Here is a 71004-nt window from a genome sequence, read left to right as displayed (position 1 = left end):
CCAACCCCCTCGTCTCCTCCCCATTTCCATCCCCCACTGCCTCCCCCTCCCTCCCTTTCCCCATCGGTTCCTCTAATGCAACTCACAGCATTGCCCGGTGCTGAAGTGGCGTGTCTGCCAAACAATTATCCAACAGTGCTCTAAAGGCTGCTCAAACACAATGTGCCTCTGTATGTGTGTGTTAAAGAGAGAGATAGAGGGTGGTGGAGACAGACAGAGTGAGGTGGTGCATGTAATTTTTTCTTGGGTGTATTTTGTTAGCTCCAGTGTGTCTCCATCTTTATTTTCTTTTTGCCTGTGTTGCATTCATATTCATGTCTGTGTCTCTGAGTGCGTACCGTGTGTCTTTTTGTCTGCTCAGGTCTGTGTATGTATGGGTGTGTGTGTCTGCAAGGGTTTTGTATGTGTGTGTGTGTATATGTGTGTGTGTGCATACATAACAGTGTGTCTGTAGATCTTCCCGTGGGGATTCCCCTGCCCTATAACTCCTACAGGGGAGGGAAGCTTAACCTCCCTCTACCTTAACGTCCTCCCCTCCTTTCCTCCCTCCATCTCTTATCCCCTTCCTCTCACTCCTCAATACTCCCCTTTGCAACAACCAACTGGAGTGGTATTGGATTCAAGGATGGATCAGGAAATATTAACAAAAGTTATACACTACATCAAAATTCACAATTTTGACATTTTTTGCATTTTTGTAAATAAATTACGACTGATTCCATTTCATGAATAATGCAAGCCCACTAACTCCCTTGATTATTGTGCATATAGAAAGTATCAATCCTTAAAAATTTAATTTTGGATTGAAATTTCAAGTTTTTAGATAGATCTGTTCCTCTTACTGAAACTGAAATTGAAAACAAAACAAAAAGAACACAAACTCTGGACACTAACATATGCCTGGATACCATACTACAACAATCACAGAGGAAAAAACATGTGTGTTATGCCCATCATATATGTATAAGCATATATGTAACTCCAAGATTGAGAATACTAAACATTTACTGATTGTTGTTGTTACTGTTTGTCTTCATTTCATGTCTGATTTCTGTGTTGGACCCCAGGAAAAGTACCTGGCGTATTGGCATTGTCAATGGGGATCCTAATAAAGCTAAAGATAAAGATTTCATATAATTTCAAACCATATTCTTCTAGGATTTTCAACTGTTGCTCACACAATCTAAACAGTTGAAATAAATTGCTTTGGGCCTTAGAAACCTGTGATGAGCAGATGTTAGTATGTTTTTAAGTGCCAGATTAATCAATAGTGAAAATCACTGCTAGTGATCACACCTGCATGTAAGTAAGTGGGCTTTCACCAGCTCCCATCGCTCTTGTATAATTGTCAGTCATTGTCACCTCTGGGAAATGTGAGAGCTATCTACACTTCTACCTACTAAGACATATGAGCATTATCTCTGTTCATGCTGCATGCCTTCTAGACTTCCTGCCAAACCCAACATGTGAATACATCATGCTGTACAGATACAGAACGATCATAAATACACCATCAGTAATCTTTTTCTCTGGTGAGTACTCATGGCCAACAGTGGTGATGCAGTAACTCAGTCCCTACCCTTAACCCTACCCGCCCTCCCCGGTCCTTACTTCCCCTCTGCTCCTCCCTGTTGCCCCCCCCCCCCTTCCCTTCCCATCCTTGCTCCTCTTGCAGGGCTGCTCCTGGCTATAGCCTGAAGAGCTCCGCCCATCCTGTCCACCCCTCTCCACCCTGGAGTCCTCCCCCAGGATGTTGAGCCCCATCCAGGTCCTGTGCTCCGACATCACTACCCTTTCTCTGGAGCCCGAGCCGTTTGCCTCTTACACTGAAGGTGTGTGCTCTATCCTCTTCTATCCCGAAGGTCATATCTATGTCGCACAGTTGCGCCACATGACCCCAGTGTGAGATATGAGAGTTTATGCGTGTGTGCCTGTGTGTGGGTGGCTGGATCTGAGAGTGTGTGTGCATTCAGACTGAGTGTGTGTGTCATTAAGTTTATGTGTGTGAGTAGTTTAAATCAGGTGAATCGTCCTGTGAGTCTGAGAGTGATATAAATATCTTAAACATCACTTTGTCTCTGTCTGTCTGCCTCATTCTTTTTGTACGTGCCTCTTTATTTTTGTCTCAGTCTGCCCGCTTCAGTGTGGATTGTGTGTGTGTGTGTGTGTGTGATTGATTTCCTTAAATAGTTTGACTAGACGACACCCCGTCTGCTTCAAAGTATGTATCTTATTTCTGCTTCTATTTAATACAGAGGAGGACACACAGACACGAATACACACAGTCTTTAAATCTGGAGAGACAGCACACATAGAAACTGTACATCATATGCACACAAATGCAGAGCTATTCTTTTTCTCACCGCCAATTATTTCCTCAATGTATTGATTGATTGTGAGGTCTATAAAATCTCTGAAAATAGTCTGTCACAGTTTTCCAAAGCCTTCAAAATGCCCGTTTTGTCTGTCAAGAGGTCTTTAGCTTTTGGTACATTAAAAGACTGAAAAAAACCAGCAAAAGTCAACACCTGTGTAAAAAAAGTCACCATTTCATCAAATGTCAAAACTGTTTGCAGAATAATTTTCTCTTGACTAATCGTATCAGCTCTAAAGACATCCGTACAGAAAGATGAGAGTGGCAGGGTTAAAAAGGATGAGAGTTTTCTGAATGTGGGATTACATTTCAGTATTTATAGCGCTTTTGACACAACATCTCAGTTTTCAGTATCACCTGGGTTAGATTGGGTGCAAACCAGCTAAGCTCCTAATCTTTTTTTTTTGTTACAGTCTCACAAATCTGTTGGAAAAACAAATTGATTTTTTAGGAAAAATGAATCACACATGGCAGCTTTTAAAATCCATGGAGCTAGAGGACGTCTCCGCAGCTAAGCAAAGCAGGATTACAGGTGTATTTCACACATGAGGCTGACACTGACTTGGTTTGTGATTCTAATTGTTTGTGTCTATAACGATCAGGCTCACACCAGCTCTGCTCCATCATGCCGATGTGTGTTTTACAAAATGGCAGATTTCCTGCTGTGCTCGGCTTAAATCACACCTCTCCACACATGTGCACCTCTAACACAAACACATGCACCAGTTTTTTTCCAGATAACTCCAAAACTGCAGGACGGGGATCAATTTAACGTCTCCCTCCGGCGGTCTGTTCTCTCGTCTCCCTCCTCTCCCTCTCTCCCTCCAATCCATTTATTTTTCTACAGGGTAATTGAGTACACACACTTGTGCACACGTATACAGAAAATGTGGGGTACTTCAGCTGCAGCATGCACACACACACACACACACACACACACACACACTCATACCCGCCAACACACACACAAACACACATCTCCTGCTGAGTGGTGGCTTGTCCTGGCTTTCAAGGAGTGTGTGTTTTTGGCTCAGCTTTAATGGTCCGTGTTTACTCAGACCTAAGATATCTATAATTGGGACTGTAGGACGTCTGCTCCCCTGTCTGTCCCTACAGTTGCCTTAACAAAAAAGAGGAAATCCTCCCCCCTCTACCTACGTCACTCTCCTCTCCTCTCCTCTCCTCTCCTCCTCTTCCTGAACAAACAATTACTGTCATCAATTAATCTGCCTATTATTTTTTTTATTTTTCAATTAATTTTGGCTTCTTTAGATGTCAGAAAATAGTGAAAAATGCTGCTCACAATTTGCTGAAGCCCCAGATGACAGCTTCAATTTGCTTGTTTTGTCAAACCAATTGCCCAAAACCCTGACATATTCAGTTGATTACCACTGAAGGCAAAGAAAAGCAGCAATTTCTTGCAATTGAGACACTGGAATTAGGGAATGTATGTCATTTTTACTTTAAGAATGTTAAATCAATTATCAAAATTCAACTTGCTTGTTTTGTTTGATCAAAATTGTCCCCAAATTTTGGAAGATGTTAAATGGATGATATAAAGCACAGAAAATTAGCAACAGTTTTACAAATCATGAAATACCACAATTATTTTAAATTTATTCTCTATTGATCAACTAATCATGCACTGATTGCTGAGGAGCTGCTGTCCTTACAAGCACCTCACAGTGAATTTGGGTGTTTGGGTGTTTGCTGTTTATCAGTTGTCCATGTTTTTATGCTTCTCTGTGTCATCGGGTTCATTCATGTTTGTGTGTTGTTTTGTCTTAATATGTACTGTATATGTGGGCACATGCACTTGCAGTCACAGTGTGTTCCCCCTGGTCCTGCAGTGTGGTGATGAGTCAGACAGGCCTGCTGATGCTAATGGACTGTCTGTGGGAGACACAGCTAGCTTGCTATACTGTAGCACACATCCACCACACTATAAGACACTTACTTCCACCTTGACAACCTAGCAGACAGTGACATACACACACACACACACAGAGTTCATCAGGACATTGCTCAGTGATGCTTGTTGGTGGAGAACCACGGCGCTCATGATGATGCTTGTTTCTGCAGTGATTGTTTGTATTCTCAGAGGCTTATTTTTCTCTTCTAATAAAGAGCATCAGAGAGATGGATGTGAGCTGTTTGCGAGTGTGTGTGTGTGTGTAAGAGAGACAGAGGAAAAGAGAAACACAAAGATGAAGAGCATTCAGGTTGAGAACAGACAGAGGATGAGAGAGGAGAGTGTGTGCTCCATATTTTATTCAGCTGTATTGTGTGCCACTCCTGTGGTTTTGCTTAGCTTAGCTCTTTCTCTGTGCGACTTGAGTGGAGACACAGTTATCTGTAAATGTATTGGATGTGCACACACACAGAGCATCAGCCACACACATATTCTGTGCATCCTTACGTGACTGTGTGCGTTCAAAGCTGCGTGGTGTGCGTATGTGTATCATGGATTTCTCTGCATGTGTAGGCGTCTGTTTTTGTATGAGTGCCATCGTGTGTGTGTATGCATTAATTATCGGATCCTGCAGATCCTCACTTTGGGTCATAGCGTTTCCATCTCCATCTCCTGGTATTAATTCAAAATGTTTGTTAGTGGACAAAACTGCAGTGGCATAATTATTTTACCACGCTCCTTCTTCCTGTGAGGATTGGATTGATGAATCCCACTTCCTCCTTCACCAGACTGCCATATACGGATAATCGTTACGAGTACCGCTGCTACTGGTTGGCTCTGCCTGTTACCATGGCTACCCCTGCTCACCGAAAGACCCCTCCACCGCCTCCGCCCCAGTGCCTCTTCCGTCCGCCTCCCTTTCCATCGTTCCCATTCTTCCACCACCAGCATCACCACTACTACATACACGCTAATATACAGCTAGGCAGCAGAGTGCCGTGGGGGAGGGATGAGGGAGAGAAAGAGAGACATGAATGTGGAAAGACAACCAAGAAGAAAATGAGGGAGTGAAATGGGGCAAAAGAGAGAAACTGGGGAACAAGAGATGAGAGATGACAAAAGAGGGGGAGAGAGGCATCAAGAGAGTGAGAAAAAGCCTGAAATAAAGGAAAGAAATTGGAAACTGCAGAATACAAAAAACAACTCCAGTGACTGAGAGATCAAGAAAGTCCAATGACTGCTGGAAAAATTGTAGAGAAAGAGAGAAAAAAGGCAGCCTGTAATACATGAAGTGTGTAGGACTGGAGTGAAAAAGGTTGCATTGGTGCAGAAATTCAGGAGCAGTCCCTTCCTCCCCTCATCATAAAACCTCTCTCTCTCAAGGCCACCACAAAATAGGCAAGGCTACCGCTTTGAATGAGTCCATCTCTCAACAAATACACTCTCTACGCTCTATTTTTATTACAGTAAGTGCTTATTGAGGACCAGGTTCTCTTATATCAAAACTGAGCTCTGTCAAATGCTTGGTGGGATACAGCATCTGAAATGAGTCTTATTTTTAAATCTAATCTGTGACATCTTTTAAGCTATTTGATTATTTGACTGTGCAGTAGCAGGGTTTTTTATAAAAAATCTACATTGCCTGGTTTTTATGCTCCACCAGACACAGTTTTATGCAGGGAAATTGACAATTATCCTTTTATCCTCTTTATGCTATGTCATAGTCAATGGTAAGTTAGCAACACAGTGAATTGTGCAGGCTTTCACCGTACAAGACATTTTTATAAAATGCTCCTTTACAGAAGTATGTAGAGTGGAACTGGATGTTGTGCTAACCCAGTCTTGATGGTAAACCCTGATATACGGAGCCAAAGACCCTGGCAGATTTCAGCAGTGATGGAAAGACAGACTCTTCTAAAGAATAGTTCCACATTTTGGGAAATACATTTATTCATTTTCTTGCAGAGAGCTAGATGAGAAGTTCAGTTTCATTCTCATGTCTGTAAGCTAAATATGCAGGTCAAGACAGGAATTAAGAAAGGAAACAGCTATTGTCTAAAGTTGGGGGGAAAAAATCTGTCAGAAAGAATTATACATATTCACCATGTGACTCTCTGGCCCAATCGCCAGTGACTGACCTGCTGAACTGAAAACTCAACCAGTTCTGTGTGCTGTGTCACGGTGCAGTCTGTTGGTGGGTGTCATGTGAAGACAAAAATATATGTAGACAATATAACAAAGAAAGCTTGAGAATCTGCGGTTGTTGTGACTGTTGATTAAGATCATCCAATGACTGAAGCCATTGCCATGGTGATCAGCATCACCAGTCTGTCTATCCTTAACACGGCCTGTGTATTTACAAGTGTGAAAACAGATTTGAAACTTCACAGCTGAGCTGAACATTCAGTTCACTTCTGTTAGTAAACACAGTGGAGTTTGTTTTCCTTGTATAATTTGTTCAAAGAAAACGGGTTCAGGGTGACTGAGAGACGCCTGAATGTAGGAAGAATGCAAAGCAGGTCCAAATATGATCTTATATCAAATATTTATTTGTTTACCACATTTATCCATTCATGACCATGGCAGCAGACTAGTAAAGTAGCTACTAGTGTAATTAGGTTTTGCTTTAACTTTGAGGTTTAGATGACCTGATATAACTTTCATACCAGGATACCTGCATCCTCTCATACCACCTCTTTTTCACTGAATCTCAGATAATAATCACCTTCAAACAGGTTTAACTATAGCTATTTTAGATATTTACAAATATTTATCAATGAAATATATAGTACAAAGGGAAAGTGAAGGGAGGATGAGTAGACAGAAGGAGAGGGAGGAGATTTACGTGCCACATTAAACCAGATTCAAGCTTCAGATATCACCCTGGCACACACTGCCCGTCATTAGGCAGCACGACCAAGTGCTTTGTGCTTCACAATCTGTGTGTTGTCTCTGATGCAGGAAGACCCACTAAAGGCAGTGAGGCAGCAAATGCTAAGTGGCTAATAACGCGCTTACTCCTCATGCTACAGAGTTTGTCAGACTGTGTTGGTGTTTCGGGACACTGATGATGGTGATGCGGACATTATCACAAATATGCAAATGAATGTGAATGCTAATTAATCACAAATACACTTTGAGTTGTGCTTACACTTTAAGACCCCACACAGATTATAGTGTACTAAATCAATCTTATTCACTAATGCGCTTCACACGATAAACTACGGGGACACTGTAATGTTGTGTAGTGGAGAGTCATAGTGTGCGTCATTACGTATGTGTCATACTAGAGCAAAGATGACACCTGTGCCGAATGCAAAACAGCTGCATGTGTGCGTGTCTCTCTCTGATTTTTGATGAGATGTGCTGTATAATCTGAAGTTTCTCTGAAAGCTTACACACAATCGCAGAGTATTTGTGTTAGTGATCAAATATTGTTTTATTCTGCACATTAATTTACATATTTTAATCCACTTACACGTTAATGCATTGACTGTTGACTTTAATAATTCAGAGTCAGATAAACAGATTATATAGATGAATGATGTCAATTAGCTAATGGCTTCTCTTTCTCTCTCTCTCTCCTTACTGTTCTTTCCTCTCATGCTACATCTCCCACTCCTTTCTCTTCCTCCATCTTTGTCTCTTTGTCTGTCGCTCCCCAGCTGATATCATCTCCACTGTTGAGTTCAACCACACAGGAGAGCTCCTGGCCACAGGGGACAAAGGGGGCCGAGTGGTCATCTTTCAGAGGGAACCTGAGGTAGACTCACACACCAACACTCACACTGAAACGCACACAAATATAAAATTTTTCATTCCAGCTCTGAGAGCAGTGATGAACACACACCGTTCCCCTCCAGCTACAGTCCAGATTGACTGATTAATAGTTGATGCTCCTGCTGTGTCAGAGAGTGTATCATTATAGCTGTGCAGAGTCCATGCCATGCTATTTCTCCACATGATCAAGGTGACAGACACTGGCTCAGGCCTGGGGTGTTACACTCCACTGTGATTGAACGTGTGAGCCCCGCATTTTCACATAACACCCTTTTCTGTCTCCCAGAGCAAGACTGAGCCATTCTCCCAGGGAGAGTACAATGTCTACAGCACCTTTCAGAGCCATGAGCCCGAGTTCGACTACCTTAAGAGTCTGGAGATTGAGGAGAAGATCAATAAGATTCGATGGCTGCCTCAGCAGAACGCCGCACACTTCCTCCTCTCCACTAATGGTGAGGGAGCCCACACACACACACATACACATCTTAGAGGAACCAGGGAGATGTGAAAGTAGTGATGTGCTCAGTGGACATTTTGTGGGTAAACACAAAACCAGAACCAGTTTAAATGATTTGACGTTCTTAAAAGGCATCATTTGAGCTCTCACGTCTGAGTTACAATTGTTTTTCCCTTAACAAGCGTGTGACAGAATGAAGGGTATGGCAGAGCTGTTGAAATTAAGAAGTGACGTCTTGAGTTTCTTAGGTCAGAAAGCAGATTTTCCTCCCCCTGAAGAGAATAGAGTGGCTGCTCATGTTTACATTCAGAGTATATGGCTATATTGCAAAATCTATACATTTTCCCTCAGCGCCCTGTTATTGATTTATTTAAGCACTATATTATTTATGACTGAGGGTATGAAAAATCTGAGACCTGCCTCAGCAGTTGGGTAATGCTGTTGCTGGAACGCCTGCTGTCATTTTTTCAATATAATAGAAAGACCTTCTTTCTCTGTCAGTGTTGATAAAACAAAACCTCCCTGTTAGCTCATTTAAAAGTTTCCAGTAGAGTCCAGACTCTCTTTCAGCGCTGACAGTTTGGAGAGTGGTGCATTGTCTTGTCTATTATGTCTTCCTTTTGAGTTCCAGTTGAATAAGCCTTTTTTGCAATCCATTAAAAAAAACACACACATTATACATTAAATTTGCCACTTTGAAATGAAAAATCTGTACTTTGTGTATTCTGATATGTTTAATCACATCTAATCTGAGATATCTAACTAACTTCCCAACCTTGAAGCACATCAACAAGTGCCTTTAATTCATTTGTTACGCTTTCAAATTATGTCTGTTGTTATCTGATTGCTTAACGGCCCCGTTTGTATTGGTACCAGATAAGACAATTAAGTTGTGGAAGGTGAGTGAAAGAGACAAACGGCCAGAGGGATACAACCTGAAGGATGAGGAGGGTCGCATCAAGGATATCTCCACTGTCACCTCCCTCCAGGTATCTATCTATCTATCTATCTATCTATCTATCTATCTATCTATCTATCTATCTATCTATCTATCTATCTATCTATCTATCTATCTATCTATCTATCTATCTATCTATCTATCTATCTATCTCTTGCGCACACATTCATGAATGCAGTAGGTTGTGAAACGTAACTGGGTCAGTAGGTACAGATGTGTTTGCATGTGCAAAAATGGGTCACTGGCACAATGGTACATGTGTGAGAGTGTGTGGGGGCGGATAAAACCTCAATTTCCAGCTGTACACAACCGCAACACAACATCTGCACAGGCTCTAAATCACTTAAAACATCATGTTTCTATTTGTGGTGAATTCTTGATAATCTATACACAGTAGCACATCAGGGGCCTGTGTGTGTGTGTGTGTATTTGTGTGTGTGTGTATAGTATGTCCTTGTTTGTAGAGGTCTGAGAACATGTATGTGTATGGAGACAGTGCTCCCACTGTGCTGTATGCAAATAAGGACACATGCTTAAGCTGTGTATGAAAATGTAAATCACGCATCGACAAAGACATTGCATGTTAATGCAAATGTCAGGATATGAAAATGCAGCCAAACGAGCTTTAAATCGAGTACTGAAGTGGCTCCTGATTTATTAAGCCAGCAAGTTCTAGCAATGATGTATTATTGATGTCAAAGGAATTAATGCATCAAATATTAATTCACGATACAATAAAATTATTTAGATTGAATCCACTGTCTGTATCTTGACTATCTCTCCTCTCCTGGTCAGTCACACAGGACGTCTAACTGCTCTCTCTTTCCAAGGTGCCGGTGTTGATGCCGATGGACCTGATGGTGGAAGTGAGCCCGCGGCGGGTGTTTGCCAATGCCCACACCTACCACGTCAACTCCATCTCCATCAACTCTGACTATGAGACCTACATGTCAGCTGATGACCTGAGGATCAACCTCTGGCATCTGGACATCACCGACCGCAGCTTCAGTATCCTTTCTGGGCTGTAGTGTGTGTGCGTAGTGAGGAGAAGACAAACATACATGCAATCATGTAGGCATGAGGGTGAGCACACACGCACAAACACAAATAAAAGGAGGAAAAGATTTATCAAAGCGCAAAGGCATTGATAATAAAGGCATATATTAACACATTGATGCTTATATATGCTCAGTTATCAATTCCAGCCCACACGTGTACACAAAACAAACTCCCACATTGCAAATTCCACTTTGTTGTGTAAAGAAACGCACAAGGACACACACTGTTGGGGGAGGGGAATATTATTCTTGAGGAGTGAAAATGTAGCTTAATGAATAATTCAAAGACTGCATAAATATTTCAGCCCCTTACTGAGTTCTAATCCAGCTCAATAGGACACAGTACAGTCACATTCCTAACCCAGACAGGATTTATAATAGTACAATTTATCTGAATATGGAATTACATTTCTGCCAACAATTCCCCCCCAAGATATATTTATATTGGTTTGCTTTATTTCCACTATAAATCATTAGCATTGTGTTGGCATGTACACATTTACATACACTTACTTTATTTTGTATGTGGATTATGGACCTGTGTGGGTTTCCACGTGCATTCAAACACAGTCTAATTAATGAGTCAGTTAGTGAATAAAACTGATAAAAGGATGCATGAATATGTATGTATATGTATATTAATATGGTCGACCTCAGCATGTAAGAACAGGCCAGGCTAAGACAAACTGCAGGCCCTGGGAAGTTGATTCACTTTGTTGTTTTCCTGAGCGACACTTTCTCTCAGACATTGTGGACATCAAACCAGCCAACATGGAGGATCTGACAGAGGTGATCACAGCGGCTGAGTTTCACCCCCACCACTGTAATTTGTTTGTCTACAGCAGCAGCAAAGGCACCCTGCGCCTCTGTGACATGAGAGAAGCAGCGCTGTGTGACAAACACTCCAAATGTGAGTAAACCTGCTAACACATCATGTTGTTTTCTCCCAAGAAGGGTCCTCAAAAGGTTGGAACGTCTGTTATCAGCAGATTTGTGTGTTTTAGCCTAAGAAGTACAAATCGGTGAAATGTTGCTGCTGAAAGTTTTTCACAGCATACCGTGAGTTTTTAGATTAACGTCCTGCCTCGAAAGTAGCCATATGTTTCCAAACATACAGTCCAAGTTTTTAGCTATGCTAGTGGCATGGCTCCAGGATGGCAATGTTGGCCAGTCAGTGGATCCACCTTTGCCCAGACTTAAATGTGTCAACATCTATTGGATGGATTGCCATGAAGTTTTTTAATGACATTCAGGGTTCCCACATGATAAATCCTAATAACTTTGGCAATCCCCTGATTTCCTCTCTAATGCAGTGCTTCCTTATCCTGGTCCTGGAGGAATGCTGCCCTGCATAGTTTAGACATATCCCTGCTACAACAAACCTGGTTCAAATGAATGGGTCATTAGCAGGGATCTCCAGAGCTTGATGATGAGCTGATCACTTGAATCAGGTTTGTTGTAGCAGGGAAACGTCTAAACTATGTAGGGCAGTGGGCCTTCAGGATTGGGAAACACTTATCTAGTGCTTCCAAGAGGTTCATATTTGCGGTTTGAGTGAAATTTCTTCAAAACTATTGTATTGAATGAATGGATTGACATGAAATTCGGTGCACATGTCAATGTCCCCCGCAGGATGAATTGAAATCACATTGGCGATGCCCTGATTTTGCGAATCATTTGAAATCACACGAAAATCAACTTGCATAGTGATTTGTAGCAAGCACAAAATGTCTCTTTTGGAATATTTATCCACCATTTAATTGTATATTTTTCCACTGCAGGTCCATGTTTTCCTTAGTATAAAACATAAATACAAATAAATCCAATTTTTTGTTCCATTTCCAAGCTGAAATGGCCAGTTTCCCATGTGTTTTACAGCTCTGACCAGTATTAGTCACTAGTGCAGTGAAAACAGCAAATTGTGTGCAATGGAGCACCCTGACAAGCAGTATGGGATTTAATTTTTGTTTGTTGTATTTAATAGAAATGCCTTTATTTACCAGGCTTCTGTTAATTTTATATGACCTTTGATTGCTCTCTCTGAAATATGCAGATGTTTATACACAGAATGGTTTATGAACAGCAACACCTGTTCAGAAACATACAGAGATCAATGGTATCAGCCTCATAGACTACAGTCAATATATAGACTCATCTGAGAGACTTTTTTTTTATCTGTACATGCAATGAAGACACATATACTACATTTATGTGACACACAAACCCAACCGTGTTTCTGCATGGCATCGTGGTTTCACAGCACTAACCCTTCTCTCCCTCTCTCTTCCTTATTCTTTCCCACCCTCCCCTCCCCCAGTGTTCGAGGAGCCCGAGGACCCCAGTGCTCGCTCCTTTTTCTCTGAGATCATCTCCTCGGTGTCGGACGTCAAATTCAGCCACAGCGGCCGCTACCTGCTCACCAGAGACTACCTGACTGCCAAAGTCTGGGACCTCAACATGGAGAGCAAGCCCCTGGAGACATACCAGGTGTGTGACTGACCATACGTGAAAAGCATGAGGGAGGGTTAAAATACAAAAAACATGAGAATGAATATTTTCTCTCAGGCTCAGCTACTGTGCTAAGATTCTTTCTGGCAAGGAGCAAATTAACTCTGAGCAAGGTGAACTGATCAGTAGTCAAGGAAGCCTTGGCATATTTCTGTTTGAGTCCACTCATCTCAGAGGGCAAGGATCATCACGGATCATATAATGATCCAATATAATGATGTTGAATGATCATCAGTTTCCCACAACTCAGGATAAGGTAATAAAACTCCAGTCATTGTATAATGGTGTTCAGGCAAAACATTTAACTTGTGGACTCTGCAGGATGTCAGTGATTTATCCTAGACTGTTAACATTCAGTCGTAGTCTTTGTAACCCCACAATTCTCGTTGTTACTCTGCTGATACCCTCATGCCAACACCATATGCTGCTGCCATGAAGTCCTGCTTATGTGTCTTGTTTTTAAATGATTTCATTCAAATACATAAATCAAGATCACAAATGACATTTACATAAAATTGTACCCCTTGTGAAGACAAACAACCAACTGGCTTTAGTCAAAGATAACAAAAATGTTGATATGTGTTTAAAGCTACGGATTGGTGGTAAAGTCGAGGAAGAACCTGAGTGGAAAAACGCAACAATTGCAGATGCTTCTATACAAAATGATGGGTCACTGAATGGTCACTGAATGACCCGTTGGCTTCTCTGAATTCAATACATGATAGTACAGATGGGGGTTGTGGGGATTTTTCTTTCAGTACAGTCTAGTGTTGCTGCTCAGAGCTTCTACCACCAAATCACACTGTATAGAAGAACTGTTAAATGTTCGCTTCCCTGATGGAAGTGTAGTGACTGAAATCACGTTGTCCCTTTACTGAAAGAGAGCATTGTCATCCTGGAAATATGTGTGTTTGGAGACAGAAATGGATCATGGGAGGGCGGTTGTCTCTCAGAATCACAGTACTCACTGATGATTAGATTTTTCCAAAACCTTTTAAGGATAATTGGATTGATTAAATGCCAGAATGCACTTCTCGTCAGTACAGAATCACTAGAAATGGCTTAAGTTTTGGACTATAGATGCACATCTGTGTGTTTGGCAGATTAACACATGTGAGACAAACACAAACAGTAAATAATCATCATGCTGTGTATATGGGATAGAGATTAAGTGGGTTTGACATGCTGTTGAAAATGTAAATATGTAAAAGTAATCAAAAAGCTGCTAAACAGGGCAGTTTTTCTGATTTTTCATGCTATCATTCAAACATCTGCACTCAGTCTATCTCTTGTGTCACTTCTAGGTGTTTACAATAGGCCAGACCAGCTTCTGTTCATGCATTTATGTGCAGTAGAAGTATCTATCAACTGCTTTTTTATCAGTGTGTGTTTAGTATTCCTGCCGCATGTGGGTGAACATGTGTGTGTTTGTTTGCCTGACGTGTGAGGGCCCACGAGGCAGCCAAAAGTGGGAGGCTAAGACGCACTGGAGCTATTTATAGGCCCCCGAGCCTCCACTCATAAAATGAAGCGGGAAGGAGGGATACCTTACACAGCGCCCGACACCTAGATCTGCAATGCAGTATGGAGAGGGAGGGGGGGGGGGGGGGGGGGGTTTGGAGGAGAGAGTGAGGATGGTGTGATGAGAGGAGGAGAGAAGAATGAGAGGAGGGTTTAAATACGAGGATTAGAAAAAGGGTTGGCAGAGGTTAAATGGAGTAAACTGAGAGAAACTGAGGGGAGACAAAGGATTTCAGAGCTAAATTGCTCTGAAATCCTTTGGTAAATTTACACTCTTATTCCTCCTGGAACATGAAAATTAAAATCCATGAGGGATGAAGCGCTGTACTCTAAATCAGACACCATGTGGGCTGAAAAAAAACTCAAAAAGACTATATATTCAACTTCAGCTGACACTGTATCATTTCTCCCCAAGCTGGAAGACCCATAGGGGAAAACCGAAATGTCACCGGGTTTGATGTACAACCATAGCCGACCTCAGCTTGACCGTTTATTGATTGCGAAGCGACTGTTGACTGCTGACTTTATGCAGAATGTGAAAATAGGGGCCTAAATGCAGAGAGCGGCGGCTGGAGAAAGGTGTAGATTTCAACCCTTTGCATCACCGAGCACACACAGCGCTGACACAGGCAGGTCGACTGAAAACACGAGGGAAAAGAGTTATTAGTCAGTGAATATATATGTGTGTGTGTGTGTGTGTGTGTGTGTGTTCACATGTGTGTCTCTATTATCTTGCCCTTGGTGGGTTTGGATGTTAATGGATTTACTGGTATGGGAAAGGAGTTCAGATTAAAATGTACTCTTGGCCCTCTTATTGCTGAGGCTGGTGTTGTGTCTTATTAGAACTGCCTTCAGGGAGGTTTGTGTTACAACTTGCCCACAATTAATGTGTTTTGTCTGTGCTGAGCTTCATATGTGTGTGTGTGTGTGTGTGTGTGTGTGTGTGTGTGTGTGTGACTTAATAGTTTATTTAGAGAGTCAATATCTGGGAGGGAAGCAGCTGTGTGCTGGGCTAATTTTTAACTATGTGTGTGTGTTTTTCTCCAGGTTCACGATTACCTCCGCAGCAAGTTGTGTTCCCTTTATGAAAACGACTGCATCTTTGACAAGTTTGAGTGTGCCTGGAACGGCTCGGACAGGTACCCCAAGTGTCTGGATGTGTTTGTCTGTGTGTCTTTATATTTGTGATTATTTATGACACGTAAAACTGGTGCTCTTATATGTTTTGTGGGATGTTTTATAAGTCAATAAATGTGAAAAGTCAGCAGCAATACCTCTCTCCAGACTTTAGACCTTATTGTTTTCCTATGAACTATTTATTCCAAAAAGTGCTTCCAGTAAGCATTGTTGACACTGTTCTTTCCAGCCAGGACATTGAGCTTTTCAAAAGTAATTTTTCAATGTTATGAGTCTGTGGTGGACATAGCTAAGTACATTAACTCAAATACTGTACTTGAGTACAATTTTGAAGTACTTCACATGAGTATTTCAATTGTATGTTGCTTTACATCTCTGCTCCACGAGAATTCAGAGGGAACTATTGTACCTTTTTCTGCCGTTTATTTAACAGCAGCACTATTTAGTTTTCTGATTGATAATTTATATAATCACAGTCTAAAATATGATGCATTGTTACAGATTAATGTTGTACTTTTACTTTGTATGCTTTGAGTACATTGTGCAGATAATACTTTTGTTCATATATAATATTTTGCAGTATTGCTACTTTTACATATGTAAAGGCTCTGAATACTTATTCCAACATTGCTGTGAGCACCACAAAGTAATCTCAAATATCTTAAAACAAATGCTTTATGGTTTAGAGGAAGTGACCCTTTAGAGAAAGTTTAAGGAGGAGGTTAAGGTTAGTTTAGGAAACACATGAGATAGAAAAGAGAATGAAAGTCTTCAGACTGTGGTAACTGATCCTTTCTCTCCTCTTCCTCTGTTCAGTGTGATCATGACCGGAGCCTACAATAACTTCTTCCGCATGTTCGACCGGAACACCAAACGCGACGTGACCCTGGAGGCGTCAAGAGAGAGCAGCAAACCCCGAGCTGTCCTGAAGCCACGGAGGGTCTGTGCCGCCGGTGGAAAGCGCCGGAAGGACGACATCAGTGTGGACAGCCTGGACTTCACCAAGAAGATTCTCCACACAGCCTGGCACCCGACTGAGAACATCATCGCCATCGCCGCCACCAACAACCTGTACATCTTCCAGGACAAACTCAACTCGGAGATGCATTAATGAACGGATGTCAGCGGTGGATACAAATGAGTTTACACCTGAACACGCAACTATGCCAGAATGTGCACATTTACGGACATACATACACAGGAATATGCCTAACACGTCCACACACACGCACACAGAAAACACAGAAAACGTACACACATCTAGGTCTACACTTTCACACACTCCCTCACCTCCTCCCCAGCCTCCCAGAACTGAAAGGACCTAGAAAGGGCTAGAAAGGGAACAGGCTGGATTACGCAATGGATTACGGATTGCAAAACTGTGCAGAACTGTGGATTTCTTGATTGTTAACCTCTGGATTGTGCTTGATGGTGTGTTGATTGCTACAGCTCAGCTTCTGAGGGGTAGAAACCACCCCCAGACTGGAGAGACGTTTACATGTTTGTCTTTTTTTTTGGTTCTTCAGGCTCTTTTGCTTTCTCCACCCCCTCCTCCTCCTCTTCTTTCTGTATTTGTGTGCTCGAGCAAAGCCTATTCTTATCCCTTGCCCACTGTTTTGTGTAACAAAAACCCTTCGTGGTTGTCTACCAGCGGCACTGATGAAAAATGGGGCATTTATGTAACTGGCTGTTTGTTTGATTTCAGATCAGCTACCCCACTTCTGATTTTGTATCTTCTTGTTAAATGATGTTAATGGTGGTAATTTTGATGACAAAGGCAATTTGAAATGATATGCGTGATGTGCAAGGATGAACTCGGGACCCTCCCCTTAACCCAGGTGCACCCAGACGCCTCTGAGCTCTACTGAACTGTGTTCAGTGAGGTAAAACATTTACAGTCCTGCAGATGGAAGGTGAAGTTAGTAGGTTATTACACCGCAGCCTGATATGAGGACACACACTCGTGTCTGCTCTTCACGTTGTGTGTCAGTCATTAATATTTTCTCTGCTGAAACAAGCCCTTCAACATCTCAGATTGTGGATTCTGCTTCTGGTCTGGAGCTGCGTCGTGTGCTACTTTGCCGTTAAATACAACTCAAGTCAAGCAAAAAAGAAAAAAAAACAATTAAAAAATGAACTAAATAATTTCAACAATCAAGCAAAAAGATGCTGCATGAAAAAACCAATTTAGCCTAGGTGTTTATAAATTGACTGACTGACTGACTTGGCTGCCTTCTTAACCATTTAGACCCAGCTGTACAAAGGCTTCAGGGGCCCCGGTGCCCCATGCAGCACGAGTAACCATAGATGACCGAGCTCTCCTACCTTTATTTGTGTCTTCGGACATGGAAGCATGTTTACCAGTGTTCGGCTCATACACTTACATGTACATTTTGAATGAAGCCGTCCAAGAATCAGTTTCTACTCGACTGAGACTGAGAACCAAGAAGAATGGAGAATGTTTTCATTAATGTTGTTCTCTACAAGAAAAAAAAATTAAAGGGCCTAAATGGTGTCTGTATATATCAATTCTGATTTTGACATGTATGAGGTTTTGTCTTTTTTTAACATCCATAAACGGACTGCGGACTTGATCATCTGTGTCAGTGATCGCCTCCAAAGCTGCAGCGGAGAGATGGTACTTTTATCTGTTCAGCCTTCCTCACTGATTACTTTACCGATGTGCAGAAGCATTTATTTTTAGAGAACAGTCTATTCTTTTATTTATCCCTTTATTTAGAAACATCTGTCAGTTTTACTCCATGTCCCGACCAAACTAATGTTGATTCACATATTTTTGTGTTAATGTATGTTCATAACAAAATTGTCAAATGAACAGTTATAAATAATGTTAATATGTTTTTTTTCTGAATAAATATTTCAACGAAATTGCATCCAATGAGCGTACATCTGTGATTTTTATTGCAGTGTAATTATACAAGACTGATAAGTGCCAGGGCCATTATGGAAATGTGCGCACTTAATAGCTTCAATTTATATGAGCCTATAAGGGGTCACGATCACAGTGTGATCCGAGTGAAGTCATGTGGTCTTAAGCGCCACCCAGTGACACAACACACTAATTACGTCTGAAAATAAAATGATTGTAGCATCCTAAAGCTTTTGTGCCCTACTTTGAAAGCTGAAAACATTACACCCATGTTTACAGGGGTAAAGTCAAACAAAGTTATCTTGAAATAAGATTGCCAAATACGTGAACTGCCTGTTGTTGTTTTTTCATGCATCACGTTACTGTTGTGCAAATACAAATGCAAGTTAAACTTTGCCTGAACTACAAGACTGAACTAGATACGCCTTTTCATGTTTTGGTTTTCACTGATCAGTTTTTCTTTCTAGTGTACTGCTTTCTGAATAAATCTTTAAAACTGAATTTTGACAGTCTTGGTATCACTTGTCATTGCATGAAAAGAACAGGTAAGACTAATTACATCAAACCTGCAAAAATGCATTTCTTTAGGTACTTGAACACAACAGTGACATCGACTTTTGGGCTGATAACGTGAGCTTGTTAGCAGTTAAAGTAATTTCTGGCCACCCGATGAATGTAGGTCTAACATTCAATATAGGTTTTGTAGAAATACACTTTAAACTATATATTTTGTCTCCTCAATCTACAAAGGGAAATATTTGGCTCTTTAGCTGCTTCACTATGTTCACCAGCTAGTCTCTGATTTTCTGCTGTTTGGTGTTCAGTAGATAGTGTATAGTGGGTTTTCAGAGCTTTCCTACTGAAAACAGCTGCCTGTTGCGGCCATAAATGGTGCTATGAGAGCGGTGAGAGCTGTAGTTTCAGGTAATTATTCTCAGTAGACTCATCACTATGAGTGATCCCTGTCACGTTGTTTATGTTGATGAAATTGATTTATAACATACAGATGTTGATGAATAACGATAAGAATGCCTCTATTCCAGTAATTGTTGCAAAGCAGTGCAGACATTAGTAATGGTGTTGGTTATGCACGTGTTTGAAAGAAGTCCACTCCACAGTTTGCATGCTCTGGGCCTCTGCAACCCCAAGTTTGGGAACCACTGCACTATATATGGATATTTAACTGCAGGCTTTTGACTTACTATTAACATAAATAATTAATTAATAATCTCATTAAGCTATGACAGTGAACAGCATTCACAATACCAGGCGCCTGAAACTGAAGCAGCTACATGGAATTCAGCCATTATTAATATGAAAAAGTCTCATGGCACTGAAGTGGTGATCTTGGACATATACAGTATGAGCAAACTCATGAATTAACACATATAAAAGGCAGGACTGGGAGCATGTTTCAAACCTTAAAATATTGATTTCAAAGACAATATCATGTAATTAATGTTAAATTAAAACAGCAATAAGCAAATGTTTTCACAATGTTTATGGGTCACAGTATAGAAAACAGTAGTGACGTCCTAAGTTAAAACACATCATCACCCAGGGACTGCAAATATTCAATATATTACTCCTCTGCACAGCAGAGATGGAGACAAACAACAGAGGAGAAAGAAACAGCTGAAGGAGAAAAAGCAACACACACACACACACACGAGAACAGAGAAGGCAGATAAACTTACCTGATCTGTAACAAATACAAACACAGATGCAGCTGAGTGTTTTTTAAATGTTAAGGATTAAAGACGTGATTTTAGTAATTCTCTGACTGAGACTATTTCTAATAAGGCACTTGAAAATAATAATCATTTCAAAATTACATACTGGACATGTAAAATGTTGAGTCATTAAAGCTTGATAGCAAAGGAGAAACCATTACAAATTATAATCAGCATAACAACCTTAAAAAAGAAAGGTTTCCTTCTATAATTTGTAGCCCATCGACACAATGATGAGAGTACAGTTCAAAAAAGAAACTGTAAAAAAGCAAATACTGAAGATGAAAGATTTTGGCCACATATATTTGATAAACATACATAAAAAGCCTAGATTGGATGAAATGCACAAGTGACCACAGCTGAGGAGAGTTTTTCTTACTTTAGTGTTAGGCAGTAAATTAGTTATTCTAAAAACAGTTTCAGTTTGTGTTTCTGCCTTCTGTAGATTTAATTTAGTTATATTTTGTATTCTCACACATTTTGGCTCAAAAGCTATAAGAATGCAAACACACACTTGCTCAAGTTCAGATTTACAGCAGAACTGATACCACATATGTCTGAGTATCAGTCCTTTCTGTCCCACGGTGTGAAATCATTTACAGAGGTGTAAAATCATGAATGTTCTCCAACTGAAGACAGTATTATTGTTATAGTACTTCTTATTTCTCTCAGAGGTGTGTTTGCCGGATCTCTCTCCCTCTAACCCACCTCCTCCATCTCAGTCTCTATTTCAGTCTCTGTCTCTGAGTGTGGCTCCAGCTGAGCGGTCAGGAAGGGGTTGAAGAAGAAGTCAAAACCAAACTGCAGAGCGCTCTGAGCCGTGCGCCGCCAGTCGTGTTCAATCTTGCACTGCCTGCGGCTGGTCAAGTGAGCATTGACACACGAGATGCAGTGAATGGCTTTCAGTTCAAACACAGGCCATTTGGAGCCTAAACGACCCTCCAGTATGGTACTAAACTCCACCAAGCTTCCTGTGTTCAAGTGCAAAAGCACAGACTTGAACTCATTACTAGCCCGCAGAACTATGTCCTTAGTCGCATCTTCGTCCTCTATGATAGTCCCGTTCTTGGTCTTCCTCTCCAGCGGCATTCCCATTGTGACTTCGAATTTGTATCGATCAAAGCGTTTGATGTGGCATTCGTGCTTGGCCAGTTTTTTGAGTTTACAGAGAGGATCCTCTGGAGGAGGAGCCGGGGCGGGCAGAGGCTGGGGCTCAGCTGTGACGTTTTTCGTCTCCTCACACAAAGGATACGGCTCACCGTACAGGCACCGCATCCAGTTCCCCACAAATACAGGCAGCAGGTTGATAACCGAGTGCGGCCCGTTCTCAATTTCGGTCACTCGGACATATTTGAAGCGTCCAGTCCAGGTGACACGGTGTCCTTCAAGATGAGAGCAGAGAATCTGAGTTTGGGCCATGTTGGACTCTTTCCAGGCCAGAGGGCCGCAGATGTTGCTGTACTCAGGCCACGTCAGGGTGGAGTTATAGACCTTCATGCCTTCAGACCTGTAGACGTACATCCAGCAGAAGAGCAGCACCGCACTGAGCCACACCAGGATCAGTTTGACAACATTGCTCCCTGACAAGGACCGAAGAACAAAGATGGGGTTGAGGCTGAAACGAGTCCAAAGCCTCAACACTACTGGAACGAAGCAAATTGTCAGTGTGACCACCATCTTGGTCAGCTCCAGGGCAAGAAACCACTGCAGTAACTGGATGACGAACATCGCAGCCATGCCCAGTGAGAGTATAGGAAGGGCGAACAGGAAGAGGAAGTAGCCAACACAGGTGCGGATGAGTCCTATTGCAGTGGAGTTATTGAGGAGCACCAAGCTGAGCTCACACCACGTGAAGCAAACCAGGTACGGCACCAGGCACAAATAGGTGCCCTTGAAGCCTCTCAGCTGGGCCATACGGAACAGGAGATAGAAAAGATGTCCATACAGAAGCCACGGCATCCCCAGGTTCAAAGCCACTATGTCACCTAGAGGCAAAGTGACGATGGTCTTCCCAAAAATCCTGAGGAACCAAATGGAGTCAGGCAGGAAGCGAGTGAGGGAGCAGGCGCCGCAGACGACCTCTGTGAGGAGGGCTTTACGAGCGAAGAGCTGAGCAGAGGCGTGAAGGCTGAGGAAGGCAGTGACGGTGAAGAAGAGAGCGATAGCAGCCAACTCTGAGCAGGGGATCCAGGATTTATCAGCAACAGGGAAGGAGAAAACCACGAAGATCACAGAGAGCAGGAAGTACCTGCCAACACAAGGAGATGCAATGTTTTCATTTTGCTACAGAAGCACTTTTAGTTAATTCAGCACATGTATATTTGTCATTATGACTTTAGTTTTACATTTATTTTGAGAATACTTCACCATCTCTGCTTCTTCATATGTTCTTACAATTTTGGTTATTGTTCAGGGTAAAGCAGTTCAATAAATAAAAAACATGCTTTTTGCTTAAAAGATTTTTTTTTTTTAACATGAACAAAGCAGAACTGCATAATACAGTCTTAAACTGAAATATAGTACTTATACTTGTAAAACTTGACCAAAATAAACATTACATCGACAAACAGTACAGAGTAAGCAATTGAAAGCACTCAACTGTGCTAATGAATGGATATATATTCATGTTAAAAGAGATATACGTACAGATACGGTTCTAAGTGTGTCCATCCAAAGTTGGTCTCAGCCTGCTCCAGATCAAGACCAGGTTCAAAGTGAGTCAGCAGGTCTGTCAGGGCCCGAAAATTTTCCCATGCTTTTGAATTCTGTAAAAAAAGATGCTTTGTTTTACCTTTTTTGTTTACCTCCAAAGATAAGTACATCTACACAAATATAAAGCTTACATTTACAGACACACAGGTCCAATATTGCCAAAAAACACCACAGAGTAAGAGAACGATGTAACTGGACTTTGTACAAGGTGCACATCTTTAACAGGAGGAGTCACGAACCTGGAAGACCCGCAGCGTACAGATGACCATGGAGAAGAATGAGAGGTAGAAAACCAGGAGAGGGATGAGGAAGATGAAGAAGTCGATTGTGAGGTTGGAGATGATAAAGAAGAAGATAAGAGCGTTGACGTGGTGCGTGGGGATCAGGGTGCTGAGCCACTGCATGCCAGCCCGCGACGCCCAGTCGATGAGGTGCTCCTTAATCTCCAGCAAAGCGTACAGAGGGAACTTCAGCAGCTGGGAGGAGCAAAGAAAGGAGTAGAGCAGGGTGAGTACATCAACGTGGTTACAAATCTGATCGCTAACTCTACAAAAGAAGGAGTTAGTTAGATTCATCAAGTAGCTGATAAACAGGCAATCGATCAGCAACTATTTTGCTGTCAATATCAAACAAAGACAATTTGGACTAATGGTTGGACAAAACAAGGAATTTGATTATGTGAAGTTGGAAAAGTTGCAGATAGTTTATAAACAAATTGTTTAATCGAGAAAGTAATCAACACACTGATCGATGATGACAGTAATATTCAGTAGTTTCAGCCCCAATTATTTAAATTGCTTTCAACAAACATTCTCAGCAAAAAATAGATTTTTTTCTCTTACTATAAGCTAGATTTTGCATGAATACAGCCCCTGGCAAAAATTATGGAATTACCAGTCTCGGAGGATGTTCATTCGGTTGTTTAATTTTGTAGAAAAAAAGCAGATCACAGACATGACACAAAACTAAAGTCATTTCAAATGGCAACTTTCTGGCTTCAAGAAACACTAAAAGAAATCAAGAAAAAAACACGTGGTAGTCAGTAACAGTTACATTTTTAGACCAAGCAGAAGGAAAAAATTATGGAATCATTCAGTTCTGAGGAAAAAATTATGGAATCACCCTGTAAATTTCCATTCCCAAAACTAACACCTGCATCAGATTAGATCTGCTCATTAGTCTGCAGTTAAACAGGAGTGATCACACCTTGGAGAGCTGTTGCACCAAGTGGACTGACATGAATCATGGCTCCAACACAAGAGATGTCAATTGAAACAAAGGAGAGGATTATCAAACTTCTTAAAGAAGGTAAATCATCACGCAATGTTGCAAAAGATGTTGGTTGTTCACAGTCAGCTGTGTCTAAAATCTGGACCAAGTACAAACAACATGGGAAGGTTGTTAAAGGCAAGCATACTGGTAGACCAAGGAAGACATCAAAGCGTCAAGACAGAAAACTCAAAGCAATATGTCTTGAAAACAGAAAATGCACAGCAAAACAAATGAGGAACAAATGGGAGGAAACTGGAGTCAACATCTGTGACCGAACTGTAAGAAACCGCCTAAAGGAAATGGGATTTACATACAGGAAAGCTAAACGAAAGCCATCATTAACACCTAAACAGAAAAAAAACAAGGTTACAATGGGCTAAGGAAAAGCAATCGTGGACTGTGGATGACTGGATGAAAGTCATATTCAGTGATGAATCGCGAATCTGCATTGGGCAAGGTGATGATGCTGGAACGTTTGTTTGGTGCCGTTCCAATGAGATTTATGAAGACGACTGCCTGATGAAAACATGCAAATTGATGATTGAGTCATTGATGATATGGGGCTGCATGTCAGGTAAAGGCACTGGGGAGATGGCTGTCATTACATCTTCAATAAATGCACAAGTTTACGTTGACATTTTGGACACTTTTCTTATCCCATCAATTGAAAGGGCGTTTGGGGATGATGAAATCATTTTTCAGGATAATGCATCTTGCCATAGAGCAAAAACTGTGAAAACATTCCTTGAAGAAACACACATAAGGTTAATGTCATGGCCTGCAAATAGTCCAGATCTCAATCCAATTGAAAATCTGTGGTGGAAGTTGAAGAAAATGGTCCATGACAAGGCTCCAACCTGCAAAGCTGATCAAAGCAATCAGAGAAAGTTGGAGCCAGATTGATGAAGAGTACTGTTTGTCACTCATTAAGTCCATGCCTCTGAGACTGCGAGCTGTTATAAAAGCCAGAGGTGGTGCAACAAAGTACTAGTGGTGTGTTGAAGTGTTCTTTTGTTGTTGTTTTTTTTCCCTCAGAACTGAATGATTCCATAATTTTTTCCTTCTGCTTGGTCTAAAAAAGTAACTGTCACTGACTACCACATCTTTTTTTTTTATTTCTTTTAGTGTTTCTTAAAGCCAGAAAGTTGCCATTTGAAATGACTTTAGTTTTGTGTCATGTCTGTGATCTGCTTTTTTTCTACAAAATTAAACAACTGAATGAACATCCTCCGAGACTGGTGATTCCATCATTTTTGCCAGGGGTTGTATAACACTGAAAATATATTACACCCAAACTGAATAAAAATTACACAAACTTCATGATCTAATTGTCACATCGCTAGTTGTTGTCCTATTTCTTTCCGGGGTCGCCACAGCGGATGATCCGCTTGTAGATTTTGGCATTAGTTTTTTTACACCGGATGCCCTTCCTGACGCAACCCTCGCCCATTTTTGGTAGCCGGGACTGGGAGGGAGTCGAACCCGGGTTCCCCAGGCCGATGGCATGCGCTATTATCCACTGCTCTACCAGCTGGTATTGTCACATCACTAGTTGTGATGTTGAAAAATCATATCTATGAATACACATCTTTATCCAGAAGTGAAGGCGAGCGCAGAGAAACTTCCCTGCTTCTGCAGATGAACATGAGAACAGCCAGCTGTCACATCCTTATGAAGTCTGAAAGCCTCCTACCTTTTGGTGTAAAGGCAGTTCATCCGGATTCTTCACTACTACATCGTCATCGTCGTCGTCTCCTGCTGCAGCCATGACTGGTGAAGGTGCGATACCCTGAGCGTACTTCTTAGTCATCTCAACAAAGTCATCAAGACCCACATGGGAGGTGGCTACAGAAGACAACATGCTGTACATTAGTTTACAAACATGTAAATCTGAAAGTTACTTTTTCTTTTGCTTTGATATCATCTCTTCAACTTTTATGAAGAAAAAAATGAATGTACGTATCATCTTTAGCAAGAGGAACACATTACATGTTGTACATAGACAAATGTATTTATAAATACTTTGTTCTCAGGTTTGTTAAAGACATCCGACAAGTTGAGGCCATGTGTCAAACCACACGTACCCTCACTGGTGACCATAGTCTCCAGCACTCTCCTCTGTTTCTTGGCAGAGCTGTTCAGTGGGCCCCGGCATACGGGTTTACCTGTAGGCCAAGAAAATTCTCCATAATGACTCTGTATTGTGTTGTAATTTCAGTACACAACTACAACGACTATACGTTTGTTTTATTTAGCAACATGAAATGTCAGTGTTTTAAATTACAGTATATCCCCTGGCGTACCGGGCTCTGTGTGGATGTGTTCAACATTCTCTAGCATCTCAGAAACAGCCACAGTCTTCTTCTTCTCGGGGTTCAACTTCCAGTACATTAGCAGAGCTGCTTTCCTGACGCCTCTCTCAAAGCGCGACTCCGTACACAACTTCTTCACCTCCTCAAAGTTCTCCAGAGTGATGCCTGGAAAATAAGAACACACATGTAGACACTGACGATGTACAACTATTCACAACCATCAAAACCAACTATCTTTATGCTATATATTATTTTGGTACCTTTCCTGGAGGCTAAGCACTGCTGCAGGAGTTTGACAGCATCCCTGCGGCCTTGTTTAGCAGCCTGGATGAGCCAGGTGACTGCTGTACAGTTGTTCAGCTCTTCATCTCTTTCTTCTGCAAGCGCCAGGAAGTAACGGCCCATCTGGACACACACACACACACACACACACATTACTGTGACTTAGCTGGCTCATGACCTGTCCTTCCCATCAATATGTCAGTCTAAAATAATATTAATCATTGCTTGTGCTATTTTTTCTGTGCCCACCATATGGTCATTACAGTCAATGGCATTTGCAATATGTTCAATGACACTGACCTTGGTCTGTGCTTTGGCGTCTCCTGACTTGGCTCTCTCCTCCAGATCCTCAAAACTGACCTCCTCCTCTGGCTCTTCTGAAAGAAACAGAGAATTAGTCACTAAACACACGTAGATTTCATTGGTTTTTAAAATAGCATCCAAATCAGTCAAATTTAGAGGTGCTGAAATTTCTCAGCAAGCTGTTTATATTTCAAGTTAATGTCTATAAATGAAACTTATCTGAATGTGGAAATAATCTAATAATAATAATAATGTCGACTTAAACTGAAGCTTTTATTTTTCATGGCCAACCCCTTAAGTTTGTAAAGTTAGTTTGTGAAATAAATAATTATTCAGGTGAGTATTTAAAGAACAATCATACTGTAAAAAAACACATGGTCCAGATAAACATAAAAGGCACATGGAAACAGTCCAGTTTAATGTGCCAATCGATGACATGAGTGATCCCAGAGTGTGAGCATGAGTCAGATCCTTCCAGAAACATCTTCTGTCCTGATAAGAATGTCCCTCTGAACCTGTCTGGTTTAATTATCATCTCCTTTTGGCTGATGAGCTCTGCTACTCTCAAATCCCTGTGGCTCACTCAAACAAGAGCTCACATGGAAAATGTGACTACTTCCTGAAAAGTCAGGCGTCATCACATTTGTTGTGTTTAACACATACAAAAGGAAATATTTCCCATTAAGTATACTGGGAAAGAGATGGAGGTGGCAACAAATGTGAAAGCACTTTCCAAGATTCAAACAGTCTGTAGGTGATACTGATGAGTGACATCCGGCTGAGGCTCTCTGGAAGCAAAACAAAATTAGATGGGGATCCGATAATAACTTCCATCAGATGTCCACCAATGCTCCTGGTATGCTGCTGGTACCCTGATCCCCCGCCTGAGCCCTAAAATAACTGTTTGTTAAGCAAGGTCAACAGCAGCTGCTGGCTTACTTGATGTAACACGTGTCTACAATGTGATGCAATCTGTCTCCCAATCTTACTTTCATTAGCTGCATTATGATTATCTGTTCAAATCTACACAGCGAGACACATTGTACAGGGCGCACTTTCTTCAGGGAACAGGACTGGATCTAATGGAAAAACTGTGGTCCAAATAAAATGACTGAGGTGTTAGATTTCACACTTTCCAGTAATATCCCATATTTATGTATCTAGATGTCACTGCAAAGCCATGCAACAAATTGAAATGTGATAACAACAGGGCAGCTAAGAGATCTGCTGCTATGTGAACTTCACATGCAGGATTGGATTGTGCTAAGTAAGCAGTGGAAATGATCTATGAAAAGACGAGGGTGAGACCTGCTTTTCTCCTCAAGTCAGCAGAGTGGGAGAGGCTACTTTACATGTTGTGGTGCATGTCTATGGTTGTCAGGGAGACACAGCAGTACACACAGTAAAGTGGGAGTGATGGAAAAAAAGAAAGAAAAAATCTCACCTGGTTCAGGTGTGGGAGGAGGCTGTGGAGCCTTGGCAGCAGCTCCAGCAGCCGTGGCTGGAGGATTCCCCGTTGAGGCTGCATTAAGCTGAGATCTGCCCACCTGAGAGGGGCTCCTGATGGGCTGGCAGAGAGGGGAGGCAGGCGGCGTGGACAAGGAGGAAGAACGGGATGAAAGACCTGGAGAAGTCCGAGGGGAGGCAGTGGAGGGAGAGGACGAGGGTGTGGTTGGAGGTGTTGGTATGGCGAGTTTAGGCTTAGGGCGGTCTGACGTTGGCGCAGTTGGGGTAGAGCTGGTGGAGCTGGTGGAGGGAGCTGAGGGGTGGGCTTTAGGGGTGGCTGGGTTGCTGCTATGCGATGGTTCCATAGCTGAAAATCAGACAACAGCTCAGTCAAAATGAAAACTCTAGGGTTTAAAACAATCATGGTGATGTTCGGGGGTATCTGAAAACACTAAAGGTAAAATGATATGGTACTCTGTGTGTGTGTGTGTGTGTGTGTGTGTGTGTGTGTATGTGTGTGTGTGTGTGTAGAGGAGCAACCAGGGTGTAAGGAGATACATGTTCAAGACAAAACAGCTGATAGGAAGAGGAAGAAGAAAGTGACAGAGCCTGTGCAAACACCTGTGGTGGAGTAACAGCTGTTGTCGAAGGGCACTTTCTCTTATCGTTCCCCTCCACTCACTCAGACATTACTAAGACTGCAGCACACAAACAAACCACTGAATCTCCTCAACAAAAACAACTGTGATCAATCAAAGTATTACAATATATTGTGTAAGAATATTGTAATAATTTGCCAATGTCAAGTAGTGATTGTATTCAAAAAAGTGGCTGACCAAGATGAGAAAAATAGAGCGCACACTTTATTATATTAGATATAACCTACAAATTCTGACAAAGTTTAAGTATAAACATGACTCACTGTGAAAAACAACATCCTCACTGCAAAATCCATGTTGTGTCAATGTTTTTCAGCAAGTGTAAAACCTTTTGTTTTCTATGATAGCGGACCCGTCATGTGGCCTGCAGTCTATTTTAGACACTGTCGAGTGAGCCCTGGGCAGCTATACTGAGGGAGACATCCTTGAAGTGCCTGAAGTGGAAACATGATGTGTCCTGAGTCAATTTAGGGGAACCCCCCTTTTAGCAGCAACAACAGGCTCCAATGGCACTGATCGGACCGACTGAGAGGCTCTGCAAGTACTCCTAATAGTGATCTTACTATAGTTACTATAGTCTATGTACGTTTCCCACTAATGCACTCTAACCTTAATGTGCAGAATTATGTAGGCAGTGCCTCCGTCTTTATGTAACCGTGTCAGTCACAGATGTGGCAGGTTGCTGAAGTGACCGGTGGTTTTGTTGCTAATGCTAACATGCTTGTACACTCACCTTTAGCACGAATACACCAGTTTGTTTTAAGTCCTCCAAGTGAAAAAACCTCGAGAATTATCCCACTTTCTTTGTTATTCGGTGTCCCAAGTCATTCTTCCTTTTCGCTTTTGTAAAGTCTGCCAGTCCACTGGCTCTGTGTGGTCAAACTCCAAACACACACACACACACACACACACACACACACACACACACACACACACACACACACACACACACACACACACACACACACACACACACACACACACACACACACACACACGGTGTGCTGGAAAGTCTGTCAGCTGATCCGCTGAACGTCCACGCCCACTTGTTGTTCTGCGTGTTGTGATTGGACAAACCGAGGACTCGTTTTTTCTACACGCGACTCGATTGGCTGCAATAGTAGGAAGTTCAAATAGTTTCTCTCAGCCAAGAACAATCAATTATCGAAAACTTTAAATCCAGATAAACTGATATCAGGGGCAGCTATAACACCCAATTAAATTGATTAAATGTTTCTGTTTTATATGATGTAGCTTCAGGCTTTTTTAAAAGGTCTGCTTTGTTGTTTATTGATCATATTTAGATTTATTTTTTCTGTTCACAACGTAATAAAAGATTTCTACCAGGAGATGGCAGTACATAATTTAGAATTTGTAAAAACAATTACCACGATTACCATTTCCCTTGTGTAAAATTACATAAACTTATTTTCTTTCTTTCTTGCAATGATTTGGCAATCTACCTCTGTTGTGTGTTACTATTATTAACATAAATGTAATAATGAATTATACAGTATTTCACTCAGTGAGGTTGAGAGGAAAAAAAGGCAAAAACATGATGTTTAAAGCCATGCTGACTGTAGAGTATTTGCTCATGCTAATATGATATCTGCTCATGGAGTACGAGCAAATACAGGTAGTTAATTATTCTGCATAACAGACAGGTAAAACTGGGTTAGCCTGCCTCTAAATCTGTGCTTTTGGTATAATATTTTCTGCCAGTTTTAATCTGTGACAATAATGTTCTGATTGAGCCCAAACATAAACTTCTGAGGGTTGTATGTGTAACCTTTTGCTCACACACATGTACAATGCAACCATAAGAGCAGGGACCTGGGAAAAAACGGAAGGAGAGCAGACAATGAAAGGATTTACAAAGAGTACTATAAGCAACAGACTCAGGGGAGAGTCAGATTAAAGTTCCAGGCTGGGAATGAGAGTAGATACCACATTGTGGGAAAAGAAGGAAATGAGGGCAGTAATTGCTTAACTGCAACTGCATTGAAGCATTTATGTAAATGGATTTTGATTACCAGATTAACCCAATCCAGTTGAGAGGATAAGCAGGACCCTTATACTGGTTTTGGTCGTTCACATGCACGCATTCAATCTATATTAGGCAATCTGTCTTTTAAATGAGCTTAGACACACATGCACTCACAAGCGCAATTCCCATCTAAATTAAGCAAAGCAGCTCTAGACAGATATTTGTTATAATGAGCTTGTTATAAGTTCAAATCTTTTGACTATGCAAATCTCCTTGCTGAAGGCCACATTGCCTCTGTCTGAGATGGTCACTGGTGCAGTTTGTGTGTATGTTGTCATTCCTTAGATGACTGAAAACTGAAACAAGCTAGTCTTTTTACTTTCTTCAACTTGTTTTCTTTCTCTGTATCCCATCACGGTAGTAATGACATATTCTAGAGCTGCAGTGATAGAGACTTCCCCATCATCTTCTCTAATTTCATACCTGACTAGCTGTCTATGTCAGTGTCCCTTATTAAAAAATGCTGCATGACACAACAACAGTCCAAAATGCCATATGTCTGTGTCTAGGTAACAGGTCCCTGTATTGGCAATTGACTCTGAGGAGGAGACCTGAGGAGGAGGAGAGGAGGTATGGTCAGTAACCATAGCAACCAGAATGGTTATTTGAGCACGGACACTGACTGCAGTGAAGATGAGTATTTCCATCGCTAATGCAGCCCAGTAGCTATTCTGACCTTTGAAGTTTCTCTCTGTGGGGCTTTGGGCTGTAATGCTGGATGGAGTGTAACCAGCTGATGCTTTGGTCCATTTTCAAAACCTATGATATTCCTTATTTACACACTGTGTTCTGTATAGATATACCAGCTTGTTGATGTTATGATACTAATATAAGACCAAACAATCAGCTACAGATTTCACTTTCAGCTACAGACAGGGATTAATCCAACTCTCATAATGTTGGTGCCACTGGTTAATCATCTCAAAACATGAACCCATCTTTTATATAAACATGTTATTTCAAACTCTCCTACACACTTTATAAGTGGGGAAAACTCCACTCCTTCCTGTGGCTTATGTCCCTTCTACAGCTGCCAGCCCTTTATCTATTGATCTGTGGCTATTTTGAGGGCTGAGTGGAAAAGAAGCACAGAAAGAGGAGCATTCGGTAAAGAATAGAAATATCTGTGTGGCCCTTTGAGACAATACTTTAGGTCTGGACTGATTATCTTTCTGAAATTGATTGTGCTTTATTTGAAAGGGGCTCTCCAGTGCAGCGGAATTACATGAAGTTTGGGGACTCATAACACTTTTAGTCTCCTGTAATGCCTTTCGTTAGACGCTCATTCTCCTGGCTCCTAAATGCTCACTTCGTTCAAATCCCATACCTCCAGTTTGCAAATCAGACTTTCTGTTAAAATGTTAAAAAGTCTCAAACGCAAGCCAAGATACCCCTGACTGCACCATCAAAAATATTTATCTACACTCTGGAAAGCTCCCCACAGAGCCACAGAATACACCATACAGTACACTAAGTAGTACTCTGAACTTCATATGTGAAATTGGTGGATTGCCCCTTCAGTAACATGTTAAAACAAAATCTTTCCAGTTAATGTCCTAAAAATGTCACAAAGCAGGGACAGAGAACATTTAATTGTATGTAGAATCGGGTTCACAATACTCAAGGACAGATTATATTATGATTGTGGCATATTGAAAATTATATGATGGATTATTTATTTACATTTCAAGCCTGTACTCTAGCCTGTATTAGTACTTCAATACTGTAGTGCTAATACACTCTATATAATTCTCCTTGTTGAGTCACGCTACATAAACTGTGGCTATGATAAACAACTTGTATTGCTACTCAGGGTGTGGGCAGTTACAGTGCATTTGCAGGGCAAACTGTTGGGCCGTCTCATGGAACATTTAACAACAGCATTTCCATTAAACACCTCATGTATCACCCAGAAAGGTCAGAAAGAGACAGACAGCTTGGTTACTATGTTTAAAAACGTTTACAAATCAAAGAAACGTCAAAGAACATTTTCCTCCGTTACACACGAGGTTGTCATCTTGTTATGTTATGTTATGTTATGAATTAAAGTTTTTGGGGATGGACCATGGAACATCAGGCTCAGATTTATTTAGTGACTAACAGTGGTGAGTCATGCCTGGGAAGCCTAATTACCTTCATATGAAAGTGTTACATCACCACAAGCTCTCCAGGTTACATTGTGGAAAATGGGTCAGTTTGGTGGCTGGCTTCAGAAATGGACGCAAAGGTGTCTGAGGTTTTCTATCTGTGTGCTAAAAATAGATGCTGTATAGACGGAGGGTTTGCTAGATATTTTCTTCATTTAATTCTCTGGTCCCCCCTGAATGGCAAAGGCCATTTCTAAAAGCTATAATAAGTTTAATCTGCCAGCAGTCATGAATATGTTAAGCTTATTATGGACATCTCTCTTGGATATGCCTTAAACCTAACATGATTATGTTAAGTTGATAAAAACAGCGACTCCTCACATTACTGGGCAGAAGAGATGGAACTAGGCCGACTGACTAGATCCGTTATCGCTGCTAATGACTGAGGTGGCTTCTTTCCTCCCATGAAGCAGTCTGTGATTAAGATGCTTGTGTAACTTGATCATTTAGCCTTGTCAGAACACATTTTCTTAAAAGCATAACATAGGCTGAGTATGCTTTTCACCAGCGCCTACCATCACATTTACATTTCACTCATCACCAATACAGTCACCTGAATCTAGTAACGTTTTGGGTTGTTCTTGGATGAGATATCACAGGGCTCCCATTCTCCTCTTGTTCTTTCAGAGAGAACATGGTACAAAAACAGCCTCACCTAGACCCATGTTATGTAAAACAATGAAAAATACCTCAGGCAAAACAATTAACAGAAACACTCATTACTGCTCTCTGACACACATTCGCTCTCTGAGTCAATTTTTCACCAAAACAAAACAGACCACACATCCCTCCCTCTCCGCATCTCTCTCTGCCTGCAACCACATTGTTGGTTCACTTTATCACTCCATCTGGGTGTCTGTTTGCTGGCCTCAGCAAGAACCTGAATGGAGTGCAGCTTAATTCTCCAAACTCACCCCCTTTTACTGGTCTGCTTTACCTCCCTCAAAATTGTTCCCAGCAGTTTAAGAGCACAAGCCTACACTAGCTTGAAAAAAATGCCCCGTTGGGACATGATGCAGACAATTGACCCTCATCCATGCCTGTGTGGTTTTACTTCCTATGGCCTGTGTCGCCCTGCAGCAATGGGCTGCATATGCTTCAGCCACAGAAAGCTGTGCTGATGTGCGTGGTGCTGCTTGTGAATGGCAGACAGGCAGGCGCAGTGAGGGGAGGCAGAGACAAGCAGCTGTGCGTAAGTAATGCATCCTCCAGAATCTGGGTCACACTCACGCCACTTTCACATTGTCAGATTATTTCACCTAGTTCTATGATTTGGCGAGTCATATTGTCCTAGATACATATACTGATTTAGGAGGCCTGCAATACCTGTAATGGAGGCTCTTTCACAGAGAAAGCCTCAGAAAGCAATAAATATAGGCATGTTTTTGAGTTCAGATTCATATACAGACAACTTTATTTATGCCCAAGGGACAATTCTTTTGTAGCTCTCCCAGTACATACATCTGTACTTATAACAGACAACCAATGATTAAATCAAGGCAAGCATATTGAGAGCATGGGACAGTAGGAGGAACAAGTTATAACAAGAGCCCTAAAAATACACCTGCAGATAATAGCAAGAGTTTGCATAATAGTGATGATGATGATGGTTAACCTTTAATAACCCTTACTTATAAAGAACACATTCTCTTACAGTGATGACTGGTACACAGCACAGTAGCTCCCACATAAAACAAATCTGTAATCATCATCAACATCATCATGTGATGTGCAATAAGTGCACATGGTGCATCAGGTACAAAACAAGTACACAATACACTACATAGGAGCTCTGATAATATCTTCAACTTTATAGTATAAATGCATATATAAAATATGATAAATATTGAAATAACAATGAAACGGAAGATGATATTTAAAGTAAGTTAAACAGCAAATAAACACCCTTACAGAAAAAAAGGAAAGACATAAGGAGATGATTTTACTCACAACTCGTAAAGCCTTATGTAGATATAATGTCTGTGGGTAACCAAGCTCTAGAACAGTGTTTTACTTTCTTTTGCTTGTTTAGTCTTTTGATGAGTTGAATGCACTTATTTTGCTCTTACAGACAATAAAAGACAATAAATGCATTATTTTTATCTTTTTTTTGGTCTTATCAGTGTTTTTATTGACAAACGCCATGACAAACATAGACATTGGATGAATAAGCAATGCCAGGGGTAGGAACATCAACACAAATCACAGCACTCAAAAATCACCTCATAAATATGTTATAATGGGCACATATGTATGTAAACATGTATGCATTCATGTTTTTCTATTATTGGGAAAATTCAATCGAGGTGATGCACTGTTTGACTTCATTTTTCAATATTGTAAAGTCTGATTTCTGATTGGAAAATTTTGATTTATGAATACGTCATTTTGAAATTATTACGATCAGATTAATGGTACAGAATTGATTTGTTCTGATAGATGGGAAATTTAAAAAAAAAAAACCAAACAATACATTTTCATTGGAAAGGGAAAAATCTGAAACAATTCAAGCCCGGGTGACAAGACCGAGATAAATAACACAAATCTTCTGGGTCCACGCAAATCAAATGTCTTCACTCTCTGTGCTCGTGAGCTCCTGACGGCGCACGCACCGGCAGCGTGTCCACGCACTCACTGCGCGCGGTGTCATTCTTGAACACGCAGTCAGGTGTCGCGCTTCTATCACGCTACCGGCGACGCCATCCCGGGTTTTTTTTTTTTTTTTTATATACATATACCCCACCTCCCCTACACTTTCACGTAGACATATGCAACAAGATAGTTTTATTTATTTATTCATCCATTCACGCATGTGGAAGAAATGTACAGGAACAGATGATGTCAAGTGTGTGTGTTCAAGTGTGTGTTCAAGTGTATGTTTGTGTTCAAGTGTGTGTGTGTGTGTGTGGTGTGTGTGTGTGTGTGGGCGTGGAGCAAAGTGTCAGCGTGCGGCGCGAAAGGAGGAGGAGGAGGCGGAGGAGAAGCCCTGAGCAGAGTCCGGTCTGTAGCTATAGAGGAGCACATCACATCACAGCACCGCTGGAAGTACAAGTTAACGGCTGGAAAATGTGTGTAACACCAGAGGAATAAAGCCGCTCCTCGCTGAGTGCTGCAGCTGAGCTCACGGCCGCTCTCTGCTCCCTTTTCCTGGATGTGAAGCAAATTAGGCAGCGGCGTTTCCCAACATCGGGCCACTTGTGACCACCGGACCTCCATTTCAGGTGAGTTTTTTTGGCTCTTCAATGTAAAGACAACTCCTGGTGTGTGAAGCGTGGACTCTGGAGGAGGTTTAGCTGCTGTCTCATGCACCCGACATCCGTGTTTCATGTGCTAACGATGCAGAAACGGACGTGGCTTCGAGTTTTAGCTAGCTGTAGTAACCAAGCCAAGCCTCACGTCTTCCCACACGGGGATGTGGCTGCACAGTGGACCTGTGTGACATCTCTGGTGTCTGCCAGCTCGCAAAAGAGGAAGTATGAGGCGTGATGATAACGTTACCCGACACGAGTGATTAATATTCAGCAGCTTTCACTGTCCTCGACCCCCTGGTATGTTATCTTAGCTGTGCTTCCTGCCTCGGTGTAAGGGAGGCCACCGGTGTGAGTCTGGACCACATTAGTCTGTAGAGATGCTACATGACAGTGTTTCAACACAGAAAACATCCACAAACATCACGGACATCCGACCTCAGTGGCCGGAGGATGCTGCAGCAGCAGCAGCAGCAGCAGCCCCGTGCATGTCGCCGTGGGGTGTGGTTGGCAAGCCGGGCAAGCCAGGCTGTCAGCAGTGTAAAGGCGCTTCCTCCAGCAGCACTCTGCCCTGTAATCCCCCATTTGACAGCTCATTAGAGAGCTGGCCACATCGCATTAAGCCATCCCGACATCGCCAGCACATCCCTTTCCCAGACCAGCCCTCTGCCACGCGTGTGCTCTGCCTGTCTGCGGTGTTTACCGGCGGGGAGTCCTGTCTGTCACAACAGCTTTTGCTGCTGTTGCAGGCGGCCCCAGAGGCTCGTAAATCAGCCTCAGTGGACAGCCAACATGTGTTGCACACTCACTTCAGTTTGACCAGCCTGCATCAGCATGCTGCAAAAACCATAATGCATGCTGTGCTTATTGTACATGTTGTATTAAGTGATTCCTATATAGATCTCATGCAGTTGTTATTGTGGCAGGACAGGCTTACTGTCTATTTATGATTATTTAATATTAGTTTTTTTCATCCTGATCTTAACCTATCCATGTACTCTATGTTAGCTGTAATGTTACTGAATGCTGACATTCACTGGGACTCCTGTTGACATCACAGCTTCCCCCTCTTTTTCCCCCTCACCCCTTGCTTCTATCCACGCTCCTCTCCTTAACTTAATTCATCCCATTTATTCTTCATTCATAATCCTATCTCTCCCTCCAGACCCCTGCCTTCCTTGAGTAAAGGGGGGCTGCTAGCAGGATAATCCCTGTGAACTATACCCACATGTGGATGCCTCTCTCCTTGCTTCACTTGCTTCACTTATAACCTTTCCACCAAGACATACAAGGGTAGTTCATCCTATCATATTAATGCAAAGACTGAGATCAATGTCTGTACAACGTTGAAATATTTATATGTAAGACAAGGGGTTAAATAGCAACCAGTCAGTGCTGACCAATGTGTAGTCAGAGAGAGAGGGAGAGAGTGAGAGGCAAGGTTAATCACATTACTGACTATTCTGTCATGTCTTTCTGAAGGAGGAGAGACTATCACTGCTAACACACACAAACACACACACATGCATTCATGCATGCAAAAGAAAACATACCCATAGATATATGTTCACAGGCCAGAAACAGACACTGCCTCCAGCAGCGAATGACCACATTGACACTGTAGTTGGTACTATAGATCGAAACCCTGAGAAATTAAACTAGCAATAGCATGACTGAGTAGGTGGTATGCATGTGTCACAGAGACATTGATGCATTGTTTATCTGTTTGGGTTGGCTAGTCATTGGGGTCAGTAACTTGTTGGCATAGTAGTTTTTAGGTCATATGCTTCACTAGCATTGCATTTGGCTGGGTTACTAGACTCTCCATGGGATTTCTAAAGTGTCTTAGTAGTATCACAAGACTGCTGAGTGTGTGTGTGTGTGTGTGTGTGTGTGTGTGTCAGTGTGTGTGTGTGTGTGGACTGTGGATGTCTGGAGTATGGCCAGACCTGCTCTCACAGTCTACACTCTGCTGATACTGATGCAGTGAAGATGTATGTGTGTTGTGTTCATATATATATACAATCCGATGAGGCACTGTAACAAATGCGTAGTATAAACAGGAGTATTTCTCTGTCTGTCCACACATTTACTGTTGGTTTTTAACCTAGACAGAGAATTAATGATTCTTTGTTAAAGCTCCCATTTGCATCTCTTTTATGTATTTATTGAAACCGTATGTCTCACTGATGTCTAGTTAATGTTTGACGCTCTGTGAGTGTGTGTGTGGTCTGTTCTAGCTTTGAGGAGGTCCATCTGTAAGAGTGTGACACACTTGTGACCATTGCAAAGACACCTGTTCAGCCAACACTTTGTACCTAATTTATAACTTGAAATAGTTCCTGTGCTGAAGGTGCATTATTATATATTCTTATATCACAGACACAAAAAATCCACAAATAAATTCACAAGTAAATGCAATATTAGATTTTGGGTTTTTCTCAAAAACTACAGTTGTTTAATAAATTATGGCCTTTAGTGAAGTCTAAATCACAATGTGTATGTTAATAATGATTTAATACAAAGCTTTCTTCTTCTGGAAGCCTTCTTTTTCAGGTGTCTACCAAGGACAGGTTTATTGCACTAATGCTAATAGTTATTACAATACACTTGAATTATTCTAAATGCATGACTTCATTAATATTGACCTAATAGGAGTTTTGAGGTGTGTTAATTGAGAAAATATGATGAGCACATTATTCACTATTTTCAGATGTTCCATAGAATACAGACTTGATTATTTGAGAAATGATCAGCAGATTAATTACTAATGAAGCTTATCATCAGTTGAAGTCCTAGATGGAACCATATAGGTTATATACAGGTATAAAAAGGCTTTTTTTATTGATATATTTACATTTGGCTATATAGCTGTAGTACTAAAGCATGCTGCAAACCATCAGAAAAACAACTGGCAGAGAAGTTTTAGTAACTCTGCCACCACATGAACCTGAAATGGTGATTTTATTGCCAAATAGTAGGCGGACATTTTTTATTTGCAAGGGGTTCTTGTTTCAAATGATCATAACAGTCTCCAGCTGTTAAAGTAAGTTATTTTAGGCACCTGCTTTAAGAATTTGCTGCTCTACCACTGTCCACAATACTGTACAGTTCACTACCGACATTTATTATAAACACACAAACAAAAATTGGCGCTTCCCACATTAAAATCCTCCAACTAAAAGGTGAAGCCCAGGGACACACACCATCCAGTACTCTGTTGTAACCTTATACAGGCCCGCCATTATACAGAGAGAAGAGGGATTTCCTGGGGCGGTTATGAAACTGCCTATATGTTTGCCACACTTTGTTCAGCCGGTTTAGAGAGGATCAAGGTTTCAACACCAGCCCGTGGTAGCAAGGTACAACCTAAAGCCTCGATTATGCTATGCTTGAGCTAATGTTCTTATGCTGTGTTGATGCTGATGGACATATTTTGTTGCTGACATTTTCAGGGTGACCCAAAGTCAGAGTCCATTTCTCAAGCAGCAATTGGTTTAACTGTGAAACTCCTCAGCTGCTGCAGATGTTCTTCATCACTTATTTCTTGCAGTCATCATCAAGCGATTTAGCTCCATTGTTTGTTTAGCTGATTGTCTCAGTGCTACATTCACCGCATTTAAAGCGACCTTGAAGGTGCATTTTATGTTGCTGTGTTCAATTCAATTCAATTCAGTTCAATTCACTTTAATTGATCCCCCAAGGGGGGAAATTCCATATTTTATAGTGGTGGGGAAAGTGGGGGGGAAAACAGGAGGAGAGAGAGGGGAGGAGAAAAACCATGCGACACCAGACTGTACTCGTGTGGAGTGCAGTGTGGGGCCGGTAAAAAAACCTCAGCACACTTCAAGCAACTCTCACTTATTCTTTATGAATATGGGTTTATATCAGCTATATCAGGGGGGTAGAAGGGTTGATGATGATTTTTTGATCTTAGTTTAGTCTGTTGAAAGGTTTTGTTTTAACATTTAGGCTTTCTAGTGCAATGTAAGCTGCCTAGGCAACTGTTTATACTCAGAGTCAATGAGTTAATTTAGACCTCAGTGAGGTCTATGACCTGTGCTGGCTTTTGTTTGCTTCTGTGAACATTAAAGGTGCTTGTTAGATTCTTGGTTCCCCCATAAAAACTTCCAGTTTCCCCTATAAACTCTCAGAGTTAAGTTCTGGCTACCAGCTTGGGACCACATGGCTCCAGAAGGATTTGTGGGCATTGTGTGTGGTTGATGGCATTTGGATTCATGTCAATTGACAAAAGTACCATACATTATTTATCAAGAGTGATGTTGTGACCCAAGCAAAGTTCATTAGTGGACCAGCTGTGACTCAAAATATGTCAAGACCAATATGTGATGACCAAAATGATTGACATGTATTTGACCACTTATGGTATCAGTTTTAATTTCCTCTGAAGTAGAGCATCACATTCAGATATTGGTAGGATGAGCGTCCACGCCTCCTTCCCCTATGAAGGGAAACCAGTGAAACCATCTGTTATACCCTCAGCTTGGGTACACCTGGTATCCGATAATGGTGCAGGCATGCACAGACATGCTAAAGACAGTGGCAGGGTGAAAAGTGCACAGGAAACATTTTTTATTCTTGTAAATTATGTGCACACATTCCAGTACACACGATTGTGAGTCAATTCTATTGACCCACTGTAAATAAATACACGTTTGTTACCAGTTAGAGAGCTTTTGGTGCCTGTGGGCGTAGATGTCAGCTGTATCAGTCCCTAGTTGATCTGTTTAAGAGTCAGAGAATGTGTGCTTGTGTCAGTGCTTTCTGTGAATGATCTCTCTCTGCCTCTCTCTCTTTTCTGTCTGTGTGAATGAGAGTGAGATCACCAGTTGCCTCTGCTTGGTAACATCACCACGCCAGCGAGTGGGGGAGGAGGCATGAGAGAGGTTAGGGAATGTAAGAGGAGAGGGGGGCAGATAGTTGAAGGTTGGTTTTTCTGGTCGTACTCTTCATGTTTTTTCCCTGCTCTTTCCATTTCTCTGGCTCTCTTGTATCGGCGTAATCCTCCTCCATCCTTTCTTTCTTTATTCTCTCCCATCCTCACTGGTTCCCAGTGTTTGACTGTGTGTGCTGTGTAAAAATCCATGTGGAAGAAAGCTGCCTTGCCCCCCAGCATCAAAGCATTTCTGTCACTCAGTCAAGCTCATCTCAGAGATTGGACGAGATAACAAAATAATGTGTGCATAGTGTGTGTGTGTGTGTGTGTGTGTGATTCAAATGCACCGTGAGACTATTTCCCATCATCCTTTGCTATGAGAGGAATAGAGTTTTTTAGAGTAAGGGTTGCCTTGGTAACTATTGCCATCTGTGTGTGTTGAATGAATGTTTTTTAATGTGTGTGTTGAAAAAAATGGAAGCGCCTGCTGGCTTAATGCTTCAGCTCCCTCATTGGTGCATTATTTATTGTGTGTTTAGCAGAGATACTGTAAGGTTACTCGGTTACAAATCATTTTAAGGAAGAGATTAAAGGAGTCAACTTTCAGCTTGGTGAATGCGTGCCATTGTAGTAACACATCTACAACAAAGCAGGCCCAATATACGATTGCTTACACAGCTACAGCAGCAGCCTGCCCTCAGTGGGGAAAAGGAGGAGTAGAGAGTTAACTAATGAATAATATTTAAAAGATTGTATTTGCCTTGATTTGCGTGGCTCAGTTGAGTGTCATGCTTTTTTCTAGCTTTGCTGGTTCATATCAATGATATTGGTAATGGTTTTGAATTAATGATAAAACTATCAGAAAAATAATTTAGTTGAATGATGAACAGAAAATTAACTTTCCACAATTTTGATAAAGTCAATTTTCTAAAGTAATTTTATAAGCAAAATACCAAAGATTTTTTCCTTTCAGCTTTTCAAGTTGCGATGATTTGCTGCTTTATTTGGATTTACAGCTCTGAAACCTGAGAAAAATAATGCCAGTGGTCTGTGGCCACTCTTTCCGACATGTCAAATATATTTAGAAAGAGAAAGGTGGAGACAAGTCTTGCAATTGTATTGCACTGATGGACAAAGTGGAAAGATCGAATGGCACTTATAGCGGCATCTGCCATCTACATTTGCGTGGGCCAAGGAGTTGAGACAAAATCAATCAGATATCTATTTGAAACAGTAATTCATTTCTTGTTGAGAGGGTGTGAAGACAAAAAGACGGCTATGGAAAGATGAACAAGAAAAGCTGAATTGAATAAAGAAAAGATCAGACAAACATCAGATTTTCCAAGGAGACTTCTCTCAAACTCTTTTAGTACGGGCTGTCAGTGTTGAGCAAATTTACACTAAAGGGATAAACAAGTGCTGACACATGATTAGTTTATTCTGCAGGGGTTAAGTGGACTACAGTGCTGCTAGGACAGCTCCTTATTCCTCAGGTCCAGAACAACTGACCTCTGATCTCTGGATAAAGGCTTCATCAAAGTAAGGGATGAATTTATGTCTACTGAAAAAGTGTAGTGTCGACTCGAGGGAGATGTGAGAGGCCAGGGAGCAAAATTGATGTGGTCAGACACATTTTCATGCACTATGGTGCTTCTAAGTACAGCTCGGGGACTGGAATAGGATGATGATAAATGGCCCACCTGTATATGTTAGAGAGAGGAGAGTGACAGAGGAGAGTGTAAATGTTAGTCCCAAAAATAGTCTGTTTTCCCCAGGCTGTAGTGCGTCATGTGGCTTACACCCAAAGTATTGCGCAGAGTAATTTTGTGTAACCCAGTTTTTAACACTGACTCATTCTTTTTCCATCTTTTCCTTTTCTTTGTTTCTCTGTCTGTGTCTCTCAAATAGAAACTCTCAGCAACCTCCAGCAATGATGTAGACTTGACAACGACATGATGATGATGATGTTGATGATGATGATGATGCAGGGCCTCGCAGGGAGGAGCAGCAGCGCCTGACTCTCTCCTCCTTTTCGCTGCACCTGGCACTCCTTGACCGTCCTGATTGGGCGGTCGGAGGGCTATGTCATCAACCACACCCCCTGCGGCCCCGCCCTTTAAGAAGGGAAGGAAGCCGGACAAATCGGAGGTGATGGCGGACTCAGTGCAGGCCACCAATGAGGAGCTGAGGAGCAAACTCATGGACATCCAGATTGAGCTGCAGCAGGAGCGGGGCAAGGTGAGGGGGAGGTAAAAGCGGAGGAAGAGGTTGGGACCCACTGTACAAAAATTATGATAGAGAACAGTAGAGATGTAGTCCCCTTTAGATCATCACAATACAAGGAGATGGTGGCTGATTTTAAAGAATTACTTGCGGAAGCTAACATTCAATGTAAGCACACTTATGAAGAGGTAGTACGAGTTTATACCTCTGCAAATTCCGTGACATGCCATTTTGACAACATTTTCATCAGTGTACACCGCAGCGTCAGTCAGCATTATATTTATTCAGTGGCTTCCCACTGTAGCCTGCCCGTCTAACTCTGTATTAAGTCTTGCAAAAGCTGTCAGGGTGGTTTCTCGCTCCTTGTATCTTTTGATTGACACACAGATACCTCCCTGTGCTGTCTGTGCCTGTCTCTGCATCCTTCATGGTTGTACATGGAGAATGCCAGTAAGTGCAAAGTGATTCGGGTCTTGCAAGCCTTGTTTAAAATGTATGCACTCTGCGATTTGCATAAAAAGCATTTGCAAGATGGCATGTGAAACAGTAGGTGTAAGAATATGAGCAGCAGTGCACAAAGTATATTATAATAATATCAATACTGACAGGGTGAGACAAGTACATAGATACATCAGATGGAATTCACCTTTTTTTGTTTGCTTATTTAAAATGAGCATGATTCAGTCCAGCTGAGCAGACAAAGATAAAAAGAGGTACATGCAAGGAAACCATAATTGTTTGAGTGCTCTCTGTTGGAGAATAAATCACTGCTCAATTGCTGTTCATCCATTTTGTTTTAGACTTCCAGGCACAAACTAATGAATAAAGTCATTGCACACAGACTGGGTCAAATGGATGAACACAATGGTGGCTTCTGATATGATTGATGATAATGATTAATTGGATTCTCATGCAGTTTTAATAGCAAAATGTGTCCCCCTCCCAGGTATGTAAGCTCCGTGAGCGGCTCCAGGAGCAGCGGCAGGCTCGGGAGCTCGAGCAGCACAAACATGCTGTCGCGCTCACTGACCTGCGTGCCAAACTCCATGAAGAAAAGCTACGTGAGGTAGCGGTGGCCCGTGAGACCTTGGCACGGCAGCATGAGGTCGAGCTGGCCCGTGCCATCAAGATTCGGGATGCTGAGGTGCAGAGGCTCCAGGGGCTTGTAAACGCACTGAGAGACGGAGCTGCTGACAAGCTCAAAAATGCTCTTCTCGCAGAGGCTCGGGAGGAGGCCAGGAGGGCGTTTGATGGGGAGAGGCTGAAGCTACAGCAGGAGGTAGGTTGTAACATGTATAGATGTGACTGTCATGCTGTGTTGACTATGTTTTTATTATAGATCTTGGAAAAATATGGACATGGTAACTGTGACAACCTCCAGTACGCCCAAGTATTAATCCTAATGCGTCTTCCACACCATAGCTGGTGCACTCTGCTTCTCACAAAGTACAGCTCTGTCTAATGTGCTTTGTGCCATATTTAAAGCCCTTACACACTGCCATCAGCTGTCAACTGTGGTGGCTGTCTTGAGACAAAGAAGACTGTTTGAAGACAAACATTTTTTTGTGGAAAGTTGGCATTCTGAAATCATTATGCGAGTGCAACGTGTGTGTCTATTTCTAGGGTTGATGTGGGACTGTGTAAACCTTTGTAAATTTACTGCTGAAAAACAGGAAGCAGGGTGGAAAAGCCTGTTGCCAAGCTATTGTTTCATTGTAGCCTTTCCAGACCAACAAGGCCATCTATCATTACAACTCTTGAATGGGGTAAGGTATGTGTTTAGAAATGTGTGAGTGTCACTCTCTTTGTTGTTTTTGATTTTGTGTGTATTAATATTTTTATGTGTGGTGGCTCTTTTAGATCCAGGAGCAGAAGACAGCGAGGAAGCAGGCTGACGAGGCTCTTGGAAATGCTCTGCAGGCAGATAAAGCGAAAGCAGCAGATCTCCGCACAGCCTACCAACAGCACCAGGATGAGGTGCACCGCATCAAACGGGACTGTGAGAAAGACATCCGTCGACTGGTGAGACCACACAGACAGAAAGCCCCAAATTGAAATAGCCAAAACTGACAATGTTTTCTCATCTAGGACTTGATTGCTCACAGTAAGAGGCTGATTGAGAAAACAGGTTTTCAGAGCCTTTAAAGTTCGATAGCATTTATAATCACTTCCCTCTTGGGCCTCTGTTGGAGAGTCTATCACAATGAGATAACCTCAATTCAATTACAAAATACAGAACTCTAATATATGCAGTAAAAAGACAGACCTTGCATTGCCCCATATACTGTATTATTATTCCTGTGATAACTTAGCTTGAAAAAACCCAGAAGCTTTTATTTTTATAGAGTATGTCTGTCCCAACCACACTGTTTTCCTGCCTCTGATGTTCAGTTGCACTTATGGTTTATCTCACTGAGGGTTAGAGGCTAATTGCTGCCTGTCTTTGCCTATCTCACCGTGTGGTGCTTATCAGCAAAATATAAGTCGTATACCTGCTGCAGTTACTCATTAATCCCATTTTACACCAGTACAGCTACAATAACAGGCATTGTTGTCAGTAAAGGAATGTTTGAGCAAGGAGACTTAATAAATATTAAGAATAAAGCATGGCTGATTGATGGACAGCACATGGAACACACAGGAAATACCAGGGAACAAAATGCAGAGGGAAGTAGACGTGAGAGCATTTGTCAGAAGGAAAAACACCATCATTCCTTTATTCTGTTCTCAGCCATCAGAGTATACAGCTTGTTAGACTGAAGGTGTAGACAGTGTAAGATTTAAGGTTACACCAAGCAGCTTTACACAAAGTTACAAAAATTATTTTATTTGATTTATGTGCACACAGTGGTGGTAAAACAAGTGAAATAAATGCAACAACTGTTTTCTTTTTAGTTTTGATGTATTTTCTGTTACATGATCTCAGAAATATCTGCATCATTTACTGTGAACAGTTTCAGCAATATTATTGTGGGCTGTAACAGGGATTTAATGGAAAACTCACTCTTTCCACTGCCCACCACCATGTCGCCATCTACCCCTCTTACAGATGGATGAGTTGAAGGCAAAGGACCGAGTGGTGTGCGCCCTGGAGAAGGAGCTGGGGCTGCAGGCCGGATATGCCCAGAAGCTTCAGCTTCAGAAGGAAGCCCTGGATGAACAGCTGGGCCAGGTACGAGAGGCTGAGAGACACAACCACGGCAGCCCCAAGAGAGAGGTGGTGCCTGGGCTAGGGGACAACTCAGACCTGCTTAACAACCAGGTATACACAGACACAAACATGCTTCTGTGTTTGTGCATGATGCATTAATACACTTGTAAGATCTCAGCATATGCATAACACCAAATACAGACATTAAAGTTATGTAACAGGATGAACTTGAGCATTTGAAGGTTGATACTGGTGATGCAGCTAGAACTTATTTTACTTACGTTACCTTTACTACCTTTGAATGTGATCATTTTCATACAAAGAATGCAAAGCATTAGTTGTTAATGCTATGATTTTTCAATGGTGACAAAGCCTTGACAAAAACATTGAAGTAGCATTGGAATCAAAGAAACTGGCTTTGGGTGTCAGTGAGTAAAAGTGCAATCATCGACTCCCTGATTGAAACTGTTTTGAAACATTGAAATTTACCTGTAGTCACTACACTGTTTGTGCTTTTGTTTCTTTAGCAGGTCTTTATGGCAGGCTGACCCACCCCACCATTTTGATTTTAAAGGAAACAGGGATACCTTTAGACTTTGCATGCATCATTTGTTTTTTCCTTGTGACAAGGAAAAAGCAGCAATCATATCAGAGATGTACAACAGAATTGTATATCTGTACAAGTCACACCTGCACCTACAGCCCATACATTCATGTGAAATTTATACTGCACATACAGGTTCACAGTTGTTCTGTGAAATGGCATCTCATCCTTCATCCCACCACCTCCTCTTTCCTATCCACCTCCATTACCTGCCTGCCTGCCTGCCTGCATGTCCTCCCTTTTTTAGATTTTGTCTTCCTCCCCCTTTCCCCTCCCTATTGCTCCACAGGAGGTGGAGGAGCGTGACATGAGGAGGTTCCAGCTGAAGATTGCGGAGCTCCACTCGGTCATCAGGAAACTAGAGGACAGAAATGCACTTCTGGCCGACGAGAGGAATGAACTGGTGAGGAACAGGCATGCGGAAGTGCATACATGCAGTGATTATAGGAATGAAAATACACACACACACACACATAGTGTTACACTTATGAGTATAGATACATAAAAATATATGAAGAAGCTATGCAACATGAATAAAAATAGCCTTGACCTGGCCTCTCCTGCTCACTACAAGGCAAGATTACAGTGTTTCCCCTCCCTGTTTCCTTCCTCTGTACAGTTGAAGCGGGTGCGAGAGGCAGAGAGCCAGATGAAGCCCATGTTTGAGAAGAACAAACGGCTGTCCAAGAAGAATGACGACCTCCTGCAAACGCTGCAACGCATGGAGGAGAAACTGAAGAACCTGAGCCGAGAGAACGCTGAGATGGTGAGACGCATCCCGCCAATGTTTTACCTCTACAGTAAACTACACTTTCTCTCTAGTTAAAGATTAAAAACTTAAAGTACAGCAGATATTTCAGTTTTAATCTGATGAGGATAAGCAATTGTGGTACTTAACCGTGGGTGTTGCTGAGAATTTCATCAAAAAGGAAGTGTGACATCTGCTGGGAAATAGTGTGAAATTATTCCTCCATACAACAAACCATAATGTGGCCTCTCTCTCCATCTCCCTCCCTCAGAAGGAAAAAGTGTCCTCCTCTCGGCCCCCCTCACAGCAGCAATCCATTCAGCCCCAGCTGAAGCGGCCAAGCTCGCTGACAGACCTGAGCCACGCCCACGAGGAACAGGAAGTGGAGTTCCTCAAGCTGCAGGTTGCTGAGCAACGAGGCATCATTGATGAGCTCACGCAGGTTGCGATTTTTCTCAAACCACTAGTGTCATTTATAATTTGTCAATAAATCAATCACCACTGATAACATATAGTTGTCGCATTTCTTTGTTTTACATCATTTTTTATCAATGTCATGACTTTTTTACCTCACTGGATGTGTATTTCTCTCTGGTTATTTTATTAACTGTTTCCCAGTTGATTTTCCAGCAAACATACCATATAATTTATATCGATATCATTATATATTATTACATATACAGTGATGATAAAGCTTAATTTATATCTCCCTCCCCGACATGAGGACACCCCATTGTGAAAGCACTACTACCTCAAATTTCTACACAGAGAACATGTATTCATCTTCACCGGTCACCCCTCCAACACTATTTTCTTTACCTCGTGGACACAGCCAGACTCATCACAAGCTGCTGATTCCCTCATTTTAAAGGGCTTCAACCCACATGCTTTATTCCTGTGATTATATTGTTTGCTATCCATCATTACTACTTTATCACACTCATCAGTACAGTTTGGTTTTCATTTTCTTGCATTCTCATTTTTTCTCAAAATGTGTAGAAATAGACAAAATTGGACACTCCTGCATGAAATGTTGCATGAAATATTATATTCTGATGACAGTTGATGTTTTGATTATGCCGCGAAGGCAGTGCGAAGTGAGCGAGTGTGAAGCCTGCGCAGCTCACTGAGTCATGTCTAAGTCTTAGATGTGGAGCTGAGGCAAAGTTTGAGTTGCTGATCTCCTGTGTGTTTGTCTGTAGGAACGTGACCGATTGGTGATGAGCAAAAAGAACAGAAGGAAACCTCTCAAACTGTCTAAAGTAAGTGTCCATAAGAGTTTTAAAACCTCCAGTGGTGCGTAACTAAACAACAACCCTATCAATGGCTCACTGATCCTTACTGTACTGTTTTCACTTGAGTGTGTGTGTTTAATTGGGCTCAAGAGACATTAATGACAGAATCCCTCACAGCTGGGAGCATCACGCTCAGCACACCCAACAACTCCGGCATGAACCACCCTCACAGCTGGTGGAAAATATTCTTTTTTTCCATTGTTGTATTATTTTATTTTATGTATTATTAGTTTTATTATGGTACCATGACCATGATATCTAATTGGGTGAGGTGACAGAACCATTGCTGTGGTACGTGTGTGTGTTCGATGTGCATTTGCGGGCTATTACACAAGGGAACATTTTACAGTCTGTGATGTCGCTAGGAGGAGGAGTTTGTAGATTTTCAGATATTTTCCGCTACCTCTCCTGCTGGAACCAGGTTGTCACCTTAGTGAGGTGGATACAGGGTTGGACACAGCGGCTTGGCTCTCGGACTTGGACCTGGAAATTTGTCCCTCTTTTTGGGAATTTAAAGCGGAAGCTGAATACATAAGCTTGGACATTAAAACAGAAACTGGCCTTTTGTTTTTCTGTAGGAGTAGTTTGATTGTAACTAGAAGCTTTGCTGTGCGCTTTTCCAGTTTTGTGTGGGTGCACTGAAAAGTAATTGTGCTTTTTGGGCATTATTAAAGGCCTGCAGAACGCTGTATAGAGTAGCTTGTGTAGTCCAAGATGATAGAGGTATTTTGGGGAGTTGCTTTATAGTTTAGAGTTGGTGTTGTTAGTCTCACAGCAGCATGACGGAGTACATCCTCCTTATCCTCTACTTCTCTGCCTTCATTTGCCTCTGTGCCCTAGTCTGCCTCTACTTCTCTGGTTGCCAGGAGATGACATATAAACATGATGGTAAGGACTCTGTGAGGTTTGGAAAAGTTAATAGCAAGAAAGATGTAAACAAACATGCAGACTTGATCTGATGTGATCTAATTTTCTTTACAAACAAGATAAATTTCATATATTGTGGATGAATGTCGGCTTTCTATGGATTGCTCAACAAACTGTAATTCAAGATTTGGTTTTATTTAACAATGTGCATATCCTCTTTTCTCCTCTCTTCCTCTCTGCAGAGGCATGTTGTGGAGACATATTTTGGATTTGATGAGGAGTCGATAGACTCTGAGACCTCCTCTCTGACCTCCTATAACACTGACCTCACTGATCGCACGCCTGCAACTCCAGAGGAGGATTTAGAAGAGGTAAGAAAATCATTTGTCTACATAGAGAGAAGTCATTTACACTACTTTAGCAGCCACAGGAACAGTATGCTGCATAAATATTGTCCATTAAAATAAAAATAATTAATAAATAAATAATTTACAGAATAAGAGACTGTCTCTGAAATAAGTTAAGGTAAAAGTTTCTGTGTTTGCTTGACCCTGCCCTCCTTTAATATATCTTAAATATCTTTAATTTCTATTTTTCTTAAATAAAGTGTGTGTCCCGAGAAGAGTCAGAGCTTCGTTTCCGTCAGTTGACCAGAGAGTACCAGGCTCTCCAGCGTGCCTACGCCCTTCTCCAAGAGCAGACAGGGGGCTCTCTGGACGCTGAGAGGGAGGCCAGGGTTTGTACTTCTTAACTCACTGCCTCCTTTACCCATCATCCAGCAGTTCTCAATCATTTTTCTTCCCAGCTTTGCAAGAAACTATACATACTTGTGACATAAGAAATTTATATAATGTAACTTTCAAGTCTAGCATTGTATTGTAATTTACGTTTTTGCAGTAACACCGTGCAAAGTTTTTAGAGTCTGTTCTTCTGCTGTCTACCCAGTTTGCATACTGGCCCCTAATGGTTGATCTTCCCTCCCACAGACACGTGAGCAGCTGCAGGCGGAGCTCAGCAGCTCCCAGGCCAAGATCGTCGACCTGGAGAAGGCCCTGGCCGAGAGGGGGCAGGTAACAAAGACGAGGGATGGTGACAGGAGCTCACTGGTGCTGCTCTCACTGGCTCTCCTGCATGTCTGTCTGGCCGCTCTGCTCCTGGGCTGGCGCTATGCCGACCAGGTCTGCCGCAGAATCCTGTGATGTCACTTCCTGCATGTGTGATGTCACAGCTCTGTGCCCGCATGCTCTGCCTCACCCCCTGTCCTTCCTGTTGTTATTTCGTATTAGGCCCTTCAGTGCCGTTGAGCCTGGAGAGGAGGCTTAAAGCACTTTGATTCCTGTCAGCTAAGAATAGATTGATGAGCAAGATCTTAATCCAGTAATGTCTCACTTTTTCTGAATATGAAAGTACGCAGTTTAAGTTGAAGTTGATGTATCTAATATGTTCAAAGTCATCATAAATAATTTTGGTCCAACTAAGCCAAATCTATATATGTTAAGAGGAGAAGCTCAAACTAAGTAGATTTAAAAATGCTGACATTGAGCAACCTAATTATTACCTATATTGAATATCATAAGGAAACATGAAAATATTATGATAAATTCATATCACTGCTCTTAGTTTCTCGTTTGTTGTGAAATTTTTCCTCTGTCACTGCATGTTGCCTGTTCCACTGTGGCCTGACCCAGCTCTGTTTTTTTTATTTACTGCCCTGCTGTTTTTCACCTCAGATTTCCCTCTGTTCCTTCTGTTACAGTGGACTATTGATGACTATTGATTGATGAATGCTGCTCCTTTGCCTGTTATCTTGGGAGTGGTCTTTATTTCCCTGGATCAATAAACTTGTGCTACTGCCACTCTGTCCCTGTGTGTGTGTGTGTGTGTTTATGGTGCATTTGCATGTGTCATTTGGAAATTCTGCAGATTGTGTGGGTTAGGTTTTGAGTTGGCTGATTGTGTTTCTGAGAGCTTTAGTCATTGCACTCTGCCGTCTGGGATCCTCCTTTCCTGTTTCTACCACTGTCATTTCTTGCTGATGTTGTGTTTGGTTGTTATGGCAGGATTCAAAGTGGGTGGAGGAGAAACAGTACTTGCTCAGGACCAACCAGGAACTTCACGAGAAGGTAGATTGTATTATCCCTTTTTATGCATCTCTGTCTTGGCAACATAGATACCATGTCAAGTGTATAATTGCAGACTGTCAGCTAAAGCTTGTTTAAAAATTTCAATGGTATTGCTGATACAATATCACAGTAGTGTATATTCTCTGTACCAATACAAAACAGCATTTTTTCAATACTCAACTTTTCAGCTGCAGAACCAGTATCTAGATACATTGTGAAACGTGCCAAATTACTGAACTCTTGTAACAAAAATGGGTGTTTGCGTGTGTGTCTGTAGATGTGTGTGTTGCAGCAGACGGAGTCGCGGCTGCAGGCCGAAGTTCAGGACGCTCGGGATCAGAATGAGCTGCTGGAATTCAGGGTGCTGGAACTGGAAGTAAGAGACTGTACCAACGTCAAACTGTCACCAGGAGGCGACAACAACAATCTCAGTTCCAGACGCAAGACCTACATACAGTGACACACCACACAGACAGACAGACAGACAGACATACTGCGCACTTACACACACACGAGTTCTCTGTATGCATCTGTGTTTTACCTTTGTTTTGCATGGCAGCTGTGTGCCTACCCCCTGCTCTGAGCTGGAATATTTTTTTAATGAAAAAATGTTGTGTTAGGATGAATATAATTTTTAATTGAATAAAAATGTATTTAAGTTGACCATTCAATCCCATCTTCATTTTGTGTCTCGTTTTTGCATGCATGGCCCACATTTTTTTTTCACATTTTCCCATAAGATAAAAGTTTATTTACGTGGATAATTAAGGAAAGATTAACAAGGTAGTGAAATCTGGGGATATTTATTGTTCATCTGTTACATATTTTTTCTTTAACATTAAAGTCAGAATATAGATATACTGAAAGCAGCTTTGTCTGAATTTAGACAGAGTAACATCTGTTTGAGTCGCAGCATGTGTTGTCAAACTCCCTATTGGTTTGGTTTGGTTTGGTTTCCCATTGATATCCAAGGCTTCCCACCTGCCTCCCCTTTTTGGCAGATCCTGACCATGTTTTCAGTGCCATGTAAGTAAATCCCTCATTCACTCCCTTTTCACTCTCATTCATATTCTGTGTCTCATAGTGCACCACCAGCAATATGACGATTAACTGTTGCGTCACTGTAAGACCTGTGGAAATGTAAGTTTGGCTGATGTCATTTAGGTATGTGTACATTTGTGTTAACATGGTGTGTACTTTCTGTAGGAGAGGGAACGCAGATCTCCTGCCCTCAATCTCCACATGTCTGCATTCCCTGAGAACAGCAGCAGTGCCCTGCAGATCTACTGCCACCAGGAGGGAGTCAAGGTGATAACACACCAACACAAACTCAGACTATTTTCCTTTAAGCCTACATGCAGTCAGTGTGATGTCTGATTTTGACCTGTGTGCAGGATGTAATCATTCCTGAGCTGATGAAGAAACTAGATATCCTGGGGGATAATGGAGTAAGTACAAACATGTTAATGGAGTAAAACAAGATCTGGTATCTTTTTTAAATTTCATAATATCCGATTACTCTGTTGTATTTTCTGTAGAATCTCAGAAATGAGGAGCAGGTAGCGGTGATCCAGGCAGGGACAGTGATCTCACTGTGCGAAAAGGTAGACATGTTATGTTTTACTGACACAGTGGACACACATTACCATAACTCTTCATTTATCCCATATTTGGGATAAACAACTACATTTGATTAACATACACATTTGATTCAGTTTTGCTAAATTACATATGGATGAAAACAATGCAGTTATTTTTCTAAGGAAGCATTAATCACTCGTCTTTCCTCTTTTGTCCCAATCCTCTCTACAGTGGTTGAAGCAGATAGATAACACAGAGGCCGCCCTTACACAGAAAATGATCGACCTGGAAAATGACAAGGTGAAAAATCAATGTACTATTAGAAAACAAAATCTCCAAATGTTTTGACTGTATGAGATGGAGATATACTTGACTCTTCATTGGTATACACAAAACAAGCTGTTTATCTGCTTGTTCTCTGCTGTTCTAATTTCAAAAAGCAAATCCAGATGTAAAATGTACCATTCACATATTTTCTGGTTCGACAGCAGACACTGCACTCTTCTATTCAGTTGTGATACCATATTCTGTATTATATAGTATTACATCTTGTTGCAGGACCTGTTCAGTAAGCAAAAGGGATTCCTCGAGGAAGAGTTGGACTACAGGAAGCAGGCCTTGGACCAGGCCTACATGGTATGGACCCTGGAGCAGTATGACCTGTCTCTTTATACAAAAGCTGGCCTCAAGTAGACAAATATACTCATTTATATTAGTTGTAACAGTTGTACAAGGCATAAAGGCAGGGTGCAACATTGTCATTCCAGCATGACACATAAACATTTGGAACCCCATTAAACGTCATGAATGCTCCATGAAGGTAAAATTTGTCACATTTTGTTGGGATACTGCATCTTTTACCCCTGAAGTCTAAAGTCTGTGAACAATCGAAGCCACAGAATTGGCCGGGGTATTTGGCTTCTTGTTTATTGGCCCAATAGTCTTTTATTTTCTGAGAAGGCCAAACATTGTTTTACCCAATTAAACTGTAGAAAATATGAGGATGTAATGTCTTTATTAATATCCCGTGTTACTTGGTTGAAGTGGACAAATTGTGAAGCTGCAGAAAAATTCTGCACAGAATGGGTTTAAAGTTTTTAATGTTCGATTTTGTTAGCATGAATAATCTTAAAACATTCTCCGTTCCCACTGACTTACATAGGCTGTGCCCAGAAAACAGAAGTTAACACTTAGGCCACTCTTCATATAAATCTAACCGTTTTATTTGGTCAGTTTTGGTGTTGGTTTGTGTTTATGGTCCCACTTTATATTGTGTTGGTGAAAGCTGGGCTTATACATGGTAACTTTGCTGGAGCAGTCAGGAGACTATGGTATTCACCTTTAGCAGTAAAAGCAGTTTGCGTTGTTAATGTAATGGAGTTACCATGTAAAGGTCGAGCCTAAATAACCCTCAACATAAAGTGGAACAGTGTTCCCCATATCTGCCATGGTCACAGTAGTGTGTGTATGTGTGTGTGTGTTTGTGTGCATATGTGTATCTGTTTGTGTGCGTGCCTCCATGTGTGTGCTTGTGCATGCCTGTGTGTGTTTCTGCATGCGCATGTGCACGTCCATGTGTGTCTGTATGTTTGTGTACCTGCGTGTGTGTGTGTGTGTATGTGGCTGGCTGTGCAGAGGATCGAGGAGCTGGAGGCCACGCTGTATAGCGCTCTGCAGCAGGAGCAGCCGGCATGCCAGGCGGTGGCCGAGTCGCTGACAGACAGGCAGAGGGAGGAGCTGAGGCTAGCCGTGGACAAGCTGCGGCGTCAGATTCTCCGGCAGAGCCGGCAGTTTGACAGTCAGATCTTACAGGAGCGCATGGAGCTCCTACAGCAGGCCCAGCAGGTAAGGCTTAAAACAAATCAAGTCAGGCTACGAAGTCCTGCCCTCCCTCAATCTGAACCCTGGTCCCTGTCTGAAACGTCTGACCCCACCAGACCCCTGGTGCTATGAAAAAGATGCAGTATCCCTGTGTGTGCAACCTCTAACTCTATCTGTAAGTGTATATGAAGAAGTGAAAGAGTGAAAACCTGAGACAGAATGGCTTTCCGACTGTGTGTGAGTGTGTGTATATCATTGTGGTCTGAATATCCCCCACACCTTCAGTATCCCTCCACTCTGCAGCCCTCACAGTAGTTTTGCACCTCTGGCTTGTACAGTATATGTTATTCATTGATGACATCAACAACCACTGCACCTTCAACTTCATTTGAATCAGCCTGTAACTCACTAACAAGGTTTTCCTAATCTCAATCCGCATTTACAACACATTTTCTACTCATGAAACTCCTCATAATATATACTAACTAATGAAATACATTTATGGAAACTACTGATGGAGATCAAGGACAGTTTCTTCTGTACTTGTGTCTTGCAGTTTAACACAGAAATCAGTTGTCTATGAAACTATCTATTAGGTCTCAAAGATTTTAATTTCAAATAAAAATCTCTGCATCATTCAGCATCAGCTCCATCAAAGATTCATTTGAAAAAAAATTGTGTTGTAGTTGTTGAAATTATGGCTGTAAAAGTGTTTTTGCCACTTTCTGTACTGTAGATACTGTAGCTGGATAAAAGATTTTTCTTTGCAGACAAAACACTAATCTTAATACATTAATATGTTATTCCACAGTCAATGAATTAGCTTTCAATGTTAAATTTGCTCTTCGGTTGTCATGGCAGCTCATTCTTAACCAACACAGCTACCATGGAGACAGAGTGCATGATGGGAAGGAGGGGTATTTGGAGTATATACAGGAAAAGTTGGATCACAGCCTTATTAACTGTTTAACAACAGTTTCTTTTGGAACATATGCAGAGGATTATTGTCTCTGGCCAAATGGTTTTAGTTTTGTATTTTAGCATATTTTGACCAGCTAACCACACTTGTCTTTGCCTTACAGAGAATTAGAGAGCTGGAGGACAGGATTGACTTGCAAAAGAGACAAATAAAGGAAATAGAGGAAAAGGTACATATTCAAATCTTATTTGTTTCTTTCTAAGAAAGCTTTCTGTCATGGCTGGTACAGGAAGTGTGAAGTGTAACTTGAATGGCAGAGAGAATGTGAGGAAGTTTACATCTGCTGTACTGATGCTGTGTTTTATTTCATTAACCTCTTGACACTCTTTTTCTTCTCTCTCCTTTTTTCACCTGTTGATTAAACCCCTTGTATTCCTTTAGTTTTTGTTCCTCTTTTTGTTTTTCTCTTTAGCATTTATTCTTTGGCCTTAACAAAAGTGACCGTGGACCGACATCAGGTAGCACCTTTATTTACTTCATCATATTAGTATTTAACACAGTTACAGAATTGATAGCAACAACAATAAAATTGAGAAAATAATTTTAAAATAATCCTTTTTTCTTAGGTGTTAAGGTGCTGTGGAGGCAAGCAAGGACGAAACAAAACCTAACCTTTTTTATGCTCACGAAAACCCTATGGCCTTTTTGATAATTGTGCACTTTTGCAGAAGACGCTTACCTGGAATGCAAACATATTTGAAAATATAATAAATAACCAGATATACACGAGATTAAAGTGAGATTTATTTATGAATAACATTTACTATAGTGGTTCTTGCCACCTGGAACATTAAACTCTAACTCCTCTGTGAGAAGCGAACATATGGATTTACTGAGAGACAACTCTGAATCAGAGGATTTATTAAAGGGGGGGGGGCACAGCCTCAGCTGAAGGAGCGCCCTGTCAGACAATGGAAAAGGAGAGATGGAGGGAGGAGAAGAAGAGTTAAAGTACAGGGCTGCGTGAGGGGGTGACCAAGCTGAGTGCCAACTGGATATGGAGGGTTCTGGCAAAGTCCAACGTCTGCGGCGTTTCCAAGGAAACAACAGCACAACTAAGTTCTCAGAACAGAAGCTGAACTTACTGGAAGCTTGTCGCTGCAATGAGAAGATGAAACTACAATCAGTGGAGTGCAAGACAGGTTATTATTTAAGTTTACCTTCGAAAATCTACTCTTATTAATACAACAGCTAATTAAAGAAAGAAGGGAAGAATACTTCAATAATCAAAATCTGTAGAAGAGTGTCTTTCTAATATCATGAGTGTGAACTGGTTATCCTCTGACTTCATGCCTGTGTTTAGTAAACTTAGCCAAACTTCACTGCAAGCTTGCTTATTAGGTTTCATGAGTAACTTTTAAAAAAACGGTATGAACAATGGGAATGATTACACCAACCAAAATGGTTTCAATGAACATACACACATACGCAATCGACACATGTTTTGTGTGACTTGAAAAAATGTGAACCTATCCTTTAAGATTTTGGCACTGAAGGATTTGTGAAATGTGGTAGGAGGTGCAGGAGAGAACAGGATGATTAGGAGGTGGGGGGGGGTAACCTGAGAGACAAATGTGCTGGACAACTAGCTACCAAGCTGTTGACATGTTGAATAATAGATGACTGTGTTTTGTGTGCATGTATCTTTTTCTATGTCTGTGTTTATCTTACCAATGTCTGTGTATTTATGGTGAACAAGTTTTGGTGATGTTTATTACCATTTTTCCTAACACTATCAGTTAATGTGCCACAGGTAAAACTCCCCTAGTGGGCACAGGGTAACCAATGGAGGATCACATCACCTCATCAGACACGACCGCAGTTCTGTTACCATGGTGACAGACTTAATGTGAACGGACACGGACCTGGAGTTGGACCTGCTGGTTCTGAGTAATAGAGTGAAGGTCCAGGAGCAGAATAAAGGATCCACCCTCCAGTGTTACAGCTACGTGAGTAACAGGTGAGATACTGCGGGAGAGGCTATCCAGTGACACACACATACACACACACCTGCTACTAAATACTCACTTTTGGCCAAGGTGATATCACATATCAAACGCACCTGACTACACTGCACAGTTGCATGTGAGCATGCTGCTGCTAACGTCTGCCCTGGAATAACTCGCTGCAGGAGATTTTCATCTTTTTTTTGCGTCGGTAGTTTAAACTGAATCAAATTAGTAGATGAAATCAGATTAACAGAGGAAATTATTCACCCTTACAGCTTTATCTTGATATGTACATTTGTGTGAAGTTAATGATGATGTAACGTGAGCTTGTCTGTGTTGTGTTGTAGTGTTAGGATCAGAGAGTTGGAGAGGTCAGAGAAGAATCTGTTGCTACAGCTCTGTCAGCTAGCCTCTGCCTCCCACCTCCCCAGCATGCAACTCTCTCAGAGGCTGGACCAAAGACTCCTCATGCTCCGGGAGGAAGTCAGGACAATGGTAAGTGCTCAGGATCTTTGAATGCATGAATAGACATGGATGGGTGAGCATTGCTGGGTAACTGCATTTACAAGTTTTACTCTTGTTCAGTGTACAAGAGATAGATGAAATGATAGATCAGGGCTTTAATTCTTAATCAGAATTACAAACATTGCTACAGAGGTCCGGCTGTATTAAACTTGTCTGAACCTGCAATGAGCAACTTAAAAGCAACACATGACAAAACCCAGCTCTAAAGAGGCTATCCTCATCTGTCTGTGCATCAGTCAAAAGCATGGTGAAGATTTTTAACAATCCTGAAAAGCTCAACTTGATGGAGATACAAAATATATACGATACAGGAATTTGTCAGTAACTACTGTTGTGGGTGCCACATCACCCACAGCAGTAGTAGCAATGTTTGTTTTTATTAATTTATCTTGTTTTATTTACATTTTTCATTTCTAACTTGCTTGATTAATTTAGAGAGACTTTAGGATGCCTTTTCAGTGAATATCTGCTTTTAGATAATTACACTGTGATGGCTCAGTAGTTATTTTATTAATTCATAGTGGGGAAACTCGATGTTTCGCTCATGCGCAATAGTCATACACGGGCCAGAATAGATAAGGCTTAGTAAAGACTTAGTAAAGTATAGTAAAACACAGGCTAATACATATTTTTAGGGCTGTGTTTTCCAGAAGACTTCACTGTAGTATCTCTCTGTTTTTAATGTTCTCTCTTTATTTCCATCTCTTTCCGACCAGACCCAAGAGAAGGAGCGAGGGGAGCAGGTTTGGAGGGAGCGCCTGCAGCGCTGTCAGAGGCACCTCAAGGCCAAAGAGGAGGAGATGAGTCGCCAGTGCCACTACTTTGAGAACTTTAAAGCCCAACTCCAACACAAACTCAGCCTGGCCCGGGACAGGGAGGAGAGCTTACAGAACCGGATCTACACTCTAGAAAAGCAGCTTCTGGACATGACTGTGAGTGCCGCCACTGGCATGGCAACAATCAGTGCAGTCAGAATTACTGCTGGGACTGTAACACACTGGGAAGAACAAGAGAGGCTACTTTCCATGAGAGGAGAGGGTGAAGGAGAAGAGGAGAGAAAGGAGGAGAGGAGGAGGCAATGGCAGCCAAATGTGGGAACTGAGAGAGAAGGAGGACGAGAGAGTGATGAGGGGAAGACAGAGAAAGAGATGCAAGGGAGAAGAGTCAAAGACCCAAAACAGAACTCAAATGAAGCCAGGCTGCAAGGTTTCATCGTGAGACTGAAGGAGGATCTTAAGGCGCTGCTGGAGAGAGAGGAGGACGGGATGACAGAGCGAAGGGGACTGATGGAGCAGCTCCAGGAGGCGCAGGAGAACAGCCACTTCCTGGGCTGCAAGGTGGAGGAGATGAAGGCCGAGGTGCACCAGCTGCAGTTGTCTGAGAGCTCCTTGTTGGAGGAGGTCGAAGAGCTTAGAGAGGAGAACCACAGGCTCCTGCAGGTCCTTGGGGATGCATCAAACCAAACACGCAGTCAGTCATCCACGGCCCCCGAGTCCACATGTCTGGGCCAGGGCACCAGCTCTCCCACCTGCAGTCCTGCTGTTTGTCCTGTGCCCTCCAACACTCTCCTGTATACCACTGCCACTGGACACTCCTCAGCGGAGAGCCCTGGAGAGGTGAGCAAAAGACATGGTTATTATTAGTATTTTAATGTTGATTTTATCAGGTTGTCTCTAGATCAAGATCTCTTTTGAAACAGAGTACAGCAGAAGAAATAGAACAGACATCTCCAAAATGGTCCAAGGTTAAAGGTTTAAATTCATCCAATGTGCTGAGACTTTATTGGCCTTTGTGGTTCATTTGATTTATATGTTGCAGAGTACTGGAAGACAGTCTTCCCAAGTTCAATATTTACTTATGGGTTATCAAGAGTCAGCCCTGGGATCTCATCTGATGATTTGAGAAGAGGCATAATATACTGAGGCAGCTCTAGTAGGAGACATTTATAAACAAAAATGATAGTGTATAGCTCTCTTCTTGTAGTTAGTGAGGACCAGCGCACTTTCTCATATAGTACTCAGGGATTAGAACGATGTTTATCTCCTGCAATGAAACGCAGGGCACAGAGGTAAACGATATCAAGTTGTGCTAAGGTGTAATGAGCAGCCTGAGAGTACAGGATACCTCACAAGCACAAGTCAAGAACAGACATGATGGTTGATTGCACAATGGTTTTCCTGTCTTCAAGAAGAAAACAAGCTCGACTACAGTATAAGAAACACATTTCATCTTCAGCTTCCATGCCAGTCGTTTCACATGTGGTAGGAGCGTTTGTTGAAGGCCTGTCTGAATTAAGAGGATTATTAGTGCCCTACAAATGATAGAAAGGGGATTTCCTCATTCCAATTTTAAGACTCTCTCGATAAAACACAGTTAAGATCAGCATTTCACAAATTTCAGCAAATTATTATTTTGAATTTAGGCAGCTGTTTTCTGTGATTAATTTTTACTAGTTTTTCATTGCTGATAGGGAAAATATGGTTTGTAGAATTAACTGAAGCATCAACAAATATTGAGTCAGCTGTTTCTGTTATTGGCTTAATGTATTTATTTCATGAGAGGATATTACAGGATAATAAGGGTGAATATGCCAGCAGACTGAAGTATCTATTACTAGGATGTTACATAATCCGTTCCCCTATTGTAAACACTTATACACATGTATCTAAACATCAACAAAGACATGAATTTGGATTATGTTGTATTATTGAGTGTTTTGTAATTTTTATGTTTACATGAATGATTTACAACTTTGGTATGTAGGTTCATGAAACCTTGACTGAGGAGAGGGGCCAGCCTCATTCATCTGCAGTTCCACATGTTCACCACCAGGAAGCAGCAGAGAACACACAGAACATCAAAGAGGATCACTCCTCATCTGCCAAATCAGAAACTCAGCCTAAAAATGACCCCCTGAACCTCTTTCGTCACTTTGGATCCAAAACCAACCCCAGCCTCCAGTCACTTTCCTTGTCTACAGAGACAGTGGATGAGTTTAATCTGGGGACCTGGTGCTCCAGAGGGGTCCTAAACCTGGAGGAAAGTCCCAGTGAGGAATCTGATGCCCTGAGGGAAGCCTACAGAAGCTTGGGGTTAGGGGAGGATTTTGGAGCACTTCAAGAACAACGTGACCACCTAGAGGTCGCCCTGCAGCACATGCAGGAGCAGCTGCAGATGATGTCTCAAGAGAATACCCGACTGAAGTTACGACTCAGGAAAGAGGAACAAGAAGCAGAGGTGGAGCAGGGGTCTTCAACAGAAAAGGTATGTCGAAGACGTTGCAGTATTCCCAAATGTTTTAAGCAGCTGAGATTCCAACAAAATTTCAGTAACACACTTTTCCAGTATATCACTGATCAGATTCTACCTATTTGCATACTCAGATTGGCACATTACCCACCAGTGATGGAGCTGAGGATAACACAGTTCTTGCTCTGGCCCAGGAAGATCTTGCCCAGGCCCTGAATCAGGAGAACCAGGCCTTGGCGGACCGCATTCAGGAGCTTCTGGCTCACATTGAGCTCAGAGAGGAGGAGTTCAAGAGGGAGGAAATGCAGCTAAGGGAGCACATATCCAAGCTAGAGGAGGACGGAGTCAGGTGGGAACAGGAAAATCAGGAGCAAGGGTGTTTAATTACAGAACTCACCAAGAAGACAGAGGATGATCTCAATACCATCATGGAGCTGCAGCAAAAGTTAATGGAGAGTGAACAACATGTGGAGGAATCACAAGTTGATAATGAACTGTGTGGATCTCAAATGCAAACTGATTATACAGCTACAAAATTTGGAACCTTTCAACAAAATAACCTAGAAGAAAATGTGGACAGTTTGGTGGAAAATGTGTTAAAAGGGGAAGAACCACATTTAATGTCCAGTCAACAAGCAGATGATTTGACAAAAGCTTCAGCACCTGGTTCGCAACATGATGCTCAGTCTAATTTGTTGCAGAAGAGCTTACAAAGCAGTCTGCATGTTAGCTCACTGACTTATGAAGTAGGCCAGCTGACCAAGCTCATCCAGAGCCTCAAAAGGGAACAACAGGAACTTTCAGGTGACATACATTCCCTCAGAGAGCAGCATGGAGAAGTAGCTCTGTCAGTCCAAACACAGACGGAAGTGAAGCAGCAGTTAACTCGGACAGTTTGGGGACTGAAGGAGGAGAAAGATAACATCTCTCAGTCTCTGTCTGGTCTCAAGAAAGAGAGAGAGCAGCTTACGAGGTCCATCTGTGGGCTGAAAGATGAGAGAGACCAGTTTATGAGGTCAATGAGTGGCCTGAAAGAGGAGAAAGAGCAGCTAACTACGTCTTTATCTGGTCTCAGAAGAGAAAAGGAGAAAGTGTTAGAATCCCTCTCAAATGGAAAAGAAGAGAGAGATCAAATCACACAGTCACTGCAGAGTTTACAGACAGAGAGTGTCCAGTTAAGCGAGGCAGTGCTCTGCCTGAAACAGGAAAGAGACAAACTAGCCAATTCCCTTAAGTCTCTGAAGGAACAGAGAGACAATGAACAATCATCTTACACTTTACAGGAAGACTGTGACAAGTTGATAAAATCAGTTAGCAGCCTGAGAGAAGAAAAAGAAAGGATTGAACATTCAATCAGTTGTTTGAAACAGGAAGAAAAGCAGATAAAGCTGTTACTTCAGGGCCTGAGAGAGGAAAGAGACCGTCTCCAAGCTGCTTTCTCCAGCCAAACACAAACAGAGGGAAGCACTGAGAAACAGCATCTGCTGAATCCAAACACAAAAACTGAGACTGCTGTTGGGGCAGGAGGATATGCATCACAAAGACGTCAGACTGATCATCTAACTAATGAGCAAAATGATCTGATGAGGCAGATTGAAGCTTTGGAAGCAGAACTTAAGAGATCACAAGGTGAACTGGACAAGAGCCATTTAGATGTGAGTTTACACAATATCCATTTTCTTCATCATTTGTGGCAATTTTTCGTGAAATCACAATAAGATTAACTTCAGCCATTCTGTTGATTAGACTAAACAGTAGTTGGCCAAAACAATCCATTCAAGCCATTGGAGCTTTCACTCACTCAGTGTGTTTGTGTGTATGTTTGTGGCATGTTCAGATCAAGAGGCTGCAGAGTGAAGTGTGTCAGTCCGAAGCCAGGAGGGAGGAGGCAGAGAGGAAGACGGCCCAAGCAGCTGACAAGGTGATGAAGCTGACTGATGTAGCCACTCAGATGGAAGAAACCAGGAAAGGAAACGACAGCCTTGTAACCCAGGTATTCTGCCCAACAAACATAAAAAATGCTGTAAAAACTTAATGTTGAGCCATAATATTGCCTTTTGCTTTGGCAATTCACTGCATATAAGATCTATATGCACATAGGGTTAAAACACCACATATATGAAGTTGCTGTGACAGGAGTGCCTGCCCTAATTAGCCTTCCTAACACCTTATAAAGCTCTAAATATGTGCCATAGTTTGGACACCCTGTTGTCTCTGATATTGCTTGCAGAAAAGTCATTGTTCATCTGTTGTCTGTGTCTCTCTTATCAGTTAGACCTAACCAGAGTTTGTGTTTGCCGCAGGTGAAGGAACTGCAGAGCAAAATGACCAGTCTGGTCAGGGAGAGGACTGATGCTCTGTCACTAAAGACACAAACAGAGGAGCAATACAACATCCTCACAGCTCAGCTCAAAGCTAAAGTAAGCATGGCAGAATAACCTTCTTTTCATATGTTTTGACTCCTTAAAAACTAAATCAGTTTACAGTGCCTTCGATCATCATGGTCCAGCTCTCTGGAACTCTCTACCACATGAACTTTTGATCTTTTTTCACAAGCTTTTAAGGTGGTTTAAAATGTGTTTTTTTTATTTTAGAATTAGTATTCTTCTTAGAGTTACCTCTTTAACAATGATAATAATAATAATAATATTCCTTGTATCTGTGTGTGTGTCTGTGTGTGTGTGTGTGTGTGTGTGTGTGTATATGTTTGTGTGTATATGTGTGTATGTAAAATCTCACAGACGGTGGCTCTAGAGGAGCTAAACTCAGAATATATCGTGCTAAAACGACAGCAAGGCAGTAAGGATGATTTGAGCACTGCCCATGTCTCACTCAGGACACGTTACAATGACATCAGAGCTAAGGTGTGGAATCAATCAGCTGTGGCTTTGATAGTTACAGCAGTTAGATGAATGTAATGAGCTGATATGAAGTCTTCATGTGATTAATTGTGTTTTGTTTGTACTTAAGTATGATGCACTCCTGAAAAAGAAGAGCCAGAAGGATCTGGATATATCTCCTTTAAAGGTGAGGAAAGTATAAACGTACAGTGGAACATGTCACAGTACTGACAACTTTTTTAGTCTGTATGACTGTCAGCGAGCTATTGTTAGATGACTTTGACTGACAGGTGTTTTGTCCAATTACAGGCCAAGCTGTCTTGCCTGGTGGCGAAGTGTCAGGAGAGGAACAGCATGTTGGCTCAGATGATGAAGGCCATGCACAGACAGTGCAGCGTGGACTCTACACTCACACAGCAGGTTGATCAGCTGCTCAGTGACACTGCGCTGCAGGACTACACAGCAGCCTTCACATCAGGGACCAACGTAAAGACCCGAGATCACAGCACTGGGTTTACAACAGAATTTATTTCAAAATTTCAAGATTGCACTTCTGGATTCACCCCTGATCAGAGCTGCTCTACTATATCCCCACTTACAAATCAGCAAGACCAAAATGTATTCACACCTGAGTCTGGAGAGAAATGCAGAGAATCACAAAGTGAAAAACTCACATCTTTAGTCCCAGCTGAATCCACAACAAACTGTCAAAACTGCAGTAGTGAAGTCACACCTGCACCAACAGGATCACTGAAGAAAAATGCCAACTCACCTGTGCCAACCTCACCTGTGCAAGAGCACAGCAGTGCCCGAGGGACACCATCACCTGTGATTCCAACTCTGAAAGATACAGTACAGGTGTGGCGATACAAACAATTATATGATAATAATATTCATTCATTTTAACAGGTTTTTCCACATTACTTAGGGTTACTTGTTGCTACTTGTTGTAGATGCAACATTTTAAACAGCAAATTAACGTTACTGCATTTATTTTGTGGAATAATTCTCATAAATAATCAAGTTCCTGGCTTCTATAGTTTATTTTATTTTGTGCTACCTGATGCCTGATTTAGGGGAAAAGTATGCTAAATCACTTTACAGAAAAAAAAGTATTAATTGTTCTTTCATGTTGTCACACGACAATCACATCCCACATCTTTATTATTTTCAGTAGAGCAAAAACATTTGATGAAAATAGCAAAGATCCTGTTTGCCTGTGGCCCTAATTAGAACATTAACATTAAAGGTTAAAAATTGAAATTATCATTTAGATAATAAACCAGTGTGAGAGAGTTGTCTCAGCCACAGTGTCATTTGTTTGCAGTTACTTTAACAGGTTTTCACATTCATTTTTACATGAATATATGTATTAGTGTTGAATAATGCCAGACAGAAATTCCTTTAAATTGTTTATACTTAAAATTATAAATGAAACTCAGAGAAACACTACCATCCTCCATTTTTCTCAATCCCACCACAGCTCTTTCCCTCTGCCAGTGGACCCAAGAAACTCCATCATCCAGACACGAAAGGGAAATCCTCCCCAGACCCGACCAGTTCGCCTGGATCTTTGCTGAGTCCTCCTCCTCCCTCCGCCAGCACACATGTCAGTGTGAGCAGGAGGCTGAGCAGTCCTGAGAAGATCATCAACCTACATGAGCAACTCCAGAAGACTCTAATGAGCAGCTATCAGGTACACTGAAGCTTTTTGAACACGCAGCATTACATAGAAGCAAGTTAGTGCTGAAGCATCAGAGGATATGTCCAATAAATGTGTTTCTCTTCATTCCAAGGCTCCAGTGAGCAGAGGAAGACGACAGCAGCCCAGGAAAAGCCTCTCTTTTGCAGCTCCTGCAGACCTGAGACCAGTCTCCCAGACAAAGACTCTCAGTTTTAATACACCATGTACCAACTCTCCAGCCACCGCTGCTTCAAGCCAAGCTAACCACGCTCCAGCAGTGGCAGCCGCTAATAAGTCAACAACACTTTATAATGCAGTTGCTAGTAGATCTGCTAATGTTACATTCAGTCCCGGCATGTTTACTAACCATCACTTTAAAGCAGACACATCCAAAACTGCAATGTCTGCTCTTTCTAACACTTCTAACATTCTTTTTGCCACTATGGGACCTAACAAAGCCAAATCCACCTCAAGCAGTGGTGTTAACATGACAATATCCCCCAAACTGACAAAGCAAATCTCTGCTATCCCTGACACATCTGATGCTAAACACACAGCTTCTGTTCCTTTAACCACTACCTTTGATGTCTTAAAATGTTCTGACACGAATCCAAAAACTACTGCCTCAGGCTCGACTGCCCCTGGCATGACAACTGCCCCCAAGGCTGATCACTCCAACATGCCCTCTAGAAGGGATGGTGCTGCCCCTGCATATAACTTGTATGTATTGTCTGCATCTTGCACTCAGTCTGCTCATTGCTCCCCTGAAAGATCCAACAAGCGTGCCAGAAACTCCACTGGTGCTCAAGATAAGACCAAGACAGCAACACCCAAACCAGGTAATACATATAATCTTTCATATAATATGTTGCATAATGCTGCAGTTTATGATTGTAGAATATTAGCTTTGGTTGTATACTGCTGTAATCTGAGTCCCTGTTTCTGAGTTTGATCTTGTGCTGTTTATTGCCCACACACAGAAACACACTGACATGACTATAAACAAATACTAAATTGCATGGATTCGTTATCAAGTTCAGTTTGCAGCGAATCCCATTGTGTTTATTTGTTGAGGGAGAACAATTTCAAAGTTAAAAGGTGAACGGTAACAGTAACCTGTCATTTAACAGAGAAATAAATTGCTTAGTGCTCATTTAAACTTCATTGTTTGTCATTGAATTTACAGCATCACAAGCATTACTTTGTACAAAGCAAGAAAGGGTGCTGTGTTTGATCTTTCTTTGTCCCATCACTTCCAGGGGCTCCAGCCGAGGTTTGCTCTGTTGAGGTCATCAATACAGTGGGCCAGAGCAGCCTCATGATTGGCTGGGAGAGGCCGCCATTGGACGAGTTGGGCTGCAGTAACGGCACATTTGTGTACGGATACAGGGTAAGCAGAGCAAACTACAGGAACAGACAGATAGACAGCCAGATTCTGATGTCTGTTTTTGGATTTTGGAAGATTTATTTGTCCAAAAGCTCCTTCTTGTACTATTTCTTGTCACCTCTCAGGTGTTTGTAGATGGCGACTTCCACAAATCTGTCATGAGCTCAGCGTGCACCAAGGTATCACTCTGTCATCTGATGCTTAGCACCTGCGCATTACTGCATCATGTTAAACTTATTAACAGCAGTTCACATACTTCGCATTTTGCTTCCCTTGCTACAGTGTATTCTGGAGAATGTCGACCTGAGTGTCCCAGTCCACATCAGTGTAAAAACGCTGGGCTCTAATGGTCTCAGCTCAAACAGTGTCCACACCACGTACAGGACTCCAGCCACAGCAGGCCACCACTGACTCACAGCAAACAGAGTGGTGGCACAGGTCAGCACGTAAGTCTAGTGATATTAGCTTTTACATGTTTAATTGGTACTGCAAGTGTTTTACTATTTTGTCAGTATCTCTGGAGGATTACAGCAACCTTCACTGCCAGTGGCCAGTGTTTGAATGGTAGTTTATGTATCAGTGTACACAATGTGTGGTTGAATATTTCCATTTTGTCATGTATGTTTTGTCATATATGTGATAACTATGACATTGCAGCGAACACCAATCTAATCTAATTGATATTTAAAAAGGGGTTAAGATGCTTTTTTCATTCCAACACTTGTGACAATCTATTTTTCCCTGCGTCCTGTGTGTCCTGTGCGTTGTGTGTGTGTGTGTGTGTGTGTGTGTGTGTGTGTGTGTGTCCGTCCTTCACTGCACAGCCATCTATAGCTGCAGCCCTCCAAGGGACCGTCCTAACCTCGACCTCAGCTTACAGCAAGGGCGGAGCCGTGACACTGCTGGGATACCCTCAGGCTCAGGTCAACCAATCAGAAAAACTCATCTCACTCACCTTGTCGTCAACAGCCTATGAACATGTAGTGACCTGTGGCCACCCGCTAAGCCTCAAAACAATTCACTGAAGATGTCAAACAAATCTTATTTTGTAAGATTGCTGCCTCTGTGAGTTATTCTGCGTGTAAAAGCAGGCGAGGATTAGCTCGATCCTCGTTGGAAGAACCTCCTGTTTCAGAGTCCCGTCCACTGGATTCACCTCTCCAATGGATAGGACGCTGCATTTAAGTGGTGAAAGGCCAGACTGGCTGCCAATCAAACAAATCCTTACAAACTGATCAAAAGTCACTGCAAACTATATGAAGCCAAGATCAATCCTACTGTCAAAAGCTGCCTGTGACACCAACATTTACCAAGATTATTCAACCAAGACAGAAAAAGTTTGAGGGACGTCTGCATCTGCTGCACATTTTAACACTGTGTTCAACACTGAGAGACCATGTGGCCAAATCTGCCTCTCTGGACTCTGTGACATGGACAGCTGGTTAAAGGAACATTCACTGTCTGAACTGTAAGAAAAGCCTTTTTTAAAGCAGCACATGCTGCCTGATGTGCAGACGCAACTTTGTACCTGAAGGTCATCTTACTTGATTTTCACACATTAAGCCAAATATGAGAAAAGGTGATTCACTCCAAAGACTCTTCTCTGTTCCCTTCTCCTCACTCTCGTCATTTAAACACAGAAGTCAGGTGATATTTAAGTTCTGAAATTTGCACACAGTCATTATTGATGTCTAGAGGATGAAATTTAAAAGAGATTATCACTGATATTTTTTTGTAGAGAATACTATAATTATATTATGCCAGTGTATCACAAACTGTACGTCTTTTTGTATGAGTGGCACTTTGTTTTTCTTAACAGATGTTATGTTTGCACGCTCACATTGTTGTTTTATACAATATTCACAACACACATATGATGTTCTTTTGCTACTTACTGTATGACGGGTGTGAAGTTATCATGGTGCAGCAAAGGTATTTTTCTATCAGTAATTAAAAAAATATTGATTTCCCATTGATTCCCTATGACTGTACAGAGAATAAATGTTTATATAATATTAACTGTCACTGTAGCGTCTCTGTGTGTATGTAAACTGAGTTTTAAACATTAGCAATTCTGGTTTATATATTCTTGTTAAAATGGAGTCAGAGTTGAGATTCGACAATTTGGAGAAAAATTGCTGTCTAGAGAAAACCATGTATCTCCAGATTTTGGTGACTTTGAATTGTCCAATAAACTGAGGTTTAAAACCCTTTTGATTATGGTCACAAAGGTCATTAAGGTTGATATTGTGGAGATTTGTGGTTTTCATAGGACAGCAACAAAACATTTGTCTGATTGCTTTGTAGATAATTAGGAAACTCCTT

At 41.7% G+C, this 71004-nt stretch overlaps 4 protein-coding genes across 7 annotated transcripts in view; 3 read left to right on the top strand and 1 right to left on the bottom strand.

Annotated features, from left to right (window-relative positions):
* Window positions 1-16827, top strand: part of LOC139206955 (serine/threonine-protein phosphatase 2A 55 kDa regulatory subunit B gamma isoform) — an 18586-nt gene extending 1759 nt beyond the window's left edge. Inside the window, exons 1-9 of one of the 2 annotated variants that reach the window (XM_070836574.1) lie at window positions 1751-1832; window positions 7952-8049; window positions 8353-8518; window positions 9400-9512; window positions 10312-10489; window positions 11285-11449; window positions 12857-13026; window positions 15616-15707; window positions 16522-16827. In XM_070836574.1, the coding sequence (XP_070692675.1) occupies window positions 1751-1832; window positions 7952-8049; window positions 8353-8518; window positions 9400-9512; window positions 10312-10489; window positions 11285-11449; window positions 12857-13026; window positions 15616-15707; window positions 16522-16816 (1359 nt within the window). In that variant the 3' untranslated portion in view covers window positions 16817-16827. Of the gene's footprint in view, window positions 1-1750; window positions 1833-7951; window positions 8050-8352; window positions 8519-9399; window positions 9513-10311; window positions 10490-11284; window positions 11450-12856; window positions 13027-15615; window positions 15708-16521 lie in introns of those variants that run through there. The other variant, XM_070836575.1, reaches the window with a different exon arrangement.
* A 3278-nt stretch (window positions 16828-20105) lies between these two features.
* Window positions 20106-30163, bottom strand: wfs1b (Wolfram syndrome 1b (wolframin)). Of its 2 annotated transcripts, none has more exons than XM_070837207.1 (10): window positions 30048-30163; window positions 28654-29022; window positions 27207-27283; window positions 26885-27029; window positions 26616-26789; window positions 26397-26477; window positions 26006-26157; window positions 23280-23516; window positions 22975-23093; window positions 20106-22576 (listed from the first exon to the last, which is right to left on the bottom strand). In XM_070837207.1, exons 2-10 carry the CDS (start codon window positions 29018-29020, stop codon window positions 21028-21030), a joined length of 2901 nt encoding a protein of 966 aa, XP_070693308.1. In that variant the 5' UTR covers window positions 29021-29022; window positions 30048-30163; the 3' UTR covers window positions 20106-21027. The 2 variants fall into 2 exon arrangements, with proteins under 2 accessions (XP_070693308.1, XP_070693310.1); XM_070837209.1 differs by having other exon boundaries at window positions 27207-27280.
* Window positions 30164-36507: 6344 nt separating this feature from the next.
* Window positions 36508-57678, top strand: jakmip1 (janus kinase and microtubule interacting protein 1). Its single transcript, XM_070836670.1, has 23 exons — window positions 36508-36729; window positions 43562-43891; window positions 44823-45155; window positions 45737-45898; window positions 46926-47138; window positions 47921-48034; window positions 48251-48397; window positions 48651-48821; window positions 49582-49641; window positions 50784-50912; window positions 51149-51277; window positions 51528-51611; window positions 52602-52664; window positions 52942-53040; window positions 53871-53972; window positions 54059-54112; window positions 54203-54268; window positions 54477-54545; window positions 54804-54881; window positions 55881-56090; window positions 57149-57214; window positions 57427-57503; window positions 57612-57678. The coding sequence occupies exons 2-22, from the start codon at window positions 43736-43738 to the stop codon at window positions 57475-57477; spliced, it is 2556 nt and encodes an 851-aa protein (XP_070692771.1). The 5' UTR covers window positions 36508-36729; window positions 43562-43735; the 3' UTR covers window positions 57478-57503; window positions 57612-57678.
* Window positions 57679-59420: 1742 nt separating this feature from the next.
* Window positions 59421-70649, top strand: LOC139207505 (uveal autoantigen with coiled-coil domains and ankyrin repeats-like). Of its 2 annotated transcripts, none has more exons than XM_070837240.1 (15): window positions 59421-59489; window positions 60236-61135; window positions 62283-62783; window positions 62903-64423; window positions 64606-64689; window positions 65072-65188; window positions 65510-65632; window positions 65739-65795; window positions 65918-66466; window positions 67092-67304; window positions 67405-68131; window positions 68552-68682; window positions 68805-68858; window positions 68962-69125; window positions 69504-70649. In XM_070837240.1, exons 1-14 carry the CDS (start codon window positions 59427-59429, stop codon window positions 69088-69090), a joined length of 5169 nt encoding a protein of 1722 aa, XP_070693341.1. In that variant the 5' UTR covers window positions 59421-59426; the 3' UTR covers window positions 69091-69125; window positions 69504-70649. The 2 variants fall into 2 exon arrangements, with proteins under 2 accessions (XP_070693341.1, XP_070693340.1); XM_070837239.1 differs by having other exon boundaries at window positions 64606-64761.
* Window positions 70650-71004: the final 355 nt, after the last annotated feature.

Source organism: Pempheris klunzingeri, chromosome 9 (assembly GCF_042242105.1).
Source record: "Pempheris klunzingeri isolate RE-2024b chromosome 9, fPemKlu1.hap1, whole genome shotgun sequence".
NCBI lineage: Eukaryota > Metazoa > Chordata > Actinopteri > Acropomatiformes > Pempheridae > Pempheris > Pempheris klunzingeri.
Note: the sequence above shows the minus strand (reverse complement) of the source record. Positions and strands in the feature narration are given on the sequence as shown.

Bases quoted from the DNA above. Each gene is read 5' to 3' on its own strand.
- wfs1b (XM_070837207.1), bottom strand. From the start codon at position 29,020: ATGGAACCATCGCATAGCAGCAACCCAGCCACCCCTAAAGCCCACCCC. The intron at 27,284-28,653 runs GTGAGATTTTTT...TGTTTCTTTCAG, and splicing joins TCCTCCCACACCTGAACCAG to AAGAGCCAGAGGAGGAGGTC. The intron at 23,094-23,279 runs GTTCGTGACTCC...CTTTTTTTACAG, and splicing joins GTACGCTGCGGGTCTTCCAG to AATTCAAAAGCATGGGAAAA.
- jakmip1 (XM_070836670.1), top strand. From the start codon at position 43,736: ATGTCATCAACCACACCCCCTGCGGCCCCGCCCTTTAAGAAGGGAAGG. The intron at 52,665-52,941 runs GTAGATTGTATT...GTGTGTCTGTAG, and splicing joins ACCAGGAACTTCACGAGAAG to ATGTGTGTGTTGCAGCAGAC. The intron at 54,113-54,202 runs GTAAGTACAAAC...TATTTTCTGTAG, and splicing joins ATATCCTGGGGGATAATGGA to AATCTCAGAAATGAGGAGCA.
- LOC139207505 (XM_070837239.1), top strand. From the start codon at position 59,427: ATGCAACTCTCTCAGAGGCTGGACCAAAGACTCCTCATGCTCCGGGAG. The intron at 66,467-67,091 runs GTGTGGCGATAC...ATCCCACCACAG, and splicing joins CTCTGAAAGATACAGTACAG to CTCTTTCCCTCTGCCAGTGG. The intron at 68,132-68,551 runs GTAATACATATA...CATCACTTCCAG, and splicing joins GACAGCAACACCCAAACCAG to GGGCTCCAGCCGAGGTTTGC.